The sequence below is a fragment of the Ctenocephalides felis genome, unplaced genomic scaffold (assembly GCF_003426905.1).
Source record: "Ctenocephalides felis isolate EL2017-DRISC unplaced genomic scaffold, ASM342690v1 CF-g0.4_SCAFFOLD_01886, whole genome shotgun sequence".
Classification (NCBI taxonomy): domain Eukaryota; kingdom Metazoa; phylum Arthropoda; class Insecta; order Siphonaptera; family Pulicidae; genus Ctenocephalides; species Ctenocephalides felis.
The window spans coordinates 51,623,716-51,695,804 of NW_020538040.1; the positions used below are offsets into that span (position 1 = coordinate 51,623,716).

General features: G+C 29.5%; 1 long non-coding RNA gene across 1 annotated transcript; it reads left to right on the top strand.

Annotated features, from left to right (window-relative positions):
• Positions 1 to 29,065: 29,065 nt before the first annotated feature.
• On the top strand, positions 29,066 to 29,717 carry LOC113378454. The gene is made up of 3 exons (XR_003367186.1): positions 29,066 to 29,157; positions 29,231 to 29,390; positions 29,481 to 29,717. It is a non-coding gene; the product is annotated as an uncharacterized LOC113378454 (long non-coding RNA).
• The last annotated feature ends 42,372 nt before the right edge of the window (positions 29,718 to 72,089 follow it).

Below are 72,089 nucleotides of genomic sequence, written 5' to 3' on the forward strand. Positions count from 1 at the left end.
GAATCTGTTTGAAAGGATCAAATTTTATAATTATCGACATACATTGAGTATTGACTGAAGTTTGTATTTAATATTTTATAATTTTGCAAATTTTATTTTACAATTAGGTAAATTTGAATTTTTTAACATTATACAGCTATACAGCTCATATGAAAAGCTTCGTACATTAAGTTCAATATTCGTATTGAAACTAATTTCTATTTAAATCTAATTTATATTTTTAATATGTTTTCAAGATCTGTTTAATTATATATAAATCTTATTATTGGTGAATTATAAGTGACAAAAATAAGAATAACAAAAAACTTTTGTGGTCAATTTATTATTATATTTAGATTAGATTTTGTCAAAAAATAACTGAATTGTTACATATTAATAACTCAGAAATTCAAAATGAAAAAAGTTCTTAATCATAAACTACATATAAATATACATTCATATGGACAATTGGGCATAAAATTTAATTAAGTTCTAAGTCAATTCGAGCAGCTTTGAATAATTCAGAGGTAACTTTTGTAAAAAGTTGATATTTTTTTGAATATTCATTTAAAGAGATTGCAAGATATTGTTCTTTTTTGCAAAGAAGTTGGAACAAAAACCAATAAAATGATAAAGATTAAATAATATCTGAAAATTTAAGTTGTTTAAAAATGAATTTTATCACTATAAGTTTAATAAGAAATTAAACAATTGTGCTGAAAGCAAAACATTCTTACTCTAAAAATGTAGGCAAAAAAGGTATTGAAATATGAAAAAGGCATGCTGGGTGATTAATGGATGATCCCTTGGTGGTTTGCAAATCGTTTCAACACCGACTAAATTTTCCATTTAATTCAATTAATAATGTCATGTATTGAAAATTATCAAAATCAAACATGAAAAATTAAAGTAAGATTTATATAATATGTAATATTTGTTTTAATTGTGATGTTATTACTACTAAATATAATTAGTTATATTATTAATAACATTAAACTGATACTAATAATAATACTTAAAATTAATAAACCTTAACAAGTTTCCAAGAAAATGGATAGATATATATTTTTGTTATGCAAATGTGTACTGTAAATTAGTTGAATCATTTGTCATGGATTTAGAAGTTAATCGTTGAATCGTGAATTTGCGTTAATACTTGTTACGATAACTTTAAAAAAATTAATCATCTGCGGTTTCAACAAACAAAATTTACAAATGTTTAGTCATTGATTTATTTATAGGCGTGAAATAATTTCGAGTCATTTTACTAAAATATTGAACACAATCAATAATAATGCTATCCAGAAAATGTATTACTGAAATTTATAGATAGTTAAATATTTAAACATTTCAAGAATTTGGAAAAGTTGATCTAGTATATGGTAAAAATACTTGAGCTTTTGCATAAATAGTTGCACGCATTGTTTTCCTGTACTGTCACGTTAAGTACGCAATTTATAAAATAAATGCCTTAGATATTTAAATAATCTGCATTGAATACAATTATAAAATTAAATACTAAATTCTTTTGTTCTTATCTATAGGAGTTATCAAAACTATATGCTTTCGCATTTGGAATTATAAAACGTTGCATAAGAATAAGCAAGTATCGCATTTATCAAGTAATTTTGCAAAGAAATGTCGAGCTATGTATGAGTGATGAAGTATTTTTATAGGAAAACAATAATTAATAAAAATTTAATTTATTATTGATTATATTTGCTGTAAGATCTACTCTATTGAAAAATTTTTTTACCAGAGACAAATTATGGATTGAATACACTTCTAGCGATGTTGCTACTTTTAAATATTTGTATCGTTTTTCAGATATAAATAAATAATTATTAATGAAAAATTATACAATATATACCTTGATACGAAAAACATTCAAATATCCTGAATCAGCTTATTCCCAAAGTTTATTATTAGTATGGAATATTTAATGGTAAAGAAAATATACATGTTGAATCTAACTTAAAATTAACAATACATCTTGTAAAACAATGAATAATGTATACTTAAAAATTATATTGAGGTCTCGTAAACTAAACAACAGTGCTCACAACCAAAAAAACTAGCAACGGCAAGAAAAAGTTTTATTATGAATTTTCAAAACATAAGAATTGGGGGCTGATGGCTGGTATACATTTTTTGCCCTTACTTTCAAATATTGTTGCCAAAAATCCTGACTTTACTTGTTTTTGAGATATTGGAAGTAGACCTTTATTCTCACGAATCTTTAAGCCCTGTTCTACTCTAAGTTTTATTTAACGGATTCAATAATTCAATGTATTCTACGAGTAATAATCATTAATACTGAATTAATTAAAATTACTATATTTGTTATATTGAATAATATTGCAATGCAAAAATTGTAGTAGTAGTTAATTTAACATTAACAAAAATCGTTTATATTTATTTTTACTTTCCAACTTGTTATTACATTGCAAAATGTAACAATTACTAGCAATTTTTATCCATTTTTTATATACGAATGGATCTATTTCATTCGATTTGAACCTTAGTATGAGACATAATTGTATTACAAGCAGACAAAATAATTGTAATGATAATCTATATTCAAATATAAAAGACAAGAAACCATTTTTGGAACAAATGGATAATGTAAAACTCTGAAGTGCAAATTACCTCCAATATAGACCAAGTGTGCTAAGACTTTTATAATAAAACGAAGAAGTATCTAAAATATTGATGTCTAATAAAATTGTTATTGATTAATAAATATGCTTATTAAACTAGCCTAATTAACAAAAACAAATTAAATTGAAATATTTAAAAGCGTTTGAAAACACAATCGTTGAATTAAAAATAAGAAATATTTATGGAAAAGCTCTCCACTGAAGTTATTACCGATGTAAATTACAAAAAGCACTTTAAACAAGGCACTGTTGCTTGAATAAAAGGATTTTAAATGAATTTTATATCAAAAATATTATTAATAAATGTTGCAGATTATACGAGGTTTACAATAAGACAAAGCGCGAGAATATATAGAATTAATAAAAGCTTCAAAAGTTATATACTTTAAAAGTTTCAATCATATCCTGTTTTGAAATACTGCCTCTAGTAAAATGTTATATTGTGATTAATGATACACGTTTTTATACAAATCTATATAAAGAAATGTGCCATATATTGATAATAATGAATAAAAATATTATGCAAACATGTTGCACGCAATGTTAAAAAAATGTTAAACGTCTTAATCAAACGATTATTACCTCAAACGTCACGACAGAAAGCGAATAAAAAAAAAACAAAATTATACATGATATTATTATCAGAAATTAGAATTAGCATTTCATTTCAAAGCATATTGATTGATGTGTTGTTTAAATCATTTAAGTAGGTGTTAAAGTCCTTCCAGAGTCATAAATATTACGACTGTCAGCTTCAAAACTTTTGTAACATGTACGTGGGTTTCAATTGATCAAAATTAATCTGTTTATTAAAATTGGTTAACGAGCTGTTATGATTGTGCAAGAGAAATAATATGATAGACAAATGGATTTGAAACGATTTATTGAGTTGATATTTCACGTCTTGGTAATGATGCCGTTTCAGCTTGAAACAAAGATATTAATGCGGACTTATTTATTAGGCGGGAAAGTCGAACTCGGCTTGTTTGTAATATATCATAACAATCTAATATTGGTGTTGTTAATAACTATATTAATAATTATATTACTAGTTTGATATATGGGTAATGAAAATAGATCAAATGTAAATTGCATATAAATAATATAATAATTCAGGACGTCCGGACCCTCAGGACCATTAAAATCCTTACATAGAAAAAAAGCTCTGGAAGCAATCCAAATAAAAAGTTTGTATACCATTGACAAATATAACTAAAGATATGAAAATTACAAAAAAATATTTGGATCAATAAAAAAAATAAAACATATAAATGAGGATATGAAATAAACAATTCATTTAGTCCGAACGTTTAAAAGACACATTTTGCATATTTGCAATAAAACCTATTAATGTAAAACATAAAGACTATATATATCCGGGGTCCAGAGTCGAATTCAATCAATACTAATTATTAATATATTGACAAAATCCAGGAAGTTGGTGAAGAAATGTAAAATAATATTTTCCATTTGGGAAATGTAGTCATTATGCATTTTACAACCATTTATAGAAATGAAACTGCTAATTTACACGCTAACTACTAATAGCTTATATATTGTAACGACAATAGGTATTTTGTTGTCTAAAGGTTGCACAACCCTTAGTGCATAGTACAACCCCCCTGTTACACATATATATATATATATATATATATATATATTAATTACAATGTCAATGATTAAAACTTCCAAGATTCTTATTTAATAAATTCCAAGATTCTTATTTAACATTTAATTGAACTTAAACAATTTACAGACAATTTTCATTTATTTTTATTTAAAAAAGTCTATAAGACACTAAATTATAGTTAGTTCAAAACAAATGCTAAAAAATGGCTAAAGATGATTAATATTATTAATATAATTCAAAATATTGTTCTTTGAAACTTGTTTTATTATTGCGACGGCCAAGAAAAGAGCAATTGAATGAATTGAAGTGAAAGTTAACCCGATTATACGGAAGTTCTTGTGAAATTAAATTTAATAATAAATTTTTTAAAACATTAATTAGACTTTATTAAAAAAAAAATAATTAAGTTCATAAAATCAATAAACATCACTTTTATTAATATTTGAAAGCGTGCTACAAAAAGCAATATTAAATTTTATTGTATGGAGTACCTAATATATTTTATTTTATACGTATTAGTAATAAATAACTTGAATAATATTAATGCCGGTCTATATCTGAAAGCTGATATAAATGGAAATTTTCAACATGTGATATTTTTATTCTTGCATATAAAAATTTACTAACGGAGAGACAATATATAGAAACAGATTTTAATTAATTTTATTACTAATTAAATTGTAAGACAAATGCGCGATACGCTTGTGAAAATTAAATTGTTCAGCAAGGCTCAAATGCCACATATTCTAATTTCTAATAATGAGAATGCCATACAAAATATTTTAAAGATTCCCTTATATCACACGTCATTAGTGTCAAAATATACTTTAATTCACATTATTTGTTAAACTTTGATCGTATACACAATTATTACAAAAAACTATCGCCAATATTAATTATGATAGATGAACAAAGTAATGAATTAAGAAACGTCAATTAATTATTTGACGGCAGTTTAGTTTCATTCAATGTTGCTGTCATAAGGTATAATGATTAAGAAAATGAAAGGCGTTGGTTATATTTTAATTTGATCAAGTGCATTATTATAAAATATCTGTTAAATGTTTTGAAGCATGTCCATCATTCTATATTTTATTATTTGTACAACAGCGGCCTCTTTATGTACATGCTGTATGATAGAGAAAAATTATTATTCATATTCCATGAATAAATGGGTTGAGTTGATAGGTTTTTTACCACTTCGGTAATTGCAGAGAATGCAATTATATTGTTAAGTAAAAATCAATTGAATAGTGATACACGTACAATCACGTATATGTGTGAAAAAACATTTTAAATGTAATTTGCAGTATGAACCGCTGTTTGCTAATTTTCAATATCGTCTAAATAACGTATCAAAAATATAATTCTGTCATTTAATTCATTGTATCATGATGTTCTTACGAGTTTCCAACATACAACAATATTTTATTCAGATTTCAATTGCATATGGGGCAATTACGACAAAGACCGTTGACGTTGATGACAAGTGTTATATTTTAATTTGCCATAAAGCCCTTGCCAGAACTTTTTTTTTATTTCTCAAGATTCAAATAGAAAAACGTTTAGTAATTATGAATAACAATATCTAGTGTCGGAACCAAAATAGAGTTTACCCAGTGGTATCCCCTTTTTTGTGTTGATTGGAAAAATGTTCGTGCCAGAGTAAAATTTAAAAATATGATTATAAAAAGGCAATGCAAATACATCCTCCTGTGCTAAGAAGGTGTCATTTGCATACCTCCATTCTGACCTTCTTCATTGGAGTCTTCGCTTGGCGGTCCGGCGGTCGGGGTGCGGGCAAGATGCGCACCGGGTGCGTACCGTCCTAATGGCGGTCTAGCCAAAAACGGCGGTGGAACGCCAAACATCGCCGGGAAATGAAACAGTGGTGGCCATCCTGGCGGACCACGCGGGCCGAGTTGTGCCGCTGCCGCAGCAGCATATAGCTGCAGTGGCGGCGGTAACGAGCCCGTCTCCAGAACCATACCAGTGCCGCCGCTACCGCCTCCGCTGGTAACGCTCGTCCTGAACACCATATAACCAACACACGACTTAGGGACAGTGCCCTTTGCCGATAATAATTTGCCGTCTAAGTAATCGTCACACCGAAATGATTCATATGTCAAACACAAATTGAAACACTGTCACGTATCAGAGAACGTTTTCTTTATGTCAATGTGAATAAATATTCAATATGAATGAACAAACACTTGATTTTAACCACCTACACGTGATTTAAGTTACCGGCGGTCGTACTGTGAATGTTACTCGCGCGGCAATACGGAACAAACTGATCGCTGCTGCGTTCGGCCGAGTCGACCTAGGGCGGACGCATCGCGCTCAGGGGGGCATAGCGGCTCGGTGCGCGGTCCCGAGCCGACGGAGGCGTGGTATGCCTCCAGCACACCCACGAAATGGCGGCTCACTCTCCATTGGACGGCGATTCAACGTTAATTTATATACGGCACTTTAAATCGATCTGTTTTTATGCAGGAGTGCGCGCAGGCACGCCGCAGCGAACGCCGAATAAAAAGCTAACTTAATATATTGTGCGTCTCGCTTCGTTAAATAGATTTTTTATTACCGCAAAAAGGGATAAAAGATAATTTAAAGTGTTCTCGGAGCGCGCCGTTCGTCTCTCGCTCGCGCCTTCGTCGAAGCCCTCGCCGGGCAACGCCAGGGAACGAGACGGGTTGCAAAACACTTTATGAGTGTCATATTAAACACCTCTGTGATGGCTTAATACTACTGAATCTTGATATATTAACTATATTATATCGGTGCCTTGTAAATTAACTGGCAAACAACCAGTCTTTGTCGATTTTCTTATTATCCATTCTTCTTATTGTTATGACCGCTGCATGCGTCGCTCGCGAGGATGAAACGTCGGATTCAATACGGAATCGTTACATGGAATTCATTATGGCAGTGTGAATTTAATTAGGTTTCTTACGAGAGCGGTGCCATGAAAGGGCCCTATGATCTCGGCGCTTGACAATCGATCCACATTGTGCCCATTGTGCGATAAGTCATCAATGAGTACGATGTCTAAAGGAAATGATCTTGATCTTGTCCGGCACATATAACATATACCATATACCATATACCATATACGCGTATTAATCCTGCGCCGCGTATTGTGTGTGAATTGGAATAATCATTATCGATACATAACTATGCGATAGCATTGACCATCTAGCACAATGATGAGAATAAAGAAATACATATCGTGTAATTTCATTTGTAATCACGTAGACATGATTAAGATTAAATACGGATAATTGTAATAAGACACTGGGTTTCATATAGACAATCCGTTATGCGGGCACTTTGCATATTCCATTGCTGTAGTATAAATTTATACTGAAAATAATTTACCTACTTAACAATAACTATTTCAAACATAATCGATACAGTTATCTAAAAATTGAACAAATTTCTGGCGATTATAACGTTTTTCCTTTAAAAACCATAAGAATTTGTTTAAATAATAACTGATAAAACTGAGTTCATATTGTTTTTATATTGTAATAAAGCGAACAAGTTTTCGACATTTCCAAAAACTGGAAGATCATACAAATTCAATAGTCTTTCAATTTCTTGAGATACCAGTTTTAAGAAAAGTAAAACAGAAGTTTCCAAAAGACAATATTCAAGACAATTAGCAATTAGTATTGGGGTAAGGCAAAGCACAAAGGACCAATTTGACTTTGAGCCATTATATTGTGAAAACCATTGATATTAAAATTTGGCAGCATATTTTCATATGTGTATTTATAATTGTGCATTCTGATCGCTTTTAAAACAAAATTAAAATAAAATAAAAAATGTTTGTATAGCGTCATGCATATGTGATATTATACAAATTGCACAAATTTGTAATTAAAAATAAAAATTATCATGACACCGCAATAAAAATATTCGTAATTCAATATTAAATCAGCAATAACATCTATTTTTTAAATTATTTGCTCTATCAAGTCAATTAAAAAATACATGAAAAGAAATTCATTTTCATTTGCAACAATTATTTTCAAATATTCAAAAAAATGCACAAGCTAGAGAAAATAAAAAGAACAGATATTGAATTTATGAAATAATTTTAACTATCAATATTAAAACAAATTCGTACCTATTAGGTATGTAGCCTCAAGACAATTGAAATGAATCCATTAAAATTTAATGACTACGTTTGAAATATTGTATTTGATACTGATTATAATTGCAAATGATTGAAACTGATTTTTCGCTGAAATGAAACAAAAATTAAAATGATAACCTTTCACTGCATCATAATCTATTTTATATTCATTAAAATCTAAATTTTAATCAAAATTCATTGCGTCCAGTTTGATAAGCGGTACGAATAATTTATCATTCCAATATTAAAGTTGTTTGATATAAAACAATCACTAAAATGATTTTCCGTTTTATTCGAAAACAGATAATTTAATTTTACTATGGTAGTGAAATATATTTATTTATGTTTTGCCAATATACAATTTTATGATGTTCTTGTTGAATTGATAAATTATGATAATTGACTTTGTATTTTAAAATTAATATTTGTTCCAGTCGATATTTTTGCTTAGTTTATTGATAAATAATAGACCCCAAATTAAGTTTTTTTGTAAAACTAGTATTAAATAGAAAATAAAGCTAATTTTGTATTATTTTATACTACTGTAAGTGAAAACAAACTTTCAAATATTATAAAATAAAATTAACAAGTTATAAACTTGTAATATAAAAATTGTAAGTGCTACAAAAGAGTTTCTTCAACACACAGAACATAATTAAGAAACATTTGCATCTTAATGAATATTTTACAGAACTGCATATACATTTTATACTTTTATACATATTTGATACTTTAATATCTTTACACAAATATCAACAGAAATGAGCTTTATGCTAAATATAGTTTTAAAATTTTAAATAGTATTTTTGGATTTAAGAATGTAATTGAGTTAAGATTTATTCATTATATTTATATATTTTCTTTAGATCAGAATAAAAAGCGTGCAAAAACAAAAATTCGATTTATTTGTGATTTAATATCACCATATGTATAAAATTAAAAATAAAAAAAAAATCTACAATATATTTTTTGTGTTATATTATTTGAATACTAATGAAAACATAACAAAAATTTAAATTTACACAAATTATTTTTTTTTGAAAAATATATAAAAGAAAATAAAAAGTGAATAGATGGGAAAGTGAAAATGAAAATACTAAAAAATATTAGAAGTTTTATGCAGAAGTAGGCACCGCAGTAAAAAAAAATTAATTGAATTAATTTTTTCAAAATTGAAAAAGCTCATTACAGTGTAACCTCCCAGAACTTTAAGTTGATAATTTGCATTTATCCACAAAACTACTGGATGTTTTTATTTTGTTAAGGCAGGCTCTAATTTTATTATTTAGTTTAGAAAAATTGCAAAATATCGTTATTGAGGACAAATAAATAATAAGTAATATTAAAAATATTGTAAAACATGCATAATACACGTTAAAAATAATATTCTGCAAACTTTGATCTTTAAAATAGCAAATATCATAATTAAGCTTTTGTATGAGGTTTCTATCTTGAGAGCATTGAGACTTTTTTAGAAACATTGTTTGTCCCAGATTAAGGTTTTAAAACCGGGTTGTCCTGAATTTTTGCAGAAGATTTAATTGCTATATTTATTTTAAATATTTTTATCCATAATTATTTTTACAAAATTTACATACACACTAAAGCGATCTTACATACTAAATTAAAATTAATACAGTTAAAAGTGAAAAAAATTACAGAACTGTACAAAAAATTCACATGAAAGTTATTTATCAACTAGCTACAAGTTAACATCCTGGATTTGAGATAAAAAAAATGGTCATAGTATTATTTATTCAATAAATTTCTACAGATCATTCTGAATCGATTGTTGATATGAAGGTATGTTAAACCACGCATATGTGCAACAATAGAGAATTTCACTAATAATAATAAATCTTATCTGATCTTTATTGTCACAATAGATAGAGTCAAGTTCATTAATAGATATTTAACACAATGAAATGAATGGCACGGGGACAAGCATTTCACACAAGTGTCATATTAAACCGAATATTTACATTGTGGACAATTCAACACGCGAATAATAATAATAGTGACTAAAACCCAAACCCTTACCAGGAGAACACTAAACATCGAGGGGATGAAATGATAGCGAATAGTCATGGAAACTTTTATCGAATTATATTCGATGCAGAAAAATATTGTTATCATTTTGTCATGTGCATGTATTTTACAACTACAGTTCCGGTAACATAAATAGTTTTAAAATTGTTATTTGTAGAATACAAATTATTGAGTAGAGCGGGGCTTAAAGGTCCACAAGTAAAAAGGTCCACTACCGATATATCAAAAATAAGTAAAGTTAAGAATTTTTTAACAACAATATTTAAAAGCAGAAGGAAAAAAATGTATAACGTTAATTCCTACAACATGGCTATCGGGAGGTAAAGGACAATGTTTAAATATCCAACAAAAGTTTTTTTTGATGTTAGTTTTTTTGGTTGTGAGCACTGTTGATTAGTTTTCGAGACCTCAATATAATATTTATGTATACGTTATGCAATTGTTTTATAAAATGTATTGTTATTTTTAAGTTAAATTCTACCGTTTTTTTATTTAACCTTTATAAAAGCTTACACTTCGGTGGGGTAAAAAGAACCAACTGAATCTTTACCCTGGCAACATTAAAAAATAGTGAATAAAAAAGTAAATTAAGTTAAACAGTAGTTTCATAAGAGATAAATTAAATAAATAATTATTCCAAATCTGCCTATGAATATTTCTGACAAAATACCAGATCTTGGTTATATGCAATGTTATCTCTGTAAAAAATGTACCCATAAAGTATATATTTTGCATTAGTTGAATAATGAAACTATTATTTCGTGAAATATTTTTTAATTTAAAAATAATACATTCGACCTGTTTACTATAGTATAGTGCTCGTTACTTGTTCTGACACATTATGAGAAGTATAAATATCTAAGCACAGAATTTGCAGAGACTAACACAAGTGAAGACTTGGATAAAGCTGTTTTTAATTATAAACGCTTATAATTTCATTATATTGATATATAATATCAAAAATCAAATGCTTGTAGTGGTTTGGCGCCAGTGAGCAGTAATTAATATCACGATACACTGTTGCAACGAGAGCGTAATATTATAAAGTCATGAACAATTTTAAATAAGGTGTAATGCGATAATAAAAGTAGTCCAAGAAAATATTTACCATCGCCTTGGACTTTTCATTTTTAAATTTCGTAATTGAACTTTTGCCTCGTGGGTTAATGGTTAGAGCTGTAGGATTTGAATCATAAGTTCCAGAGATTTGATACCGTTCTCGGACAGTCTGTTTTCAAGCAGCAGTGACATCGGTTTTCACTTATTGTTAGAAATAAAGTTAGCAATATATTTCCAAGTGTGGAAAATGGCATGCTGCACCAATAACAACCTCAACAGTATTACAGAAATAGTAACAATAAATTCATCACATTGAGACAGAACAACCGTTTGGGTTGCCATCTATAAAACCATTAAAAAAAGTCAGCATAATTGCTTATAACTCTTGTTGAATTCTGATTACTTTTAAAAATAATGATAATAATAAATAAACTTTGAAATATCTGATATTCTTCATTTTTTAATTGATCTCTTGTACTTGCACTGTATAGATACATTTTAAAATGATTTTACTGTATTTGATTCATTACAATTTTATTAGTAGGGTAGAGCGGGGCACAAAGATCTAATTTGATTCACAATTATACTGTGAAAACCACAATTATATCACAACAAACAACACATATCAAACAAACAACTATCTGGCTATATTTAGTAAAACTCCTAGCTAATACGTCAGCGGAGTTGGAATAACTATTTATTTAATTTATCTCTTGTAAAATTTCTTTGTTCAACCCACTTTACTTTTTTGATCACTATTTTTATATCTTTACACCTTTCCCATGGTAAAGGTTCAGTTGGTTCTTTTGACCCCGCCCATGCGCAAGCTTTTATAAAGGTTATATAAAAGAACTGTTGAATCTCTAAATAAAAATGCATTTTATAAAACCATATGATAACGAATACTTGAAAATTATATTAAAGTCTCGTGTACTAAACAACAGTGCTCACAACCAAAAATTTTTTTATCAAAGTAGCAGAACAACGGAAAAAAATACTTTTGTTATGGATATTTTAATCTTGCCGGTTATCTCCCGCAACATCGTAAATATGAAGGTAATGACAGGTTACTCATCTTTTTCATTCTACTTTCAAATATTGTTGTTAAAGGAACTCTAAACTTTACTTGTTTTTGAGATATCTGGTGGACCTTTTTACCTACGGACATTTACCCCGCTCTACCATATCCCTAAATTTTAAAAATTATTTACTATCTTAATTAATTGCGAATTTATGAGTATAATTATAATAGTCTCAATATATTCATGAGTGTATGCTTTTAATTAAAAATTAAATACGGGTACATCCAACATCGAAATTACTTCGACAACAGCACTAGTAATCAAAAGACGACGTTCTATCTTTGTCTGTCTATATAATACTATTCCTTTCCATCTACCGGGATCGCCCTTCCTATATAAATCCACCCTTACGGATTTAAATTAAATCTCACTGAAAGCGAACATCTGCAATTATCTGATCGAACCGACAGAGCCGAGGGACCAGGATTCCGAAATTATACTATTACTTGATTTTCCACGGAAATTATAAATAATTACAAAGGTACTTTCATTTCGAGATTATTTTCTTAGATATACATTATGTAATAAAAATTTCAAACGAAGAAATCGATTACTAAGAGATGTAACAAGATGAGCTCAATAAATATAGTATAATAGCAGTCTGCTTATCTATTAAAGCCTTACATTTGTTCTTTTAGGTATTAATGAATAATTTCAATGAATAAGCACATTCAAAGTTCAAAGTGTTCGAAATATAATATTTTTAAATTTTGAATTGAAATAATTTTAATTTTTTTTAGAGTTTCAAAAATTTCAAGTCCTACAAAGATAGTTAAATTTAATTTTTGTAAAACATAATATACCGTGTTTGTATAACATTTTTTTTACCAAACACATTTTACAATGGATCACATATATTTCTTTTACACGATTCACTGTTGCTTGTTTCTAAAATGAACAATTAAATTCTGAACAAGCTCAACTTTATGGGTTTTATATGAATTTTTACAATATAACTTTTATCTGCAATTAAAATGATTTTATTGTTTTCATTTTTATAATGTACTGGCAGTAAAATTATTTATATCTTCAGATTTAATAACCCAACGTGAACAGAATAGCAGATTTCTGTTCCTGACACTTTAAATACAAATGATATTTGTTATTACAAAATCAAATAAATATTTATGTATATTGCAACATCTTATGATATTAGTAGACTTTCCATAGATAAAAGATATAAATTCTTTTTATTAATCGCTTGTATGCCTCCTCTCCTAATGTACCTCCTCTACCATATAAAGAAGGAAAAATTGATTTAAATTAAAAATTAGTACATTTTTATATTTTAACCAGTTAAATGTGATTGACGAGTATACTCGTCCTAGAAAAGTAGCAGAATATTATGTATGCGTATAAGTCTTAGAGTCTAATGTAAGACTTAGACCCTAAGCTATTTGGATTTCAATACATTTGTATCTGAGAAAAAGAGATATATTCTCAAATTTCAAGATATTTAGAATATTTTGAGACTAAGAGGCGGATTCTGGCGTAAAGTAGCCCAATGTTATGGCAAGGCAGTTTTCATATAAAATGTTATAAAAATTTTGGTCTCTGCACGGTTGCTGTGCAGAGAGGCGTTTTAGATAGAGAACCTAATCTAGAAAGGTAATGTTATAATAACTGGATCTTTAAGATATGGATTGATAACTGATGAGTGAAGTTGCATATAAAGTGTAAAACGCCTCATCGCACAGCAAATAGATGGGATTTAGTAGCATTTTGTATGAAAACTGGAACTAACATAGCCTTGTCGTAACATTGGTCTATTTTATGGCAAAATTGGCCCACATGTCGGTATTAAAAAAATACATTTTCATTTTACAAAATTGCCAAATTTTGCCAAAAAACTAACGCCACAACACTGGGCGCACACTTCAATAAGCGCGAAACAGTTGATGAACAGAGTACCAAGTCATATTTTTTTAACAAAAATTGCAAAAACAAATTAATATATGACATATTCAACAAAAAAATTTACGATTTGGGTTTATTACCTGGCTTTATTAATTTTTTATTACCTGGTTCATAATTCTATTGCGATTCCTACAATTTTGAACCAATTTAAGAATTCAGTGATGCAGTGATTCAGTGATTGAATATTTAATTTTTTTAGTTAAAAATTTGTCATGACTATTATTGATTGATATTGATTTATCAAGTTGTAACACATTTCATGCTTCAAAGTAAAAATACCAACAAAAATCCAGAAACAAACATATTAGTACTGACTTAGTATAGTAATCATAAGAATTGGGTATATATATGAAGGAAATTATGCCCGTCTGAGTAAATTTTCAAAATATGTAATATTAAAGTTTAAAAATTATTATTTATTAACGAAAACATAATTAAATAAGTCAATTTGTTATTAAATTGTACGAGAGATTAAAATGCGATACTGGTATTAATTCGGTTAGTACCGCAATAGGTAAGCGGCGAAGGGGCGCGTCGTTATCAGCGATCTGATTTGTGCGCTGTAAATCAGCGTAATGATAACGCGGCAGGCAGGCAGGCAGGCAGCCGAGCCGCTTCGGGTTTTCTCTCCGGTTTGCAATCAGTTGCGGAATAGGATGCACTCTAGTTATCCTTTTACTCAAAACCGATTGATATTAATAACAACGATAAATTCAATAGTATCACTTAAGTATCTTTAATTTTTTTTAATTCTCTATTTTATTTACAACTGTTCAGTTAAGGACATACTATATTGACATGTTATAAAAACAACTCAATAGTTATTTTTCCATTCGTTTAAATATTAACAATATTTTAATGACAATGATGTAGTCTTAACTATTTACTTAAAAATAATAACTAAGTTTTTTCAGTCTTTATCAGGAAAATTGATGACTTAGATCAAGTGGCGCTTTTTTCTTCAATCTACGTCGATAGTTATCTGTTATTAAAGAGTTTGCTAGTGATTTTGGGTGACTGATGAGCTTGTTTCCATATTTATGTGCTTTTTTTTATTATTCATTTCTTATGGTAGGTATGTTCCGGTCGAGATAAATCAGCCTGTTCGGGATATATTTTGGTGCTCTTAAAGCAATTTTCAAAAATTTGTTCAGAAATTTCTGTATTATTTCTATATTAGTCTTATGAGCACTGCCCCACAATTGTATTCCATAGCACCAAATTGGTTTGAATAAAGTTTTATATAAAAGTAGCTTATTGTATGAGCTTCATTTGGATTTAGCCCCTAATAACTAGTAAAGATGTTTGGTTTTTATCTCAAGCTGTTGCCTATGACAATACTTATAAACCCCTATAAAATAGTACACCGACTAAGTGTAGGCTAATTATAATTTACAACATCTAATTAAGTAATCAAATATTTAGAACAAGAAGTTTGGCCGACTTTGTAAAATAGAAATAATTAAAAAAACAGCATTTTGTAAAGTTTCCACTGATATATTGGGCTCAGTTGCTAGCCTTTTATGGCAATAAGAAGATTCTGTCATTTTCTACTCACAAAAGTTTATTTATATTACTTATTTCTCAATTGTTTAGGAATAATTAAATAGTAGAATTTGTTTAGGTTGGGTTATGTTATTAACTTTTCTTTTTTGTTGTATGTGTGATTAAAAATTTTCGACGATGATTTCGTGAACACGAATCAACCGATTTGAGTAACTCAAAAAAACGTTCGATTCGTATTGATGGGGAGACGTGCTGATTAGTTTTTAGTAAAGGTAGATAGGTTTCCAAGATACGTGGCAAAATTGCTCAAAAGTTTTTGAGATACCGGAGCGTCCAATTTGAATGATTCAAAAAACGTTTTATTTGTATTAACGAAACAAAATGAAAAACTGATTAAATTTTTGGGAAGGCAGGTCTAGCAATTTCGGAGATCCAATAAAAAAAGTAAAAAAATATGACATATGGCAGATAAAAGTGATCATTAGACATATTGCACATCAAATCATCAGATATTTTATAGAGATTTTAATAAGAAGTGCAAATTTTGTTTACATTTATATGGGTTTCGTACCAATGTTTGTCCGTTAGACTGCAATGCGACGCATATGCGCTTCGATATTTCGTTTCTATACAGCCAACGCAAACTTCTTCAAAGTTGCCAAAAAAAAAATTGAAGCTTTTACAAAAATGTAAATTTTCGGTGCGAGAAGCTAAAGCAATTTACCTTAAGGCACGACGCCATGCACCACTAGTTAGCTTAATTCACACTTATGCGAAATTCTTTATTCGTATCGGTTTAATAAATAGCGTTTTATGAATTTTTGTAATACATATAAAAAATAATGGATAAATACAATACTGCAAAATGTTGATAAATAAAGGCTGGTATTTCATCACTATTCTTGGCACCCAGAGACCTAATCGTTTTCCAATCGTGGATTGTTTTAAAGTATTTATTAGCTCTTGGTCTAAGTGCTGAGCCGCCTGGGCACGGTCGCTAAATACCGCTTTTATCGATACAAATCATCTAGGTTGTCGAACGCGGAGTGCGGCTTTGCCGCCGCAACGGAGGGCTGGCTACCCGCTATCCGATTACCCCCGTTGCGATAGCATTCGTATTAATATGCTAAACATCTCTATATAGAAATGAACCACTACTCAACTAATTGAACAAAAATGTATTATTTATAATTATATATATATTTATATTTGTATTGTTTTTTTTTTCAAATTTGCGAACGTCAAGATTTATTGACTATTCATTACTAATAATAGAGTAGGGCGTGGCACAAAGATCCAATTTGACTTTGAGCATTTATATCGTAAAAACCAAAACAACGCATGTCAAACAACAACTATCTGACTATGTTCAGTAAAAATCCCAGCTAATTCCCGTCACTCTAATATGTTTTTTTGCTATTTTACAAAAAAATTGTAACCCGGCCCTTTTTACCCCATTGACAAATAGGTCCAATGTTTTATTTTTTGAATTTTAAAGTATATTTACAAAATAATAGCTACATTATTCAACCAATGCAAAATATAGGTTATAAATATAAGGTTATAAAAGATATAGGTTATATAAAAAAAACTGTTAAATCTAACTTAAAATTAACAAGACATCTTATAAAACATTTAATAACGTATACTTGAAAATTAAATTAAGGTCTAAAAAACTAAGCAATAAGCAACTAAGAAAAACTAAGCTCACAAACAAATAACAACGCAAGAAAATACTTTTATTATGGATTTTTGCCGTTTTCCTCCCGATAGCATCAAGTAAAAATCAAGGTGGTGTCTGGTTATACACCTTTTTCCCTCTACTTTCAAATATTTTGTTAAAATATTCGTAACTTTACTAGTTTTTGAGACGTCGTTGGTGAACCTTTTTACTGGCACAACTTTAAGCCCTACTCTATCCTATATCATTTGACTATAAATTGGGATTTATATCGTCCTTACCGTACTTTATAATATTTAGTCCTTACGTTCAGTATAAACATTAGTATACACCAAATTCTATTTGAATTGCCCGAAAGTACCTGATTGTTTAAACTTGTCTAGAAATTGAAATTTAACCATCCTCAGGACCAAGTTGGATCCAAATGCACGTGGACAAATTAATTTCAAAATAGTATATCAATTTTCATTACGAAAAACAATTGATATTTCACTGTAATTTGACTTTTTTCAAAGTTTTCATATATATATATATATATATATATATATATATATATACATTGTCTGTTCAAAAAGTACCCGGAATTACTAATAATTAAATTTCGCGGGTCTGGAGTGTCTGATTGTCAAAATTTTTTTTTATTGTGTTGGTATACATGCCCCTAAAGTATGATGAAATTTTCAGCTATATTCACTGTTTACTTTGTCTGTGGTAGTCGCTAAGGTTCGACGTGTTTTTCTGAGCTCGGCGATTTTTACAATGGAAGAATTGAAAAAGTCAAAGAATTTGTATTAAATTTTGCGTAAAAAATGAAATAAAGTGTTGCAAAGTGCAAAAATTCACCAGATATGGCTCCGTGTGACTTTTTCCTATTCCCAAAGTTGAAGAGACCCATGAAAGGACGGCGGTTTTCCTCGATTGAAGAAAATCGCCGAGAGTGCTCAAGGACATATCAAAAAGTGAATATCAAGGGTGCTTCGAAAATTGGAAAAAACGCTGGCATAAGTGTATTATATCTGGGGGGGACTACTTTGAAGGGGACCACATTAATGTAGACGAATAAATAAATATTTTTTTGAAAAAACGAAAATTACGAAAACTTTTTGAACAGACCTCGTATATATATATATATACATATATACGTGTATATATATATATATATATATATACTGTATAAAAATTAAATTTGTTATGAATACCTGTGAATAGTAGTTAGAACTGGTAGTTGTAAAGTGGGTACAGTCCATGTTACCTAAAAAAAAAGATAAATACAATACTATATAAAATACTACATAAAATTCTCAAGTTGCTCATTTATAAAATGTAATAATAGTTTTTCTTTAAAATATTTCGATATTTCAACTAATATAAATTACACTAACTTTATATATAACAAGCACTATATACAAGCACTGTACATCATTTTGAAAAAAAATTCATATTTTGCACAAATAATTATAAATTTTAATTCAAACTCGGAGGAAATGCATAACGTTTATCGTTTCCTGAAATGCAAGTAGTTAAGAGTTACAAATTATAATATATTAAATTAATTATAAAGTAGCACCATTAAATAACTTATGAAACACCGACCAGCTTTTCCTGAGATCTATATCACTCATAGATCGACATTTATATAAACGTTTAAAACTTTTAGATTGATATTTATTTATATGAACGTTGAATCTACAAGACATTAACATGGCGCGCTTTTAGTTGTGCTGTATTTTCATACCAAAGACATAAAATCATTAGAACAAAGAATAATTTACCTATCACATATTTCAAGATGTGAGTAATGTAACTGGCATCGTAAATTTTCTGCGTCACACAAAACATTAACGTTTCTCAAACGAATTACTGCACATATGCAAATAGTTCTGCATTGAAAAAAACTCTAGAGCGAAGGTAAAATTAGTCCGTAAAAAAACTATAATAGTAAAAATGGATTGAGGTCTGCAAATACTATTCTTCTTCAAAAAACGTTAATAGGATATAATTAAGGTCCCATAATGCAAATAAATCTAAGGGTTGTATAAACAACATTCATTGATGTATAATTCAATATTTTAAACAAAAACGATTAGCAATATCAGATAAGAAATTACAAACATAATATAGAAAAGTTAATACTTGGCTAATAATTGGAAAATTTTATGTATACTCCTTTTGCAATCATTGAAATGCGGTGGTTTTTGGAAAATTGTTAACTTTTTTCTTTTTTACGAATATTATTTATACTGATTACTAATATAAAATGTATAACAAAATTCATAAACATTGTTAGTATATAATACCCTTGGGTAATAAGCTCATAGATTTTAATCATATAATGTATGGTATTGTACGTTTAAGTGTCAATTTTATATATTGAAATATATCTTGTCAATCTAATAATTGAAAATAAAATTAGACGTTTTTTGCTCTTAAAATGTCTGGTGGAGTTTTCTTTAGAAAAAAAATTAAACTGTAAGAACAGATATTGAAACTCATTGAACAGATTTATGTTAATTAGTTCAACAAAAATAAATGGATTTCTGATGAGCAAGATTTTTTTATTTGAACAGCTATTAGAATTAAGGGTTATATGAGTTGTTTTGATGATATTACTTAACTAAGTACGTTGGTTTTTACAGATGACAATCTAAACAGTTGTTCCATCTCCATGAGATAAATTATATTATTACATTTTTTGGATTTCTCATTAATCTTTTATTGATTTATTGTAGCAATGCCGGGTAAAGAATATTTTCACTTATATATTGCTACCCATAGTCAAACAAGTATAAATCTATATATCCAACATGTTTTTCCAACATGCCACTATAGTATACAATGTGCCTTTACGGCTGACAATTGTAAATTCAAATTTACTAAATGTTCACAAATTTACTGGACAGTTGTAAATATAGTAGTGAATAAAAAAAACTATATATCCAAGTAAAAATCGATGTCTCTACTTTCCGAAGCGAATATCAAACCTGGGAAGTACTAAAGCACTGGTGAACCAATAAGCAAAATTGAATGTTTTTTAATTGACACAATCCAAAAAATTCTGCATGAATTTTAGAACTATAAATAATAAGATTTATATATCGTGTTGATCAAATTTGAATGAAATAATTTAGAAAATTTTCTACTTTTTTAGAGCAGGTATATTGGTAAAAATAAATTGCTAATAAATTTATACTCTAATTTGTATTTATCAATTTTATTCATAATTATTCTATCAATTTGCGCAAAAAACGAGAAGTTTCTGTAATTTATCCCAAGCACAAATGCCATATTTCACTACTTGTCTTCTGATTTGTAGTCAGCTTGCCGAACACCGGACTGCCGCACTTAATGGCATGCCAAGAAAAGGCATATTTATACAAAAAGCCAGTAGTAGTACCGTAAAAGAAGTGCGTGGCCGTAATTGCCCATTGATTCACCCAAACGCATAGCGAGAAACAACTTCATGCAAATTTGTTCTTTAGGAAGACAAGGTTAATTTTCTGGCGCGCGTACCTTGTACCTTGAAGATAATTCGCTTGTCCGCGAACTCTTCCGCCTTCGGAATTATTTAGCGCGAGACCCGGGCGCAAAATGAAGCAATCAGTCGACTCTGAGCGTGTTATTAACGCGGACATGCGATCACACACATGTCAAGTATTTTTTATTGCTTTCCAACTTTTTTACAAAAGAATTAATGCTTACGTTTGTGGCTTTATCAGATCTCGGATTGCCCGACATAACTTAAGTGAAGAGTTTGTACGCTTCATACTCAACTTGTGATTGATCGAAGATTTCTCACATGTCCTGCATTTGAGGAAAAGGCAAATCTATTAAGGGGTTAAGGGTACTCAGAAGCCCGAAAAATGAGAATTTTCAGAAACACGAATTACTAAATTACTTAAACCGAGTTCATCTATTCCTAAACCATATAATAGTTCTTCAGTCATTGTGGAAGTTACAAAAAAGATTCTGCCTTCCCGAGTGTCCTTGTTGGCGCACTGATCTGCCACTGCAGCATCCAATTTTTTAGCATGCCGATATGAATTAGACCCACAATAAAGTTCTAGGGTACTATGATCATTAAAAATGATTATGTATATGTATGCAGCAATTTGTACGATAGTAAAACTAGTATTCACAGTTTTGGGCATATTTTCTACACTAGTTGGTTGAAGATCCTGACTCTCATTATTAATCTGATTGAATTCACCTACACATCTTGAAAGTAAATGATCATTTCTGAGATCGTGGTAAATCGGTTTAATAGCTTTTAAAACATCAGCAAGTAAGGGAGAATAATCTTGAGTATAAGTATCAAGCAAGTATCAAAGCTCTCCACTTGCTTCAGCGCGCTGGTTATAAGATAAATTTGGAATTTTCAGAGATTATTTTCAAGATATTACACTTAACAAAAATGCTGACTACCAATAACTACTCAAACGAGATAGAAAATCAAGAGGAATGCTCTTATTTGAGCAGGATGTAATGTCAACTGCTAGATACAATAATATTCATTGGAGCCCGTCGTGATGCACCGGTAAGGACATGAGCTAGCACTGACTAGTCCCGAGTTCGATCCCAACTTCGGGCAAATTCAATATCCGACAGCATCTTGTCAAATTTCCACTTGAGGCTAAAGATTTCAGAATGAAACTCGATTTTCATGAACATAGCAGCGTATAATTTTTTCATCAATATATAATATAGTTGAGAAAAACGTATAATAGACATCAGAGTTAAGTGAAGCTGGTGCTGACTGCATGTTGTTAAACCGAGGTCAATAAAAAAGATATAAAAAAATATTCATCGGTTCGTAATATCTATAGGTTTTAGAGTAACTCAATGCATGATATATTTTATAAACCAAAATCCACAACTTTAACATTAACCACATATGCCACATGACTAAAAGCAAAATTCAGTTCCCGACTGAATTAGGATAATGTATGGCAAACTAGCCTTTAAAATTTTTTAGAATCTTTCTAATGCTAAAAAATATAATCAAGACAACATATCGACAACTATATATCTATTAAAATTGATCTCAAGAATAAAGAAGATTAAAATCAAACGTAAATTAATGTAGGAAATTCACTAGTTAATTTCATATGTCTTTAAGTTATCTTGATTCTGACATTTTCCACTTTTACTTTTAATATTAATTTTACAAATTGAGTAATTATTCACCTGCTCTTCTTCATGTCGATCGAACCACATGTGGCGATTGCATCAAACGGTGTAATTTTACCAATGAACGCAAACCTGGCGTATTTAAGTGTGGATTTTTGTAAATTACCGAAATATAATGAAATTCATCATGGCCACTTTGATGGTAGGGTGCCCTGTTTGAAATCATACATTTCAAATTTAATGGATGCGAATTAAGTATCCATAAAATGGAACAAAATGTCTTAGTTATATGGTATTACGGAACGCATACAATTATATAGCACATATTGATGGAAATAATAAATGCACTACGTAATATCTTCGTTCGCTGACAGGATTTTTTATAAAGTAAAATATACAATTAATAATTACAGATGTAAATGCAATTGGCATTTGAAATGAAATAAAATCCAAAATATAGGGGTCTCTCTTTTAATGCTGGGAGAGAAATGCAAAAGCTTTTGGTTTTTTTTTAACATGTTAACAGAAAACCTGTTTAAATCATTCTTTTCCGGCGACTTTTCTGGTATATGAAAGTTACATATATGCAGTCTATTTACAAAATCTATAATAATATTATTAGCTAACACAAGTGAAAAAAATAACCAACCCCATGAAATCTGGTGACCGAGCCAGCTTGACACCAAGCAGTATAATATCAGATTTTCACTGAAAATCATAAATCTAAAAAATTATATCAAGTGAAAATTGTCTTTCGGAGGCATTGCTGCAAAGTAATAAAACTCTAATAATATTATTTAAATGCATTGAAAAATGTCACAAGGAGGAAAGGCAACTGTTTGCCGAGATGCTTTTAATACAGGCATTAGTTAAAATATTACTTGAATTTAATATTGACAAATTGTAATTCAAATAAAATGTAAAAAAAAAACAATTGGCATAGGCTTATCAGAATTTGCAAAAATGGAGATGATCATAATGAGAATGTATGATTGTGATTGCAAATACTTTTAAATTGTTCATATAAAAATAAATGTATTTAATGCATTTTATATGAGTCCATAGGTCCATATAATGAACCAAATACATTTTGTTATTTTTTTCAATTATTTTGCTTATTAACAATACGCATTCATTGCCTTCTAATTTCCATGATATTTGTGGACAATTTTCTTCAGAGAACTCTTTTGATTAAACGCAATATGCATATGTATGTTAATATATAAAAATATATAGTTGTACTCTATATCTTAAAAATACTTCTATAATTGCTGTTAATTTAGCTTCAGTATCGACCATTTATAATGTATATCTAACCATGATGTCATTTTTATTTCAGAAATGCATTTTCTTTAATAAGAGACTCTATTCTATCTTCATAATAATTAAATTTCTCAGGTAGAACAACTCTTATCCCAAAATAATTGCTTGATCTGATTTCAATTTAGGTTCGCCTTTAGCAAACAAATATCATGAATTACTGTGCGAATTCTAAGACTTAATAGCAAATTGAAAAACATCGCTATGCATTATCATTCTACATGTGCGGTTTGAATAAAAAATGAAATACTTTAATATAAGGCAATTTTTACAAAAAAAATCTCAAAACATTGTTCAATATATTATATAATAAAAAAGCATCTTCCTGAGGATATAAACATGCTCCAGAAATAAGAAGATGGAATCGAAGAATAATGGCTAAAATTGAATCGTATTGACTTTGCAATGATACAAGTCAACATCGGCCACTGTAATTCTTAAATGCCGACTGTATAATTTAAGAATCAATGAAACTCACGATGTTTTGTGATAATTTGCAATCATTTGTTGCATACAGTAGCATATAACTCTTATTTTTTATTGTGCGATCGTTTTCGAATTGCTTAGAGACATTCGAATACCTATACGCCAGCCAGGGCTGAGGAAAACTAACTATAAAAATCTAAAAAAAAACTGATTTTTTAACTGACTTGAATTATGTAATAATTATGTAATTTCTATATTAATATAAAGAAATAATTTTTGATAAAATATTGCTTCAACACAGCCATTGTCAATTGCTAGTATATGAAATTATACGTGGTACTTTATGCTGATATTTAAATGCCAATGATCAAAAAACAATAGTGAAAAATAAAATAAAATATATAATTTGCATTGAAATGCGAGCTGATTTAAATATCCTTCTATTATATCTTCATTAATTAAAATTAATTTATTTTCCTCATAGATTAAATTTATTATTATACAAATTACTTTTCATATAACATGTGTAACATACATGGTATGTGTATATAAAATCATTATATTATTATCGAGTCATATGTATACATATGCATATGTATAACTTGCACATATCATGTTTTAATTTCAATTAGTTGTTTTAATTATTGTATTCTTGATAAGATTTTTACCTTTTGTATATGCAATTCTGATTATTTTGAATAATTCATGTGATATCAAATCATTATATCATTATTGAGTCATACGTATACATATGCCTCAATAATAAAATAATAATTTGTTATCACTTAAATTGTTCATAATAATTAGAATTGCACATAAGATGTTTTAGTTTTACCTATTTGGTTAATTATTATATTACTGATAAGACTTTCATATTTTGTACTCAATGTCTGCAAATTCCAAATCAAAAGTAGTGTGAAATGCTAATCATTAGTTTTGAAACTTGTTACTGATAATCAAAACGTTTCAACAAAATTATTACAGTCGCACACAGATTTTTTTTATTTATATAATTTATGGATATTTGCAATCAAAATATAACCTATGAGTTAATTATATATAAACAAAACCCATTAATTTTTGATTAATGTGCATACTAATTATTCTTTGCATTTTGTTTACTATCTTGATAATTTTTGTCTTCTGCTATACTAAATAATTCAATAACTAATGGTGCATGGCGTCGTGCTTAAGGCAAATTACTCAAATTTCCCGTACAAGCTTTGAAAAAATTACATTCACGAGATTTTTGAAATTTTTTGAAATTACAGAAAGCTCAAAAGCTCTTTCAGTAATAACTGTACAGCTGTACAAAAATATAAGAAGTGAGTATTCGAACATAAAAAAAGTTCTATTTGTATATATCATTTCAAAAATAATAATATAATAGAAATATAATAGAAATATCATTTTTTAGACAGATTTAACAATTTGTGAATATAAATTCGACGCTGAATATTCAAGCCTCATTTTCAAAATTCGCTTTGTCCGATTCGAATAATCCAAAAAACATTTTATTTGTATTGGCGAAGTAAAGGACTTATTAAATTTTTTAATAAAAAATGTGAAAAAATTCCATTTGGCGGTCAAAAATGATCAATAGATGCACATCAAATTATCAGATAATTTATACAGAATTTAATAATAAGAACAAATTTTGTTGATATTTCTATATGTTCCTTACCAATATCAATGTTTAATCGTTAGACTGCGACGCGGCGCTCACGCGCTTCTATAAATAGCATTGAAAATTTTTTCAAAATTTTCAAAAAAAAAAATTCAAATATAAAACAAAATCAATTTTTTGAAAAAGTTATTGTTTTCAAAATTCACAAAAATCTTTTTTGTTTTCAATGTTTTTAAAAGAATTTAAAGCTTTTTTAAAAAAATTCGAAATATAAAACAAGAACAGTTTTTAAAAATAATTTTTTTTCAAAATTCTCAAAATCCTATTTTTTTTCAAAGTGTTCAAAAGAATTTAAAGCTTTTTTAAAAATTCCAAAATATAAAAAAAACATTTTTTTAAAAAACTAATTTTTCTCAAAAATCCAATTTTTCAAAGTTTTCAAAAAAATATTAAAATATAAAACAAAAACATTTTTTTGAAGAAGTCTTTTTTCAAAACTCTGAAAAATTTAATTTTTTCAAAGTTTTCAAAAAAAAATTAAACTTTTTTTAAATTTTCAACAAATTTCAGAATATAAAACGGAATCATTTTTTTTTAATAAGTCTCATTTTCAAAATTCTCAAAAATATAATTTTTTCAAAGATAAGAAAAAAATTTAAAGCTTTTTTTAAAAAAAAAATCATAGTAAATGTTTATGGGTTTAAATAGCTTCTTTTCTTCAGCTATCTCGAGATGGACAAACCCTCGAATGTGCAAGAAATGAAAACATTTTCGAATTCTGAATCGTAAGCGAGAAGCGAGAAGATCGCCGGCACAAGCGATCCTTTCCCCGGTGTCGGTTGGTTCTCCGGGAGCGCTGCTTCGTACCGTCCAACGTGTCGGCATTGATCCATTGATGATAATGATAGAGTCATTTGCCGATTGAAATAACGTTTAATTATACTTTATTACAGTTAATAAAGTTTTACGCGGCGGTCAATAACGTCCGCTAACATGCAACATATAATATCTTTTATTACACGCCGCTGCATCGGATTCGTTCTGAATTATCAATAACAAATTATATATTCGCAATGCTAATGCGGTACACCGAAGTCGGTTGCTCTCGAAGAAGACGGCGAAAGATAGTGCATTTCGAATATGCTAATTGAATATAGGTGGATACGGGATATACAATGCTAAAGAAAGATATATCATACTCGGAGCAAAAACGTTTAGTTTGCTATTATTGTTCAACACTTTGTACTCTTTATTTTCTCAAGTTGTTTCATCATGCAATGGAATTATAGATGCGAAAAGTCAATACAACACACGAGCGAACAAGAAAAGCTTACCATGAGCAGTGTCTCTCGTTGGGATATACCGATAAAGTATGAAGCTACTAGTTCAGCGTGCAAATTGGTGGAAATTCCCGTATTACGGTAATAATATTTAAATATAATTTTTCGAGTACCTACTAATAATAAAATTTTCTAAAAGCTTTAAAATTTTGCAAAGAAGTTAGTTTTTTGATTTTTGATTTTTTTGTAATTTTATTTTTTTATTTAGAACAAAATCGACTTTTTTGAAACATGTAAATTTTTTTAAAAATTTTGAAAGATCGGTTTATCCACACTGTCAAAAATGTCGAGAATATTTGTTTAAACTGTATAAGCGAACTGTATTATAAATCTTGGTACGGAGCCCAAATAATTTGAAACTTGAAACTTTGAAATTCTTGAAATCTCTATTAAATATCTGATAATTTGATGTACCTACTAATTATCATTATTGACCACCAAATAGCATTTTTTCAACTGTTTTTTGGATCTCCAAAACCGCGGAACCTACCTTCCAAAATTTCAGGCAATGTTTATCCCGTTAATACGAGTAATATATTATTTGGATCAAATTGGACGCTCCTTTCTCACAAACTGAATTGCCCTAAATTACTCTTTTTGCACTTCTTTTTCCGTATTTTCGAAACGACTGGACCTACCTTCGCCAAAAACTAATCAGTCACCCATCAATAGGAATCGAATATTTCTTGAACAATTCAAATTTGGTAATCCGTGTTCTCCAAATCGTCGACATCCAATATACATATCCATCGTGTATCCAATATACATACATACATGCACCCACATACATCCACTTTTTCTAAAAGGTATGACGAAATGTTCACAAACCCTTGAAACGTAAAAATATGGAACAATTTTCAGATGCCATTATCTAAAGCATTTGTTGTGAAACTTTGAAAGCTGAGAGGACATTAATGCCACAAACATCTCTTTACAAATTCATTTATAGATAAAAGACAAAATCACATTTAGTTCTAACAAATATTAAAAAATTTAATTAATGATAGAGACTTGAAATAAACTTTAGATAACTCAAAAGCCATACGCACAAACACTGCAAATGTTGTTGTGTGAATCAAAACACAAAAACGTATTAAAAACCATAAAAAAGCGCGACATCATACACATAAGGGAGTGGTATTGCATAAAGGATGTTGTTTAATACGGCGATCGTTTAAATTATCGCTCCAGGCGTGTAGAGATACATCCATACGGCGTGTAAACAGTTACGTCAAGTGCGTCAAGTCGAATTCTAACCCCACTTTTTGAGGATTTGTTGATGACAGATGCTTAAGTGCGGAATTTGTGAATGTTATTATCAATTAAAATAGAGCGTATTAAATAATAATTTATTTGTAATAAACAATTTGGTTCAGCTTTTAATGAATACATAAGTATGGAATCTTCGAAGAAATTTATAGAATGTTGTATTGAAATGAAAAAGTGAAATGGTAAGTATCAGTTTTAGAATTTATTAATGAACTGAATTATTCAAATTTTTATTGTAAAATTAATTACAGATGGATGAAATGATTCCATTGAAATTGCTTCTGAGAACTGTGACTTGAAAATTTAATTTCTCTTCAGATGCAAAGGTTCTTAGTTTTGAGGTTAGTTTGAGGTTGAAAATGTAATTCTCAATTTGTACGATGTGTCTTAATTAATTTATCATTATATTTTCAGATATGAGGAAAATAGATCAAACAATCAAATTAAAATGAAAGATTTACAGAAATTCATTAAATACATTAAAGGCAGGAATGTATCACAAGTAGAAAATTTATTCAGAATTTACTGAGTGATCGAAGGCCCTAACTGGAAAATAAGGTTCAACGAATAATTGGTATAATAAATAAATTTTCTTCACTCGAACATAGTGAAATGACAATAGTTTTTTTAGTGTTGTACTATATTTTATTTTATTTCATTTTAGGTGTTTTAGAGGTTTTGAATTCAAAAAGTTTAGATGGAAATCTTTTGATAAATACAATATGACATGATTGAAAATCTCACGAATGCATTCTCTATAGAAAGTAAGAATGCGAAAGTAACTTTTATCTCATTTCATTGAAGAAAACAACTACAAATTTGGCAATAAAAAAGTTAATTATTACACTACACATGAAATTATATCTCGAGCTATCATTGTAACGGATGACAAAATTAAGATGGAAATTAATAATCGGATAATAGATTTTGGATGCTACTTTGTATGGCACAGATTTTAACCCCATGCTTATTCAAATGCATTAAAAATATTGAATAGAAGAACAAGACCTGAAAGCATAGAAGCAGAAATTTTAAAGAAAAATTCATAAAAGTGAATAAAAAATGATTAGTTTAAAAACTGTAATGAAAATAATAAACAGAGGAGCAAAAGGAAATCATTGATTTGTTGTGCTCTCATACGATGGACCTGTTTTCGGCCAAACTACTATTAATTATCATTATATTGAATTTGAAATATTGGGAACAGTAACAAATAATAAAACTTAACATTGATGAAATTTGTGCACGCTATATAAAAAAGGCAGATAAACTATTTTAAATACATTTAGATAATTCTTTTCTAGGATTTTTGTTATTAATTATATTTCATGATAAATTTGTTCAATTTTTAGTTACATATAATTAATATTGTCACTAATTTAATTTCAAAAATAATTCATCAAAATTATTGTAACATAAAAAGTAACAATATTGTAATTTTTGTAAAATTCTGATTTTGATTTGGAATATAATAATACATATAACCTTATTATTTTATAATGTCTATTTATTTCAATAAAATATAGTCATTGTGGTACTACAAAGCGTAGATTGTAATTATTAATATTAAACATTCTTCAAATAAGCATATGGTTAACACCCCACGACGTCGCGTTCTCGTGATAACACACCCGTCGGGGCGGTTTCATAGTATCACACCCGATCGGTGTGTTAGTCGAAAACACACCAAAAAGTAGATCAAAAGTGACTACATACAAATATCACCCCTTTTCGTGTTATTGTACGCGACATACGTTTGCAGTGAAGTTCTTAACTATAAGTCAACTGTAAAAAAACGTTAATCAATGTACCTACATACACTATTATATTGCACTAAAAACAAATAGACATAATTAATCAGATAAGATAATAGGAGATTAGGTCATAACAGTCAAAACAATTTCTGATAATCTACTGTTTTGAACTTATAGATAAAAATAATTCAATACTTTCACATTTTTAAAAAATATCAATAGACGGGAATATCGATATTGCTAATGTCTATATGAACTTTATGAGATGTAAATATCGCCATACAGTATCAAATTTAGTTTCATACGAATTAAATGCTCATCAAAGATAGCTTGAGCAAAATTTTCAGAATTTGTTAAATCATTAACGCAGAAAATCATTAACATATTTTACCCAGATACTTTTTAAAAATATCCAACAACCAAAAATAATCATATCAAATAAATTAAAATTGTATAAAAGTATATAACACACAATTAAATAAAATATTTTCTATGGTCGTTTTAAAATATTCAAAGCATTTGATAATCTACGTGTAAATAATACAATCTTAAAGGCAATCACTCATTCTTCGATATCAAAGCCCAGCCATAAAATACATCTCGAATCATAAATTATATATCGATTTTCGTGCATTATCACGCACGTACTCTGTATTAATAATGATAAGTCTTTACAATCTATCCATTAATACTAGAGCACTGGTCTTGAATAAATTACCGAGGCCGACGTCGCCTACATACAGATTTTACGCAGAAATCATTTTTCTCCTTTAGTCTTATTAAAACACCGAATTTATGACGGTAAAATGGTATTCATGGCTTCTGAATATAAGCAGTATGACGAGGCATGTATGTGATTAACATATGATAAATAAATAATAATAAATAATATTATAAAGATAATAAATTCAACATCTTATAGATACTTATTAATTCAACAAATTTATTTTGCAGACCGAACTCTATAAATTTGATTTTTTTTATTTTTCTTTTGAATAATAATTGATATACATTACCGTTTAAAAAAAAAACAATAAAAACGTAAACAATCAAGGCAATATTTTAATTTATACAGAAGGGAAGTTGCATGATTTTTATTTAAATTACAAATTTCGGAGATAACAATTGAACCGGGTTCGATACCCACATCGGCCAGCTTGATAGTTGGCAGTTGCACCAGATTTTCTCTTGAAAATATAAATTTCAAAAATAATATCAACTAAAAATAGCTTCTCACTCTCAAAATAATGCTCGAGTCTTTTCCACGACATAAGTCAGGCCGTTGATAAAGTTTGGAATGAAGATCTAATAGACAAATTAAAGGAGACTTTTCCAGACAACTATTATATACTTCTAAATTCATATTTGTGTGATAGAGTTCTTCGACTGTTTCAATGATGCATCATCTGTTGTCAGAAATACTTATTCTAGAGTTCCACAAGGTAGAGTTGTCGGTCCGATGCATTACATTATATATACCCACAAATCCAGAAACCATGATTGCACCTATAGCAGACGATACTCGAATTTTAGCTCAATATGATAATTCTTGCATCCAAATACTACTTTTACCCTTTACCCTACTTTAAGGTTTATGCCCTCCTATTATATTGAAAGGTGAACTAGTTCATGTACAGTTAAATATCTTATAGCTCTTCGAATAGAAAACAACTGAACCCAAAAAAATGTAGATATTATTGCATAACGAAGAAAACAAATGCTGATATTATTAACAAATGTAAAGAAGCAAAAAGCTACGTAAAATTTTACGTAGCACTTGTTCGTGTTCACCTTCATTATTATCAATAATAGCTGGTTAATGCAACTAAAAATTCACGACGATATATAATGTGAAGTACTAAAAATATTAATGTCTATGAAAATCCATGGCATGAAATATTATACTATAAAAAGTATCTTTAAACTAATAATTAAGCTTGTTCATAAACGTCTGCAATTTCCATTTCCTTCTATTACAACGCCGTTGAAAGCGTATAGTAAAAGAGCTAATGAAAATAATCATTTTGAAAAACAATGTACATATTTGAATTTGTTACTTTAGTTTATTCAAAAGCTAAAATTAAAGTTTTGTGTAAATGAAGTTAAGTTCCAGAAAAGTAAATTTTATTAATAATTCTTTTTTGATGAGATCTGTTCATATTTTTATAATATTATTAAGTTGTGAGATATAGTATCGAAGATGTATATTTTTCATTATGTACTAAAATAGTTCTAATATATCATTAGTACCCACTAACAATAAGGGAAAGCGACGATAACAATTTTGGTTTGATTAAAATATGCCAATGCAACAAAATAAATAAATGCCACCAATTGATAATACTAGAATAATAATAATTTTCAATAATATATTAAAACCCCTACGATAGTATATAAAATGTGATGGTTTTCTGAACATATTGTACGCCTTATAAAAATAATTATATGCTTTTATGTATATTTAGTATGATATGTTATGCGGAAAATATCTCAACTAGAATAAAATGATTCAAAACAATTGGATTTCAGAAAAGCGGCAGAAAAATGGTAAATAATTATGATTTCTACAGAAAAATTGCCTTATTTGAAAATAATGCTATTTTTTGAAAACTGATTATTTTTTTGAAAATTTTGAAATTCCTTGAAAGTTTTATAGACCTATTCATGTCGGTTGATCCATACAGTCGAAAATATCTGATTTTTTCACCGCTCTTAATGGGATTTTTTTTTCAACTTCTCTTACTAAATTTTCGAAACCGCTGGATCTACCTTTGCAAAAACTTAATCAATTCTTCATCACGTCAAACAAGTTGAATGTTTTTTTCAATCAAACAAATGGGATGCTCCGTTCTCTCACAAACATAATTTCCATTTTAGCCTGCTTTATTGCGCTTCTCCGAAACCAACTTTTATCAGAAACTAATCACCAAGTCCCCTTATCAATAGAAATCGAATGCTTTTTGAATAATTTAAATCGGTTGAGCTGAGCTCTCGAAAACGTCACACACACAAATACACGCACATACACATCAATTTTTCTAAAGTATGGCAAAATGTTCAGAAATCTCTCAAACGTAAAGATATGCAAACATTTTCATTTTCGTTATTTATACGATTACTATACCTTACCTTACGGGAAATTAAAAAAATAGCTTTTCTCCAATTATTACAATCATTAAATTAAATTAGATATTCATTACAATTTCTAGCTCTCCTACTATCAACACTTTTCGCAACAGCGGAAACTTAGAAGTCTAAGAGGAGCGTATTAAGATTCTCGGAGTGAAACCTCCCCGGAATATAGGATGGGGTTCTGAGGCTGTAATGTGAGGTGGCGGAATGTTAGCCGTTCTGCGGTAATTCACTAGGATTTAATTTAAATTAGTTTCGAACCGCGTAGCTCGTCCCCAGAAAACACCCTTTTCTCCGTCGGTCGTTAGGCGAAGTCACGGTATCTCGCTCTGGCAACGCGGAACATCAGCAGCAGCGTAGACGCGCGATGAGTAATTGAGAATTACGAAGTGACGAAAACTGTTATGTAAACGCGGGTTATTTTATTAAACTTATATCAGGTGTGTTCAAAAATTAAAAAAAGACTGGATAAAAAAAATAGTCATCTCATTTAAACTTTAAATGTACCAATTTTTCCTAGAAACTATTAAAATTAATTTTTAGAACAAAAAATAAAATGTATTGAATAAATTGAATTAACCCTTGTAGGCCCCCGTAACTTTCAGATCACATTCCAAATTTTTCGACATTTTACCAAATAATTATGATTTTTGCGTTAAATGTCAAATATTACCTCTAAAATGTTGTAGACAACCAATATCTATATTTATGATATTTGTTTGTCTTTTCAACCTGAAATAACATTTTTATAGACAAAGATGCGAACATTATAGGCCGATGTAACTTGAAAGTCACATAATTGATTAACAAAAATTTTTTTAAAGAGATTTTTTATTTTTTATTCGCATATATAGACTTACAATTACTTATTTTTTTGAGGTTTTAATAAAGTAATACTTACTATAACTGAAAATTTGTTCAAATAATATCAATTGGAAATAGAATTGATTAATTTTTGATAAAAAACAAAACATTTATTTTCGAAATAAGCAGTCTCAATGTAATTTAAATAGCTAAATCTTCATGCTTATTGATTAATTATATTTTCTCCACATATCTGGAAGTTCATGAAAATTTCCTCAAGGAAAAATGCCACCTAAAACTACTTATTTTACAGACATAGCCTCAAAATATTCAGAACAAATTGATATTCCAGAATATAGTAATAGTCTGAAAATCATTGATAAAATTTTTTACACATCTTTACGTTTCAAAGGATTCTAAATACTTTGGCATACCTTAGAAAAATGATGTATGTATGTGTGTGTGAGTGTGCACACGTTTTGGGCTCACGCATCAACCAATTTCCAAAAAAAAATTAAACGTCAAAAATTATTCGGATTTTAATTTTAATTCTAGCTAAAATTCTAAAGCTCACTTATATGCTTGAAATAAATTTTACTTATATGCTTGAAATTTTAACTTTGCAATTCAGTTTATATAAATCCTAGAAATGTGAGATAAGATCATTCATTCTAACTCCGCTCAAGTTTGTTTATTTAATTTTTATGTAAACATATATAAAAGTCCACGTCCAATTTATAAACTCTTATATTTTGTCTACAAAATGCGAATAATGAAAGTTACAATATTCGAATATTTCATTTCATTTGGATTCACCTCAATCATATAAATCAATTAATAGAAGAAAAATTAAATATATCAATGCACTTTCTTATGATCAGTTTATTCAATATATTTAATAAATATTATCTAAAACTATGTATCGTGGTATCGTATGTGCGGATGTTTAATGGTCGTGACACCATAAAAATTATACGACCCTATTTTTCTAATGTTGGCCGTGATTTATGTACGAGCAGCAGAGTACATGATGGCAAACAGAAACGGGAGTGATCGCGCTCTATGTCAGATTATCGTGCTGCAATATTTTTGCTGTTCAAATTATTGCCTGGCGTTTATAAATATTCGAAGCCGCTCAAATTAATGACATTGCGGCCGGTTCTCTCTGTTTTGTGATAAAACTTAAATTTCAGAAAATAATTGGAAAAATCTCAATCATTTCACAACGACGAAAAATTGATGCGTGTTATTTGTTACCCGTAGATTTTTTCTTTTTTCCGAATAGCACACGAATCATATTTATCTCATAGAACTATTTTTGCAGAATATGAAATTTATATTTTTTATTATTCATTGTGGACATGTAGGTATGGATTGATTCGATATTTGTTTTATAATAGACTCAGGAATAAATAACTCTTTATAAAAATAGTTTTATAATGTACAGCGGGGCTTAAAGGTCTGCGCGTAAAAAAGACCACCAATCACTCAAAAACAAAATTAGAAATTTTAGAAATATTTGAAGGTAGAAGGAAAAAGATGTGTAATCAGCCATCGCTTTGGATCAAGCAACGTCGCCATCAAGAGATAAACAGCTATGTTCAAAAATCTACAACAAAAGTTTTTTTCCGTTGCTATTTTTTTTTTTTGGTTGTGAACACTTCATTTTGGCTATATAATTGTTTCACAAGATGTATTGTTGTATTTAAGTTAGATTTGACAGATATTTTTATATAACCTCCGCAATACCAACTGAATTTTACTTTGGCTAAAACGTAAACAATAAAAAATAGTAAATAAAAATGTAAATTCACTTAAAAAATGCAAGGTTTCATAAATAATTTAAATTAACAGTTATTCCAACTTTGCTGGTAATTATTTCTGACCAAATACCAGATCAAAGTTATATAAAGTGTTAACTTTGTAAGAAATGTGCCAATGAAATTTATATTTTGCATTGGTTGAATATTGTAGCTATTATTTCATAAAATTCCCTTAAAATGAAAAATAAGACATTTGATCTCTTTACCACCTGATGACAAATTTTTGAAAAATAGATTTTTTTCTACAATCATGGTAATTAGATCAGAGTTTTACTGAACATAGTCACATGTCTGATATGTGATATTTGTTGTATGTAATTATGGTTTGGTTTTCACATTACAGTTGCTCAATGTCAAATTCGAGTAATTGGACCATTGTGCAAAAAACTTGCAGATCTAACTGTGAAGAATTAATTGGCAATGAATGTATATGGTAGGATTAATTGAAGTGAAATAAAAATAATTTTGTAAAGAATAAACGTGCAATATTAACTCTAATAAATCAGCCTTTCAGATATTTTTGAAAGCAAGATTATAACAAACAAATAAATATTAAGTTATCAAATAATATTTGTAGAGATATTTTGCTACGATTCCATAATTCATTATTATTTACCAAAGCTTTATCTTTCACATATAAATTTCTTATATAATTCCGATACATGAGAAATATTTTTTCTATCAATATCCTAAAGCCATAGATCAACTTTCCTAAAAATGAGATGTCAAAAATGAACAGCGACACCTGAGCCTCTCATAAATAAACCAAAAAGTACGCGTTGCGTAACATTTCGATCCTGCACCCCGAATACAGTGCGGCATATTAATGAAATGATCGACTACTGCGCGCATCTGAAAAAAACGGAAATAAAAAATGTTTCGCATCGAACGAACGACAAATGACAGTATTTTATCATCAACGCGAAAAATCCTGATATATAAAACACACTCCGAAAAAGCTCCCGGAAAAAATAAAAAACAAAAAAAATCACACGCCTAGCACAACAAATGAAAACGCCGCCATATTTCATAATAACGTCAGGGCGACACACACCGCGCTTTCCCTCCGACCGATAAATTTCGAATTAAGCTTCGCGACAGTTTTATTCCGACAATAAAGAACAAACAAAAATAGGATGTTCTAGGCACACAGACGAACGGGGCAACACAGACACATAAATGTAAAGATTTCAAGTATACGTGTAAAACCCTCCTGACCTGAAACAAAAAATATTTCATTTTGATAGACTCCACTTAAACGCGAAACGCCCTCGTCTCAATTCCCTTACCAACAGACGGTTTTGTACTTTTCTCTCTATGCCGCCCGCACGGTCGGTCCCGCGTTAGAGCTGCCGGTAATTGTCGAAAATCGAATTAAGATATCATTTGCTAATAATCAAAATGATATTGACATATTTTAATTAATTAAATAAATAAATTAAGAATAACACTAGATCAAAATATGAGGTAATATAAAAAATGAGCTCGAAGTGCAATGCATCAGTTGTATAGAGCACTAAACTAAAATTTAGAAAAAAAAACTATTCATACCAAGATATAATCTATTGATATGTTTCAGCATATATTTCTTTATCAAATTACATTTATAGATGTATCGTTATAGAGTTTTCTAAAAAAATTAAATTTTATCGCATAGTGATGCATTTTCACTCATCAACAAAACAAAGGAACAAAGGATCAGTTTGACTTTGAGCAATTAACCAAAGATAAGATAACCAAATCAATTGGTTTAAACACATACCAAACGAACAACTATCTGACTATGTTCAGTAAAACTCCCAGCTAATTCATCATTGTAGAAATGTGTTTTTGTACTGTTTTTCAAAAATTTGTCAGCTGCTCCTTTTCATACCAAACTGTTTGTATCTGTATCTGACTGTGTTCAGTGAAATGTGTTTTCCTACTGTTTTTCAGAAATTCGTCACCTGGTTCTTTTTGCCACATAGGCGAGGTGAAATGTACAATGTCTTATTATTAACTTAAAAGATATTTTACAAAAAAATAGCTGCGTTATTCACACAATGCAAAATATAAATTTCAAGATCTAGTATTTCGTCAGAAATATTTATCAGCAAAGTTAGAATAACTATTTATATCTTATATATAAAATAGCTTTTTATCTGAATTCACGTTTTTATTGTTTACACATTTTAAAGGTAAGGTTTTATTGAGGTTATATAAAAAAAATTGAATCTAACTTAAAATCATTAATATATCTTATAAAACAATTAAATACTTACGTAATTTAGTTGAATTTGAAAAAATAAAATTCTTATAAGAAATAATCGTTAATATAGATCTTAAATAAGTTTTCAAATAAAATAAATAGCCCTTTTCTGGACGGTTTTTAGATGATTCAGATCTGATGCTCCGTTCTCTGAAAAATTCTCTTTGCTCTATAGCTTCATAACGACTGGACCTGCCTTACCCAAAAACTAATCAGCACATCTCCCTATCAGTAGGAATGTTTTTTGAACCATTGAAATTTGTTGATCCGTGCGCCGGAAAACGTGAACGAAAAAATGCGGACACACACATCAATTTTTTCTGAGGTGTGCCAAAATATTCAGAAACCTTCAAAACGTGGAGAAATGCAAAAATCTTCGATTTAGATTTTTGGCCCATTACTGTAACTACTGTAGGGGAAGTTAATAACCATGAGTTCATTATTTTTTTTACATTCTTGATACTTGATTTTTTTTTCTGGAACTTCAATATTCAAACGTCGATAATTAAAATGAATTGGTACCGTACCGAATACCGCATAATTATCAACTATTCTACAAAATTTTAGCGGCTTAAGGGGGGCGATACATGTAACAAGAAAAAAAAAATCGATTTTTTTTTTCATAAATCGTTACAATAACATCTCAAAAATATGCCTGTAAATATTCAAAGCAAAATTATCATTATTTATACAATAAAAACTCATTTAAGTGCCACGCCTCAACTCGACGCTTGAGTGTTATTGTACTCTTATCTGTTTCTGTGTCAAAACTTTAAACGCGATTTTCTCAAAACGACATTTTTGAAATTTGCGGGCGGGATAACTCAAAAAGTTCTCAACCGATTTCAATGAAATTTTGCACACATCTACTTTACAGTAATAGCTTCTAGTTAAACCTCAAACATTCCAAAAAAATTTTCAAAAATTAACCCTTTTACCAAAAAAAACATTGAAAAAAAGGTGAAAAATCGAACTTTTTTTTCTGAGGTGTGCCAATTTACGATTTTGTGACTTTTTTAATTTTTTTTTTGGTTTAACTAGAAGATATATGTTTTATGAACACGTACAAACTAATTTTTTTGATTTCAAATCACCGTACGAAAAGTGAGAACGCCCGCAAATTGATGGCGTCATTCCTTCCCAGTTTAAAAAGTCTTCAAAAAATGGTAAAAATTAAGGCGATTACATGTATCGCCCCCCTTAAATCGTTTTTAGCTATATATTACTAATGTAGTGCATGTTTGGACAAGTGGTATGTCTAGGCTTAATAATAGCCTTTTCGCTTAAAGGCAAATATTCCATTACCGAATAGTAATGGAATATTTGCTATTAAGCGAAAAGGCTATTATTACACCAAATTGAATTATAAGTAAGCCCTAGTGGATAAATTCTAATAATAAAAGTAATCAAATATAAATGGATCAACCATTGTGTTACCATCTTAAAAAATACGACGTAAGAAGCAGGTTCAGCCCAACAGCTTATAAGATGAAAGATTCTGATTGCTGTTAAAATATAATAAAAAAATCTGCGAATGATAATATCGACAACGCGATATTCGGCACCGCAATTTTAACAATTTTGTCAGCCTGAAAGGCATCTACAAGCGCAAATCCCCTACAACCATTTCTCTAGCAGTTGAGGATTTGAGAATTTATCGTTTTTCCTATTTTCATCTTGCTCTTTCCTACGTTCGGGCGAGTTCTCTGGCACTTGCTTTCCGCTCCAAACGTACGTACGTGGTCGACTTCAGGCAGACTCGCGCATTAGTCGGCTGCGAGGCGTACGGACGACTTTTCCACATTTTATATAAGAGCGCGTTCTTTAAGGTGCGTTCGCATACATGCAATTGCCACACCACTAACAGATTTGTCATGCTAATTATTATTAATTTATGGTCCGCTCAATGAGAAATACTTATAATACGATTTGGCTGTCACACATTTATCGATACAATAAAATTGCATTAAACTTGTAATTATGACGAAAAAAGTATCAAGTTCAAATTCGTTTTCTCGAAAGTGCACAATCTAAATATTGCTCGAGCATTACGTCGGTCTGCACCTTATTGTCCCTAATCCTACTGATACGCTTTATCGCTTGAGACGCGCTTTTGATCGAGAAAACGTCTTAAAGGGGTTTTACGGGGAGTATTCATTGTATTAAGGAGCTATCGTAATGAGGCAGACTGGGTACGATAGGTCCCAGTGAATCGGTCAAAATCAGTATAGGTTAGCTATTATGATGACTGTCACTACCTGCCCATTCTCCTCCACTAAAGAAGCTATATAAAATTGCTCAGAATCATATTTCAATTTATTTCTCTATGCATTAATAATATTTTTAGGTTTTTACTTTTTAATTTCAATTTTTTTCTTATAAAACTATTAAGTGTTTTATGATTTTGTAATACTCATTCAATAAGCCAACTCTTGATGAAACTTGACAACAAACTTCAGTATATTGATTTCAAGGAGGGACTCTCAGAGTAGACCAATTCTAAGAATTTTAAAGTCAAATTAACAAAATGTCTTAATTCGTCAAAACTTGGAGAAATTGTACCATTACTTATTTACAGTTACAGATCTAAAGTTTAAATGAACAAAATTAATACAAATTAAACACAAGAACCAAAAAATAGGTTGCTCAAAGTTGCACTTAAAAGCTCATGGTTTTAAAACTACGTTGAATTTTTAACTTCCCGAAGGAGGTGTTTATGTTTTCATCAAAAAAAATCGATTCGCTAACTTTATGTTTTCTCGATGTTTTAAACCATTCTGAATCGAATGAGACCAAATTTTAAAAAAGTATGTGTGATTTTTTGCCGTAAATCGACGTTTTTTCAAAAACGGCTGGACCGATTTAAAAATATTAAAAGCCATTCGATATATCTCGATGAGGACTGGCGTTTCTTGAGTTTTGTGCGACGATCGACCGAGCCGTTTCTTTGTAAATCGCAAAAAATTAAAAATTTTTTCATCCACTGAATCGAGTTAGAAAATTCAATTTCGAAATATATTGGTTGGGAACCGTGCTGATTCGGCTTGACGTTAAGTTCTGGGACATTCTATATATATGGAATTTTGTGATATGAGTGATTGTGATTGTTATTTTGTGATAACGAATATCAAATGTTAAATATGAACAACATAACCCTCAGACTTTTACACACACTTTATTTAATAAATTACAGACGTTTCGAGACCATGGTATGCCTCATCTTCAGTGTAATTTTCAAAACAGTAAAAATTATATACTAATACATTATTTAATATCTTATTATAAATTGTATTTAATTTTTAAACACTAATTTTCTCTTACAATGCAGAGCACTAAATATGTAAATATATACAGAAATATTTGAAAACAAATCTTAAGTGTCGAGGATGAAGGGACAAGGATGAATTTTATTATAACTTAGTAAGATAAATTTTTTGTATAAATTCAAAAAAGGCACTCTTATTGCAAAATGGGTACGATCCAGTTTCCTTTTCTTGTAATGATTGAGCGTGCTGATGTCTGATAATCGAACCTAGTTTTTTGTTAGTTATCAGTCGTTTTGTTTGATGTGAATTCCTGATTTATTCACCTTATAACTGGTGTCAAAAGTTATTAAAGAGCTTTCCAAAAATTGGTTTTAGATTCTCATTTCATATAATTTAATTTAATTCTCTGTAATGATAACGAAATATTTAACCATGGCTAATCAATACTCAATCTTCTAAACCTACAATGAACAATATCGTTGTCACCTGAACTGGCCCATAGAAAAGTCGAGAGTGTGCGCTCGTTTTCTTCGGCGGCAGCTTTTTCTCGTCGTCGTCGGGGCGTTTTGTTTCGTCTTTTCGCTGCCCCTCTCCCTCGCAAAAGCTCTGCGAGCTTTACGAGGGATTTCGATACAACGCGCGCGGGACCGCATATAACGCTTTAACTTCACACATGACCGGATCCGCCAATGGCACATCGCGCTCGGACGGAGAAAAAGAAGTATTTTTCACCCGGAAAAAGGTAAAAGAGATTTTTATACTAGAGAAATATATAAATATGACTCGGGTATTAATATTCATAAATCGTTCTGCTGGAATAGGTTTACAGAAGAAAAGGACGACTTTCAGAGCATGGGTTAAATCATTTGAACGATTTCACTGGAATATTGTAGTTTTATCAGTTAGGAGGTTTCAAATATAAAAATGAGATATAGGACCTGTAAATTAAAAAGTAAATCTATGCAAAATAAAAACGTGCTCTCTAAGATGTGAAGAATTAATTGATAATAAAACTATAAATCCTATGTATAGAAAATAGTATATATATATATATATATATATATATATATATATATATATACAACGCAATAAATTTTGCAAATTTTATACTGATCTCTAATATTGAAGCAGAAAGTAAGAGATTTGCCAACTTGATAATTTAATTATTATTATTAAAGGGTGCAACAATAGCTGAAACAATGCCTTATTTTTAATTTTACGATTATTCAACCAATGCAAAATATAAATTTCATGGATACATTTTTTAAAGAGATAACGCCGTATATAACCTTGATTTAGTATTTTGTCGTAAATATTTATCAGCAGAATTAGAATAACAATTTATTTAATTTATCTCTTGCAAAATTATTTTATTAACTCAATTTAATTTTTAATTTAATATTTTTTAATGTTTACATCTTTGCCAAGGTAAAGGTTCAGCTGGTACTTTTTACTTCACCTATGTGTAAGTTTTTACACATTTTTACACGTAAAAATATTAAATCTAACCTAAAATTAACAATTCATCGTATAAAACAACTGAATAACGTATTCTTGAAAATTATATTAAGATCTCGTAAACTAAACGACAGTACTCACAACACAAAAAACTAAAAACCTAAAGAAAAGAATTCGTTATGGATTTTCAAACATTCCCGTTTATCTCTCGATTACGTCATTCGAATCAAGGTGATGGCTCGTTATACATATTTTTCCCTCTACTTTCAAATATTGTTAATTTTTTAAACTATACTTGATTTTGAGCTATTGGGGGTGGATCCTTTTACCCGCAGACCGCTCTATCCTATATAAATCAATAATAATTGATAAATTTAAAAAAACATCAGCAATTACTACATTATTGGTTGTAACTTAAGCTAATAATAAAACTTCTCCAGTGAAAATTAAGGAACAAAGATAACTAATTATTATTTAAGTTGAATGTATTAGCCAATTTCTTTTGAGACTCCTCACTACTAAAAAAAATTAAGGCGAGTATTTATAGTTCATAAGGATGATCATCATTTACGTACTCTAGAACAATATTTTAGTCTGTATAGATTTGTTTTTTTATTAACTTCCCGTAGGGTAAGTTATTGTAATCGTCCAAAAATTGAAATTGAAATTTTTTACATTTCTTCACGTTTTGGAGGTTTCTGAACATTTTGGCATACCTCATAATCAGAAAAAATGAATGTGTGTGTGTATGTATGTATGGATACAATTTTTCGTCCACGTTTTCGGGCGCACGGATCAACTGATTTGAATGGTTCAAAAAGCATTCGATTCCTATTGATAGGAAGATGTGCTGATTAGTTTTTGGCAGAGGCAGGTTCAGCCATTTCGGAGATACGAATCAAAGAATGAAGAAAATAGAAATCGAGTTTTTGAGAGATCGGAGGATCGGATTTGAATGATCAAAAAAACATTCAATTCGTAATCACGGGGAAAAGTGGTGATCAGTTTTTGGCAAAGGCGGGTCCAGCGGTTTCGGAAATACAGAGCTAATTGTGCAAAAAAATGGCAGTTTTTCAGAAAATTAAGCGTCCTATTTGAATGATTCAAAGAACTTTCTGCTTGTTTGAGCAAAATAATTGCTTTTGTAAAAAAATTTTTTTTGTTTCAATTTTTTTTTCAAATTTTTTTTTGTATATCGAAAATGATTCAGATTTTAATTGTAATTCTGACTTAAGTTCTAACATATTTTAAACAAATATTTTCAACTTTGCAATTCAGTTTATATAATTTATTTAAATATTAGACAATGTTACAGTATTTATATATAGTAATCTATTTGAAAACATTTAATATTCCTCGAACATTTCGTTACGGTAAGAGAAGTTCCAGCAATTTGTCTTAAGGCACGATGAAATACACACACCTAGTTTAAGCTTTCAGTTCCCTTTTGTACACAAAATTAGTAATTAATTAAATTAGTGGAAGTCAAACAATTAAAACAAAGCAATACAGAGAGTGCGCGACAAAAATTGAATCTCATCGTTAGTTTGAACATAATTTTGTTTATAATATATTTTGATCATGGGCATATTACTGATTGCATTACCAATATACTTTCTTGTATAATGTTAAAAAATACTTGACAAAGCAAAACATTTGGCAACCACAGCCTGGATCTATCTACTATCTATAAAACCGCCGCGCATATGGTGTCTATTAGATTCTCCTCCGATCTCGTTATTCGCACACCATTCTTCAGCCCCACGCGAGCCGACACGTTCGATACGCGGATATTCACGAAACAATGTTATATTTATAGGTTCTCAGAGATTTTCACCGTGAAAACAGTTTGATCTCGCCCTTCGCCCTTCGCCTCTCCCCAGGAGGCAAAAAAGAATCCAAGCAAAAAAGCTCGACTTTACCCAAAGCGATCGGCGCTCTTTTAAGGGAAAAAGGGTTTTCGTAAAAGGCCGGACACATAAGGTTAGGGCCGGCATTATTAAAGGTTAACTCGATTTACTGATAGAGTCGAAAATTGTATGCTCAGCCGACCGGGAAAGGGTTACGAGTAAAGGGACTTCAATCACATGAATTTGTTCGGGATTTATATTTGAATACATGAAGATGATGACTTCTATTCATCTAATGCAAAATGTTTTAGGTTTTTTCTTTATATATTGACTCGGTTAGTTCGTTTTACAAAAAAATACAACATAGGAAATCTTTTAGTGAGATACATTAATAATAATCTTAATAGTGTTATGTTATAATTCACGAGAAGTCATAATATAACATAATAATAAAATAAGTCATAAATATTATATATAGAGTAAAATGACTCAAGTCGTACCACCGCCTAAGTCGTACCCCGGCTATATTTGGTATGATAATTATAAAATATATTTGGTATCGTAAAATAGTATTATTTAGTTGATTAAACAAATGTTTACAATTGGAAGGCTTTTCGACTGCGTATAACAAAAATAAATAGTTAGTTGTTTCTGAAGTTTCTTTCTGTTAATGCTGTTCTAAATTATATATTTTTCAATTACATTCCTTATTAAGATTAATTTATATTAGTTTTTTACGAATGTTTAGGTAAACCAGCTAGCGCTTGTTGTAACCGTTTTTTTCAATTATTATCTTGAAATTCACTGATCATATTTCTACGAAATAAAGATAGTTGCTATAACTATTCTTCTACCAAATCAAGTACAAATATGTCCACAAATGTTGTTAATTATTTCATAATTAATCAATTTCTAAAAAAAGTGCTACAACTTATTTCGTATTTGTAGCTAGTTGTAACACCTACAGGAGCGAGTAGTAAAGACAAAAAACGACAATAATGCTACTTAAACTAGAATTAATATAAATAAAATGTATAATGTTTCCTGTAATATAAATTTCCATCATAAATCGACGTAAATCACAATTAATATCATGATGTAAATAAAATATATAATGTCTCCTGTCAATTTACATGCGTTCACATCATACAAACTATATATTCTATACATTTGCCTTTACTTGAATTTGTATACAATTCTTGTAACGTTACAACTAGTCCTATGGTTTTTCCAACTATTTTGTAAAAAATGACGGACCTGCACAGTTTTGTTTATTGCGTCGGTCTGCGGGACAGCAGTTATGACAATGTTATGGAGAACAATTTACATGTCCAATCGAGACAAAAAATATTTTAATATCTTTTAAGATCCTACTGAAAAACGCATATTGGTAGTTACCACTGTTACAGATAGCTCCTAGTTCCCCTATATTTATATGTTGGAATTTGTTTACGTTATGTCATTAAGTTCATTTTCAAATTTTCCAAATTACAAAATTATTTAGTTGTACCGGCTTAACAGATAACGATTTATGATAAAAATAATATTGTAAAGTTTTTGCCTAAAATGAAAAACACAAAGTGGGCCAATAAAGGATGTATCTTCATGAACAGTTTCATCGCCAGACTTAACACCCGAAGACTTAAATATTCCATGAGCATATTTTCGAGATTATTATTTTATTGTAGATGCTGTTTTAATAAAATTGTTCGACTTAGTAACTGATAACTGATAAATAGTTGATTTCAGACTAAATTTTATATAGTTTTTAGTAATAGGTACGACAAAGGCGAGTAGCTAACTTAAAAATACCTAAATTAGTCAAAAAGTAAAAATTTCAGTCACTGCTATGAGGCAACTAAATAAAGATTCAATAAACGCTAAAATTTTCTTTTGATTTTACGGCTTTGGCAACTTTACCCTATATACTACGTACTACAGATGGGCTTATAATATCCGAAGCCGGATTGGTTAGAATTTTACTCCGCTTCAGAAAGGAGTTATACCCACTCAACAACTCCGACGGCTCAACAAACAGTTCAAGCATGTTTGTTCATTTTGTATAAGAAATTATTATATAAAGCATTTTAATATATATACATATCTCAAATTGCATCAGGTAGTTCGGTTAGCAAGCCATTAATCTTACACAATTATAAAATCATAATTGTGTAAAAGTAATAATATAATAGCAAATATTTTTTGCTCATTTTTAGACGAGAATTATCGTATACAGTATGTAGAATACAAAATTGTATTATTTTGGGATATTTTATACTTAGAAAGTCATAAAATTGGCTATGAGACGAGAAACAAACCGCTTCTTTCGATGCAAATCTTTGTATTACAAAAAATCTTACACAAATGTCTACACGTGTTAACAGATACAGTACCAGTTTAGGAAATTCGGATATTACAAAATCTCCGAAACAACTCCGCTCGGATTCACTTCGAGAAAAATGCTGTATCGGAGTGATAACTCCGGAGAGAGTTACCCTTCTCTACTATTACTACATACACACAATTTTTTTTTTCAAGATACACCAAATTGATCGGCATTGTCGAACCGAAATCTTTTAAAAATTCTTACCTATTATAATAATTTACGTGAAATAAATTATAAGTCTTTATTACTAACGACAATAAAAGAGTTCATTGCCAGAATGAATCTTCGTCTCGATAGGTTAAAAAAAATTAAACACTTACAATTATCTAATTAAATCTATCCCAACTAATTATCACTCCATTCTAATCTCGGGGCATTTCAAAACTGCGTCATTCTTGCTAGTTATTCTCAATTGAGTTGAGAGCACGGCTTTCCTTAACAAGAAATCACTGCTCGTACGTGACCGTGCATATTGCGAACTAGACATGACTTTGTTCAGAGATTGCAAATGTGTTCGTGCTGATACAGTAATTCGATTGTTTTGAAGACATCTATTTCGTATATCTATAAAAGGATGTAATAAGATGTATAAGACAGAATTAATTTGAATTCCAATTTGTAGTAAGTATAATTTAATTTCTTAGATTTATAAAGTTCAGCGCAAATATTTAGACTTCCTATTGTTTGAAAATAAATTAATATTCAAATAGCGAAAAAAAATATTTAAAAGCAATAATTTTTATAAGGCTTGGGCGGGACACAAGCCTCACAACCAAAAAAATAACAAAATATTATACTTTTGTTATGGACTTTCAAACACTACGGTTTATCTCCCGATAGCAATATCGTATGAATCAAGGTGATACATCTTTTTCCCTACACTTTCAAATATCGGTAAAAAAATTTTAACTTTACTTGTTTACAACTATTTATTTTATACCGGCATATCCTAAAAATTGTCTCAATATCTTGGAACTTGATAATATATTTGGTTAAAATTTTATATAAAAGACGAGTATACACGCCAGTTCACAAAATTGTGCTACTTCTCCATGACGAGGATATTTGTCAATCACAGTTAACTGGTTAACAATGATACACTTAATTCTAGATCCTTTTTCTACGGAGATAAAATATAGTTTAACGATTGAATATTAATTATAAAATATAAATAAAAATCTTTAAACAAAAAAACAATTACTCATTTAATCTGATAAATCTAGAATTAGGTCGAATGGCAAATTCTTTTTGAGCATGAGTAAAATGAAGTAAATTAGCTACCAGAATTATCATATGATACTTAATAATGGTCTTCATAACGACGTTCACTACGAATGCAATATTAAATTTCTGGATGATTTTCTTTCAAACAAATAAATGTGCAGTAGTATCCTTAGTAATTGCATGTGCTGAATAAAACCTACTTTTTATTTTCTGGAACATCCCCACAAAAAAATAGTCCACACCGAATGGTCTCATAATTAAAGAATTAGATAATTATTATTAGAGAGAGACTGATAATTATCAAGATATAATTCAAATTTTCGTCCAATAGGCCAAATTACCCTTTATTTTAAGTTGAATAGAAATTTTTGTAATACAGAATACGAAATGTATCATTTGAAGCAATTACATACAATTTTATTTAAATTTATATGTAATATAACCCAAATGGTATCAGATTTAGAATAAAATATAATGCATTTGAGATGAAAAGTTGACCAAAAACATCCGTTTCTATATGAGGGATACTCAAGTGCTGAAATAAATTCATTTTACATCCCCCGCATAAATCAAAAACCCATATTGTATCAATGAAATATAAATATAAATCGGATAAAAGTTGTGCGCAATCGGAAAATACGAAAGATATCAAATAACATATGCACATATACATAGTACTACAGGCTAGATTAAGATGGCGAATGTGAACAGGGAGCCCTTGAATTAATGATTTACGGCAAAAATCAAAATAGAAAGAATGGCGAAATCATCAGACGCACTTCTGTTCTTATCCAATTACTCATTATTAAAATTAAAAAAATGACATAACATGATGATAGAACGCACCTGGTCTTGAGACGGCGTGTTATTCAAGCTACAAAAAGTTGCAAATAGAAAGTGTCGCTTTGCTTAATGACGATTTGTCTACGATACACAATTCTGACGATATTTTAAATAACTTGCTTCTCTGACAAAAGAATTGCATAAATAGCATATTTTTTGACGAGTTGCTCTATTTTTATCCTGATAGTACAACCAGTTTATTTACAAATACTAATTTGACCAAATCTGAACACAATAGCTTACAAATACTAATTTTGCAATGTACAAAATAAAAATCATATGACACACCTATAATATATGTCTCAAACTAGATAATTTTACAAGATCGAAATTAATTAATGCCGCAAAAGTCCAAAAGACAGAATTGATAATTCGTACCAATTTCACAAACAACACGTCTAAAAATAAAACACAAAGATTCAATATCAATTGATTTAACATCAATCTGTAAAAGTTTTTATTGCTTGTTTTAAAATAAGTTTATTACTATTATTAATAATAATAGCTCCACCTTTTTTAATAATGCTACGTATCATTTTTATTATATATTTTTTGATTCTTCATATACCACTTTTATATAAATAAATTCAAAACTTTATTTTTTTGGTTTTATTTTGATTTTATATTATGTCTTACAAGGTTCAATCATGCCTTAAGGCAAATTTCTGAAACTCTCGTACCATAATCAAATATTCGAGGAATATTAAATGTTTTCAAATAGATTATTATAAATACTCTAACTTTCATTATTCATATTTTATAAAAAAAATATAAGAGCAAATAAATTGAACGATGACGTTTATATATATTAGCATAAAAAGTAAATGAACAAAATTGAAATTAAAATCCGTATTATTTTTAAGTTTTTTTGCTTTCCCCAAAAACAGTAGTTTCGTCAACACAAGCAAACGGATTGTTGAATCATTCAAATCGGATGCTCAATTCTCTCAAAAACTCTTTCTTTTTTCTGCACTCTTTGCTCCGTATCTCCAAAACGGCTGGGCCTACCTTTGCCAAAAACTGATCAGCCAGCCCCGTATCAGTAGGAATCGAATATTTTCTGAATTATTCAAATCGGTTGATCCGTGCGGCCAAATCTAAACACAAACACACACGCATATCGCACACGTTTTCTAAGGTATGCCAAAAATGTTCAGAAATCTATGAAGATATAAAAAAATTTTCATTTTCGATTTTTGGACGATCACGATAAATTACCCTACGGGAAGTTAATAATGATTATTAATAATCTGCACAAAAGTAAATTCATGGTTGTGCGAGCATCACAAATCAGAGATTTCCTGGCCAAGAAGATAACATAATAAAAAACCTTTGCCTTTGATTAATGATTAATTAATATCACTGTTATTTAATGCTTGTAAACAATTATAACAAAAATTCTAATTGGAACAAATGTTTTTAGAAGTTTTATACTTTTTAAATCGTCTTTGAGCGACTTTTCAAAGTATGCTTTTTATGATGCAGTTATGAGAAGTTCAAAAGCATTTATATAATACTAAAATTAACAGTTGTTTACAGGTCAAATATTCCACCGGACCTTGATCTAGAATGACCAGGACAATATCAGATTTACTGGGCAGTTACATACGAGAAACAACATTGTATCGTACACCAGCGAATCATATATTTATTTGTTATTTCTCATAGTTCCACCCACCGCTTAGCTCAGCAGAAATCAAATTATACGGACCGCAACCCCTTGGATGCGAATTTCGATTTGTTTCATGTTATATTGCATTATTGTATTACGAGCAGTGTTTATAGTAAAACGAATACAATTTATACCCAGTCGAGTGCTTTTCGAATACTCTGCTGTAAAGACGGTGCTAAAAAGTTGCAAAGTCCTCACAAAGTTGCAAATAGCAAACCGAGAAGCAAATAATACGCTGAGTAAGAAGATTCTATGAACCTACGCGGTGGTAAATGGCGAATCGGTTGTTCTTTATAAGAAAGGATTTTACGGTGCGTAATATATTGCATTTCAAGTACTCACTCTTTATCATACAGTACGGGAGACCGGGATGCTCCGGTTTGAGGTATTCTCAAATGCACATTCCGCCGAAATCAGGCAGCTATCTGTAAATAAAAAAAATCGTAAATAACTGACTGAACCTCTTATCAGATTCTTATACTTTATCCATATGAAGTATTTATTCAATAAAATAATTCAATCAAGTTCAAGTATTAAGATCGGCACCTTCTGCTTTCAACTATCTCATCGAAGAGTCTAGTTATTTTAGAACATTGGTTAGTAAGAATTTATAACAGTAGAGCAAGCTGGAAATTATTATACTATACTATATAGAGTAGTTATATGTAACACGTATTTTTAAATGAAATCAGATCGAATATGTTTACCTATATTCAAATGCTATTATATATAAATCGTCAAGTGTGTTCATATAATTTTCTCGAAATTTTTCAGTTTTCCTTGAATTTTTCAACTGTAGGCCACATCGTGCGTAATTCGAAGTTGCGATATATGGGAAAAGAACTAAGAATCTTGAGACCTTTCTAAAAGTGTATAAAACTTTATATGTTTTCTTTAGAGAAATATAGAACAGTGTGGGTAGTTGCTGGAACCTAACCGTACATAAAAGTAAGATTTGAAAAATTTAATGGCAAGCAAGCTGAAACTGTACTTGAGTAAATATTTAGAGAAATGCTATGACTGGAAAATAGCAATCTTAAGCAAATCACAACTGACAAAACCACTTATCAGATTATTTATCATACGTAGTTTGTTTTTTTAGCTAATATTAAAAAAAATTTAATTGTTTAGCAGTCCATATAATAGCATCAAAGACTCAAAAATGTTTTCATATTGTGATTACAAATAGATACAAAACAAACGGATAGATCAATAAAGCACTATGAAAAACATGAATAAACACAACTATAGATACGATTTTGATGCAAAGAAACTATATTGTATCAATATTGAAAGAAAAATTCCTGGTACATATAAAAACAGTAGCCCTAAAAGACCTGAGACAACTTAAATTCAGAGTATCGGCCATTTGTCCATTATGGTAAGTTGGTCTGTGAAAGTGAAAATATTTGATATCACAATATCTGAAAATAACCGAATTTTGTATTTTAACAATTGAATTTATTCAAGAACAGTAACAAGAATATAATGGTGCACTGATACTATAAAGCTGGCTTCCACCACAACATCCATCTCCTATTATTGTCATTATCACATTTATACTTATGTTAATAAATGGATATCATCATTTTTCAATATGATGCAGATTTTAATCAAAATTCTTCACAAAATTAAAAATAATATAACCCTCAATACTTATAAATAATTTTGTAGGATCGGTTAATCTATTTATTTAATACATGGCAAAACTTAACACACGTGTAGAAAAATACTTCAATTATTTCAATGATATGCAAAAATATCAGATATATTAACCGAAATCCAAAAATAAATAATTTTTATATTTATACTATTTCAATAACATACTATGTTAGAATTTAACATCAAAACTGTAATGCGAATAAAATACTTACAATTAATTACGCAATTTTCTTCAATTATTTCAAAGATATGCCAAAAAATCAGATATATGCACCAAAATCCAAAAATAAATCATTTTTATGTTTATACTATTTCAATAACATACTCTGTTAGAAGCTAACATCAAAACTGTAATGCAATTGAATTATTTACAATTAATAACGCAATTTACAATTAACAAATTATTTATGCAAATTGGTCAGGTAACATTAGCCCCGACTTCCCATACAGGTAACTACATACGGACGTGCAAGCAACTGCTCTTGTCTCTATGGGATTTATGATCGTAAGCAAAGTACGTGTTTCGATTAAGAGCGGAATTGTCGGGATTTATTTCATATCTGTCATTTCTAGTATATAAATCCGGTAGACCGTTTGATGTACCGCGGAATCGGATGTAACGCCGCCATTTCTTACCGATGAAAAACCGTTATCGAGGAAATAAACAAAAACCGTAGACAAGAAATCGTCTACGAGATTTTTCAAATGCTTTGAATATCATAAGCAACCGTTAATGGGTTAGTAGGCATTTGCTATTATAGTAAGGATTTACTAGTATTGCATTATATTGCAACCGTAGAGATCCAAATGTTTGGAGATGGTTGTTCTAATTTCAAAAATCTTATCCTAATTTTTATTAAAAATATTTAATCAAAAATATCCTTATATTTATGAAAATGATTTTGAATGTGTTTGTGCTTGCTGAATAATGTGTAAAGTTGGTATAAAAAAATTATTATTAATTAATAATAAATGAAAATAAATATTAAATGCTTTATACATTATCAAATTACAAACTGTTGTGTGTCGTCCTGTCGGAACTTTGTGCATTATACAAAATATTATATAAACTAGTTGTTCTCAAATATATATTCAAAACCATTTTTAACAGTTCTAGTTTAACTACAAAATATTGGACGCTTAATAAAAATAATATTCAAACAAAAATTTTGTAAAAAATATTTGACGTTATGTTAGAACTGCTGAATGATAGTACATATTCAGTGTAGAAGTGTATAAATAAAAGTTTTAATATCATCCAATTCGATATGTGTAATGTAAATAAATTATTAATATATAACGCCATTTTTGCTCTAAAATTAAAAACATGAACTAATTGTAAGTGGCATGTTGCATCAACTTCCCGATATCTGTAGATAATAGATTAAATCAATAATATTTTTTTATTTATATATGACCTACCTGTCTACCTATCAGTCTGTCCATCTCTCTACTTCGTTATATTTATTCCCGTGTACCTGTTTACTAGTCTGCCTATTTACCTGTCTGTCTATTTACCTGTCTACCTGTCCACCTATTTACTTGCCCACTTATTTAACCCTCTACCTCCATTTGTTTACCTGTCTACGAATCCACCTGCTTACCTGCCCACCTGTCTACTTGTATACCTGCCTATCTATTCACTAATAATTCTATTTGCATATGAATCGAAATAATGCTTTGTAAATATCACAATATTTGCTTTTTTTTCTGCATCTCCAAATCCATAGGATTTGCCTAATAACTTAAACCATTCTTCAAGTGTAGTATTTTTGAATCATTCCAATCGGATGCTCCGTTTTGTCAAAAACGGTCATATTTAAAGCACTTTTTGCTCTGTATCTCCGAAAAGGCTGGAATCAAAACCTAACAGTTCCTTGATCTATCATTATAAAATATTCATGAAGCTGCATATTATTTCATTTATATAACTTTTAAATAGGCTATATTAACTATTACTATAGTCACTAACACTTTAGTAACATTAATACCATGCTTATTCACTTATTCATTATTAATTGTATTCGTTAACTCATCTTACACAAAACGTATCGTGCAAAAACTATACGAATTATAATCATACGGTCGACCTTCACAAATCTACAATAAGAATAAAGCCGACGACATAAGAATCATATCATCTTCTACCTAATCGCAATTTAACAAAAACGGTATCCAATTACCCAGAAAACAAGGAGCGTTGAAAAACCTTTTCTAAGTGGAATCGCCGTATTTTATAAAACGATTTTCTTTCATTTCGATTGTTCGCTTTTATTCGATTATTGCCACGGCGTTTTTTTCCACTTTTGTCCCTAGATTGTTGCTGAGTGGCTGTTTTGGTCTGCGGACTGGGCTATTCGCAAGATTGATGTTTCCAACAACGATCCGCCCGACCACCGAGGCATCACTATTCTCTTCGGATCTCGTACAATACACGAGGGATGCGATATGTAATACGGATATATCGTTTATTCAACGATATATTCTCGATGCCACCAAAAGCTTACTGCCCTGAAATTTGTTTGCCTCGGACACGATATAGTTTTTCTAGGTAAATACTGTGCAACATATCCTCACTTTAACTAGTAGTGTACGGCATTGTGCTTAATGTAGAATAACTAGATTTCCCATTTAAATTTTTATAGATTTTTTGTCAAATTTAAACATTTGTATTAAAAATATTAACACCCCTATTCCCCATTTTACAAAGTACTCGTTTTACAAGTTTTCAATTTTACACTGTTTTTGAAAATATTTTCTTCTAGCGATATTTATTAATTTTGCATTTACACAAAATTATAAACACTAAACTATAATTTCCTTATATCTACAGTAACATTTTCATTGTTTTACTGTCAAAATGCACCATTACAAAATGCATGTTACAGTTACGAATTCTTAGTAGTCTATGCCCACCATGATGGAAATCTATAGATTAAGATGGGAACTTCCCTGTTCCTTCCTTTGATCAAAACTAAATTTCATGTGTGTATAAGTTAGTATATTCGAAATATCTCAACAAAGAGCATCATTGTTTTTAAACTTTGGTTTTAATTAGTCTTTATTTATAGTTGTTTATTTATAAAATCTCTCCTCTTGTCATTTCCCGAGTATGGAAACCCATTTATTATATATTTACTACTGACTTCACATACCACCCAGAACTTTATTCTAAATTTATCTAGTTTATTTCGTATATTACATTTCGACAGGAACTACTCTCCAAATAACAACATTTTCCACCGGTCAAATTGACCGACCGCGGTTGTTAGGCCACATACATAACCATTTTTGTTCGGAAAATAAAAAAAAACTAGTGGTGCATAGCATCGTGCCTCAAATTGCTGAAACTTCCCGCACTAAAAATTAAAATTTAAAAAAAAAATTCAATATTTTTTAGAACTTTGAATAAAATAGATTTTTGAGATATTTAAAATGTTTAAAAAATAATTGACTTCTCTGAAAATTTTGTATTTTTTATACATTAAAATATTTTGAAAATTTTGAACTTTTTTTTAAAGCTATACGTTAGTTGCGTAGTTACAAAATATCGAAGCGCTTGGGCGCCGCGTCGCAATATGACTGATAAACATTGGTACAAAACCCGTATAAATGTAAACAAAATTTGTTTTTATTATTATTTATAATTATTATTAATTATTTTTATTATATCTATAAAATATGCGGTAATTTCATGTGCATATATCTAATAATCATTTTTGTCCTCCAAATGGTATTTTTTTACTTTTTTATTGGATTTCCGAAACCGATAGACCTCAAAAATTTCATAAGTTCTTTATTTCGTCCATACAAATAAAATGTTTTTTGAATAATTAAAATCTGACTCTCTGTTCTCTCAAAAATTGAATTGCGATTTTTGGCACTTTTTGTCCCGTATCTTCGGAACGGCTTAACCTGCCTTCGCCAAAATTTAATCAGCACGTTTCTTTTGAATCATTCAAATTGGTTGATCCGTCTTCTCGAAATAATCGAAATTGTATTTGTATCCGCACATACATACACACACGCGCACTAATATATTATACATATATTTTCTCTAAGGTATGCCAAAATGTTCAGAAACCTTCAAGAACTCTCTTTCAATAAAAATGTTCATTTTCGATTTTTTTGCGATTACTGTAACTTACCCTACGGGAAGTTAATACGAAAAATTTAAGAGTGAAGAAAATATTATTAGTATATTTTAAGAATTGTCATATAATTTGATAATGATATTTAGACGTTTATTGTTAAATAATAACTGTTACATCAAACAAACAAATCACCCAATCAATTTCAAATGTTCAATTCTCATGGTTATCCATTAAAGTTCTAATCCACAAAAACTATTTCGCACGCAAAACCAACTAGCATAGGAAGGCAGACAGGGTAATACGAGATCAGTTCCAGTCCTATCTTTGAATATTATCAGCAATATGTTACGCATTGTAACGCAATGCAAAAGCTCTTCTATTTGCGCGCAGAGACACAATACGAGGCCGGCAGCTCCGCGCGCCGCGGATTAGACGCGAAACAGATAACGCCGTTTTACCCCGTAGCCAGTGCGTAGGTTCACACGCTTAATGGGTTCCACGTATCCAGAATAGAGCAACCGATAGTTCCGAATGATAAACGGATTAACTATTACAAAAAAAAAAGATTTATTTGCTTTTTACTCTAAATTAAGAACGGTGAAGAATATGAAACTAAATGAAATATGGGAAGATGATGCTAATGCTGTAACGGTTGCTGTAAGTAATTGGATTGAATGAACATATTGAAATTTAATTGATATGCTATTGTGGGGAAGATAGAAGAGAATATCACAAGCAAAGTCAATATTTTTGACGCCTTTGTCACAGGTAGGAATATTAGTCCTATTGGTACGAGAGTGTTTTCCGCAAGAGTGACTGCTGTACGGAACAGCGTGTCGCCCAGTAGCGCTACAGAACACATCAGATGCAATAACATAGTTTGAGATTTTCCATTCATAGCAATAAAAACGTATTAAAGTAATTAAAAAATCCACAAAAAATAATTAGAGTTTTCAATGATTAACTTTCCCGTAGGATAAGTTATAGTGATCGCAAAAAACCGAAAATGATAAGTTTTATATATCTTTACGTTTCAAAGCCTTCTGAGCATTTTAGGATAGCTTAGAAAAAATTATGTGTGTGTGCGTGTATGTGTGTGTGGGTGTGGGTGTGGATGTGTATGGCTATATGAGTATGTGCGGATACAATATTTCGTCTACGATTTGAAGAACACAGATTAACCAAATTGAATGATTCAAAAAACATTCGTTTCCTATTGATAAGGAGACGTGCTGCTGGTTAGTTTTTGGCAATGGCAGGTCCTGCTGTTTCGGATACGGAGCAAAATGTGCCAAAAATAGTAATGCAGTTTTTGAGAGAATCGAGCGTCCGATGTCAATCTTCAGAAATTTTTACTTGTATTAACAATATAAAGAACTGATTAAAATTTTGGTAAAGCAGAACCAGCGGTTTCGGTGATCCAACAAAAAAAGTAAAACACATTGAATTTGGCGGTCAAAAATAATCATTAGACATATGCAGATCTAATTATCAGATATTTTATAGAAATTTTAATAAATACAAATTTTATTTACACTTTTATGGCTTTCGTACCAAGATTTTTAAGGTTTAGCCGTTAGATTTCAACGCGGCGCTTTCGCGCTTTGATATTTCGTCCACTAAAATGGATGCGCAGTGCGATTGCTTTGTAAAAATTTAAATTTTCAAAAATTTTTGAAATACATACAAATAAAATCATTTTTTTCAAAACCAGTTCAATTCTTTCAAAAAATTCAAAATTCTCAAGAATCTAGTTTGTTTACCTTTAAAAAAAATGTAAAGCTGTTAAAAGTTTCAAATTACGGTACGGTAAGTTCCAGCAATTTGCCTTGAAGCACGATGCCATGCACCACTAGTTCTACTCACAATCAGAGTGATAAATGTTGATGCAAGGGTCAAAATAGTGGCGTTCATCTAAAGGCGGCACCCGTAGGTAGACTTGTAGATGTCGTCTATAGACGACTCTCATAGCAAAAGGATTAAATTTTAATTGAAAACATATTTTCATACCTTTTTTATAATTTTTATGAAACCATATTTTTTCATAATTCTGACATTATTTATAGCAAAACTAGAAATAGTTTTTATAATTGATATAACATCGATCCTTCAAATGCACATCATAATTATCATGTCTGAAAATTCCATCATATTTTAGGGACATGCATACCAATGCACCTCGTAGTTAGTTAAATGATATTATCACAACAGCTTATAAGACCCTTAAGTTGTAATCGGTGATCAAATAATATTAAGTAAATATATACACATTAAATAAAAAATAAGAACTGCTAAAATGACTCAAATAATATAATCAAATTGTATAGTGCAAATGTGTACGTATATCTTGTCATGGTAAAATGAATGTTACCAACAAACTGGCTGAGCCGCAACTTAAAAAAGTAGTTATGATTTTCAGGTGCCAAACACTAAAACATTACGCCGCTCATAAAACGCTTAGAATATATCTTCAGATCACCACAAGGGCAAACAAAATAAGTTATCAATTACTAATTACGTCCCATATAATATACAAATTACCCAGAAAAAATATCAAAAAATATAAATTTATATCGAAGATTTTCATAGCATTATAAATCATTTTCCCCATAAATAATAGTTTACCCGAATACCAAACCAATCTTGTTTTGCGAGGCAATTACAACCATTCGCACAAAAGAAAATCCTCCACCGCCGTCTAAACATTCCACTAATCTAATTCTTACAACAGGATTTAGGTAAATAATAGGATGAATTATCGCACCAGGACTCACACCTAGAACAACGAGGGTTGTTATTCTCCCCTATCATTTCGCAAATACAATAATGACACAGACCGATGGGTTTTATGAACTACCGCCCTTCAAACGGATGCAATCGACTTATGTATTTATACAAAGCATGAGCATCAACCATTCATCATCTCGTTTCAACTATGCAGAGTAAATAAGGGAATGAGATTATTCATCTTTGACTACCTGTTCATTATGTTTCAAATGAAAAACTTCCGAAGTCAATTGTTTGTTTTACAAATTCAAAACATAAATAAGGAATAAATTGGAAACAATTTTTTTTAAAAAAATCATCTGTTTTCATAAAACAAAAATAACAGTTAGTATTAAGACTTATATGATTGAGAGAAATAGGGTAGGGTTGGGCCCAAAAGTCAAATTTAACTTTGAGCAAATATATTGTAAAAACCAAACCAATCACATCACAACAAATACCACATATAAAACAAACAATTATCTGACTATGTTCAGTAAAACTCCTAGATTCCGAAATTCATCATTGTAGAATTTTTTTTTTATTTTTAAAAATTTGAAACCTAGTCCTTTTTACCCCATAAGCAGGGTAGAATAGGGCAGCCAAGTGGCAAACATAACCAATGTCTTGTTTTCAGTTTTGATGGTATTTTACGAAATAATAGCTACAATATTCAACCAATGCAACATATAAATTTCATGGGCACATTTTTTACAAAGATTTTTCACAAAGGTCAAGTATACAACCTTGATCTGGTACTTTGTCAGAAATATTCATCGGCTAAGTTAAAATAAGTATTATTTTCGACTTTTTTTAATAGAATTTCCATTTTTATTTAGTATTTTTTAATGTATACGTTATTTCCAAGGTAAATGGTTCGCACCTCTTTACCCCACCCACATGTAAGCTATTATAGAGGTTATATAAGAATATCTGTTGAATACAACTAATAATTAAAATAGAATTTAATACTTGACTATTATGGTTATTGTACGAGTATTTTGACATATCATAATAAATCACAAAAACGGATTTTCATTGGTCTGAAAAAATATGATTCTCAATTAATTTAAAGTTAATACACAAAAAAGTGATATTTTTACCAAAATTTATAATGTTGCATAATTTATATAAAAAACATAAATTATATAAAATGTTACTATTTTAAATAAGACTGGGCGTAAGTGGCATTATGTCCATACATAAATATTTCTTTATAAATAAACCCCTTCATAGGGCTATAATATTTCAGGATGTTCGTTAAGACCATGAACACTAACATCACAAAAGATTTAATCAAATAGTACAATATAATATATAATATAATCTTAAGTAAACAAACAAACGACATAGCCGATCTATACAAAAAATTGATCAAGACGAAATATCTTACGAACAGTTTTTGAATTTATAAAATCTATTGTGAATTAGCTAAAACTTGGACAAAAAAATTGTACATATCTGCCAATAGTAGAAAAAACGAATCAAAAAACTGATCAACTCGAGTCCTTATCGTCCTATCATTATCGAATGACTTTTAAATTCTCGAAATCGGTGCAGCCGTTTTGTCTTACCTGAACATACACACATGAGAACACACAAATTTTTCCAATATTGGTTCAGAATAATTCGGTATGACTTTCGGTATGAAATATTTTTCAACAATAAATTTCTTGAAGTTGCACGCAAAAATTACCGATTTTACTTATAGAGATCATATTCCTAGATCAGGTTCCTAAAATCATAGTAGAACAAACAATTCCCAGTGGCTTAACTATTTCTTTAATAGACTATGTTAAAAACGGGGTGACAAATTTTTGAACCGTCACTGAAAAAACTGTATAATATTAGCGCAATGAGACGACCCCACTTAACGGCTTAGCTGTAAGCAAATCGTTCTGGTCGCGTGTCAGTCGCGCGTCGAAAATCGGCCAAAAAATCTCACACAGGGAATTATATTTGGTTTTAGTTTAATGGCAAAGAGATCGTTGATCACTTAATCCCCATGCAAACACAGGCACGTGGCCGTGGCACCCGTACGCCTTTCAAGGGGCGCGACTATTAATATACGAATAAAGTTTATACCCAAGAATACTAATAATCAAAATACATAGGGTAGGTAGGTTACTAAAGTACAACATAAATTGTTTCAATAGAAAACAGTATCAGTGACCGAGTTTGGATGTACGGCATACAACTATGAAAATCAGGTCCTAGAGCAAACGTTTTAAAATTTCAAAGATGTCAAAGTTGAATTATTTAAAGAAATTTTGATTGTATCAGAGTATGTTCTAAATTGTTTGATCCATAAAGACACCGAAATCAAGATGGTAAAAGATAAAATACGAACTCATTCAGAGAAATGCAAAACCCCCTTGGAAGAGCACCCAAATTGACTTGCGGCCAAAACACCACGAAAACCAGGATAAAGAGAAAGTTCATTCAATATTAATCTTTGTCAATTTCAAAATCTATTTTTATTCCTTAAATTTTACTTGTCCTCGTAAGGTAAGTGTAAAAAAATGTTTAATAAAGAAAGAAAACAGTTCTAGAACACCCCGCATACAACATTGACATTTTTTGTACAAACAATAAAAGCAATTATCATCCCATCTTATATAAATCTCTATGACTAATATCAGAGAATAACCTTGATTTTTTATGTCACATTTTATAAATTTTAGTGAATAAACAGTATCAATAAACGGTTTTTTATTCTGAATAAAAGTTTAAATGAAAAATTATATTTGGAATATTTATTCACAAAGCAAATGATGAAATAAGTTTTGAAAATAATTCAAAAACTTATTGATTCAGTGTTTAATAACATCATCTAATATTTATTGGATAGTTTAAGATGCAATCGAAATAATGTAAAAGGTGGAGAAATAATATTTGTAGGTTAGATTAATCAATACTATTTGATTAAACTTAAAAAAAAAATAATCAATAATATTTGATTTAATTAAAAATTTGAATTGCAGTAGAATAATGTCTTTATAATGTCAAAAAAGTCTATATAATTGAGTCATATAAATAAATATATAAAGAATCATCATTTATTGGTATTGGAATCTCATAAACGTAATTTTCAATGTATAAAATGCTTAAACAAATTATTAAACTGATTCAGGTTCTTTTTACAAAAAAAAAAACAGTAAAAAAAATAAATGTTACATCTATTAATAGTGCTAACCTATGTTCACTCTTTAATAATTAATGATCACGATGATGCTAGTCGATAACCCTAATTTATGTACATATACACATGCTGCTAATCATACAAATAATTAAAAAAAAAGCTTGCACCTCATAGGTAAGAATAGATAAGTGCGTAAATAAAAATAAATAAATTAAAAGTGTGTAAAATCAGTCATTACAAAATCATCATAATAAACGACAATAATTACATAAACATTCAAACAATAAAAATATAATTTTTAATCAAGCTCGCAGCTTTAATTACTTCTCTCGCAGGTAATCGGGTTTGCCTGGTAATTAAGATATCACTGTATATAAATTACAAGCGTAGAAAATTTTGTTTTCTGAATCTAACTGACTGAATGATTACATCCATCTCCAATTATATATTAATCTAATAAAAATAATATTAATTTCATGGCACATGAGCAGTTGTTTATTGCTTAACATTATTTGCTTTATTAGTCATTATAAGCGAACACATAATTAAGTATCCCGCTGTCGAATCATATTATATTGGCTGGTTATTGAAGCTGAAGTTCTCAAACTGACAACAGACTTTTTCAACAGCGAAATTTCTTTCGACACTATGCAAAAAGTGATATATTAGCGAATTGAATCAAAGTAAAAAAAATTAGATATGATTAACTAAAATCTAAAACAAATTTTCTATTAAAGTATTATCTCAACGTAATACTCGACCTACTGGTACTACTTGTTTTAAATAAAAAATTTAATGATGATTTATTAATATATTTATTTCCTAATTCGCTAATTAACTTCCTGTATGGTAAGTTCTAGTAATCGCAAAGAAATCGAAAATAAAAATTAGTTTTCTTTACGTTTCAAAGGTTTCTGAAAAAAATGATGTCTGTGTGAGTGTGGGAGTACGATTTCAGTTTTTGAGAGAACGGGAAGTCCGTCTGAATGATTAAAAAAAATATACATATTGAATTGACAACATAAAGATTTGAAATTTTTGGAGATTTTGGCGGTCAAAAATGATCATTAGACATATGCACATCAAATTATCAGATAGTTTTTAGAAATTTTAATAAAAAAAATTAACAAAGAAAAATTAAGAAAGAAACTCATTTATTTTTAAATTTCAAAACTCTCAAAAATATTTAAAGCTTTTTTTAAAAAAATAATGTTTGGTATGGTAAGTTCTAGCAATTTGCCTTAAGGCACAATGCAATGCATTACTAGTTTATGAATTTTAATAATTTTCGATATGTTCACTCTTTAATAATTAATGATTGAGAAACCTATATAAGGAAACAAACGTGTGTGAAGCGAACGCATGAGGCGTGGTATTGGCAGCCTCGAACGTGGTCTTAATAAGTAACAGTCTTCTGTTAAAATCAGCTGCCTAGCGTTGAATATTATTAACTTATATAAACATGGTCTACACTCATCTTTAATAAGTAATATATTTAACACTATCATTCAATCAGAGATGGTTTCATTTCACTTTATGCCGAAATGGTTTACGAAAAAAACTTTAGATAACCCTCTAAATCCATATTTGCTAGCAGCATCAAATCCCAGAAAAATACTTATAAAATTATAAAAATAATATATATATAGATATATATATATATATATATATATATATATATATATATTCAACAGAAAATCTCAAAGTCAGGTAGCTGTGATATTAACATGCAATAGTCGATGATCAACTGAGAAGTTTAACATTAAAAAGGTCCATCAATTCTAAAACCAAATACATCCAAATTATTATATTTATTTTTTATAGATATTTGCTTCATAACTGACTCAATAACGCAAGTTTGATAAAAATCGATAAAAGATGACAAAATATAGAAAAATGTGTAAGTACAAGTAAATTATTGAAATGCATCTGTAGAAGCTGGGTTTTTTCTTAGTATATCTATTTTGGTCTCTCATAAAAATATAAAGTTTTGTTGTTTCTGAGAAAACTTTCTCGTTTTTTGCTTAAATTTATTTTTGGTAAATCGATTATTTACTCTCTTAGAAGACATTTTTACTCTTAAGTTTCGCAGTAGCTTCAAACTTGGCTTTTTTGCTTCAGAGCTGGGTCGAAAACTTGAGTAATATTTTAAAGGTTTTCACATTTCTCTGTTAAATTCTTTAAAACAATCAATAAATAATTAAACGCTTTATTTTAACTGTATTTGGAAAACGTAATGTGCTTCTTTAGTAAATATGCTTATCCAAAGACTCGTATTTCAAGCATTTGATATTTATTTCGATACATATAAATATAATAATCAGTCATGCTTGCCGTGCAATAGATCTTTTAGCACATCCAATAGAAATCAATAGCGCCAACTAACTATTTGTATTATAATGTTATCAATAACTGACAATAAATTGAATATTATAAGACTAGAAGATAATAGATACCAAAAATAGGATAAACTGTCATCTGTAAACTAATGCAAAGAACTATTGAATATTAAGTAATATATATAAAATTGCTACAACTAACCGATAAAGGATTTCTGGAGTATCAAACCAGAAATAAAACTAAATTATATAAAAATATACTGAACTGTTAGAAGTGCGCCAGAATCAATTTACAAAATGTTTTGCTATTTTGATGTCGAAAGCTCAGAGCTTTCTGGAAAACCAGTTGACGCAGATACTCGCCAGTCAAAAATAGAAAAAGATCAGTGATTACAACTGAAATACTGAAGTATATCTGCAGATGCTTACTGCAACTATAAACAATAATTTTAGTGAAGACATTTGTCGATTATTGAACTATTTTTATGTTTAGATGCTATTTAACTGTTTAATAGCAACGTATTATAATAGCACCACGTGAAATTTTAAATTAATTAATTTTTGCTTATTATAATATTAAAATTATCATTATCTGTTGAAAACTCAAAAATTACGCTTCTAAAGAACTAGAAATTACAATAAATGATTAAAATCTCGATAGTTTAACTAAGAGTGATAAATATTGAAGCAAAGGCAAACACAACATGTCGTCCATAGACGATATCCGCACATACAGCACGTCATGTAAATGTCGTCCATAGACCACATTCGTAACCCTACTTAAACTCCACCGAATGGACTTCGCTCAAAACAAAATTACTTCTCAAGTAACACAATAGACAATACATATATCTTTTTTAATTACAACATACTGACAATTGAGTAAGGGTTTCCCATATAAAAAAAGGAAAATTTTATATGACTCTTCCACGTAGCAGAGTTCTAGTGGGTGCGTTCTTTTGATTTGGGACTTTTACTTTTGAAAGTTAAGCAGCAAAAAGGTTTTGGATATAGTGCCTGCATATTATAGATAAATAAAATTAATGTTAATTTTAATCGTTTCCATTTATCATAATCAGCTATGCGGACGACGCCTTAGGTCAGGTAAACGCAGAGCAGTTTCGATATATGCGGCGCGCACAGGAAGCGGTAATGGCGATGCAGCGTGTTCGATCGCCGATCACCGCATGACATCCGGGTTACGAGGGGGAAATGACGCTGATAGACAAAATGGCCGTTGATGACGATACATATTGTTCCCAAGACCAGTATTCGATAATTCAAATTGCATATTATGCTTCAGAAAATTGCAATGCAGTAATAAGATGTTAACGCAGCAACTAGGAAAACCGTTACGAGGAAAATATGTTTTCATCGACTCTCGCCTGGAGTTGTGAAGATCGAGATGATTGCGTTTATTCATGGTTGCCGGTGAATAAATATCTAATGGGAAATTCAAATATTTGAATTAGATGAATTGTTGAACAACTAAAATCGATTTTTTGTGGCGATTATCGGTACGAAAGATGAATTTAGCTAAAAAAAAAAATCATATTCAAATGTTCGTCTAGTATCCGCACTGTTATTTTTTATATTATGCGATATGATATATTTTGAGATATTTCTATCATTATCAACTAAAATTGGTTGAAAAATTAAAAATTACGATTCTAATGATCTACAAATTACAATACAAAACTAAAATCTCAATAGTTTATCTCATAGTGATAAATCTTGGAGCAAAGGCAAACACAACATGTCGCCCATAGACGACGTCCATGAACAACATTCGTACAGCACGTCATGTGGATGTCATCCGTACAGCACGACATTCGCAGCGATAATGTTAACTAATATCAATTGAGATAAGTGCTGGTGAATTTTGATTCAGAAGTCGGTCTTCAGAAAAAGTAATAATAATATTATTTTTAAATTTTTATTATCTACTATAAAATACACTTCTGTAAAATAAAGTTCAACTATATTTTAAAAACTACATAAAGGTAAACTATGACAAAGGCAGTATTGTAAGATTAATAAAAAAGAAAAGATCAATCAGTTTGCGATCAGTTTTTTTGCAATATTTATTTATGACGATATAAAAACAAAACAAAAAAAATTAAAAAGAAAAAAAAACGCTGGCAGGATTTGTAAACGTGTATGGATGCACCCATCATGTTAACCACAAGACTAACTACACATCAACAAAGTAAAACACTGAATACATTTAGCTTATTTTTCTAAATGTTAATTCATTTTCATAATTAAATCACTTAACATAGGCTATATAAGAAGATATAATATAAGAGATGCTTTCTCACTATCAACTGTATCAGAATTTGAAGTTTCATTAATATCAGTGTCAAAATTGGTTTGCTAAATTTCGTTCTGGTGATTATTCACTCAAATGTCTCAAACGCTCTGGTCGTTAAGTTGAAGTTGATTACGAAGGAATTGTCTAATTTTGTTATCACCTAATCGAACGATCAATTCTGATGTCTGCATTGAATAACTAACTAATTTGAACAAGGCAGTTGAAGAAAAACGGCCTGAATTAACAAATCGAAAGGTCGATGTATTCCACCATTGGCATCAAAAATCTTTAATTACTCGGCAAATATAATTGCTAAACAATTTAATGATTAAGATGGTGGCAAATAGTATCTGATTAGGATCTTTGCTAATAAAAACCAGAAGTTTTATGAAAGTGGGATAATGATGTGGCTTGAAAGATGACTAAAAGTGATTGATCGAAACGGACAAATCATAAACAGAAGAAGTTATTTAGTTCTTCGATTTTCTAAAAAACAAAAGCGCACTTAGTTTCTAACCTCATAGTTGGAAATCGTACTGATTCAGTTGTGTATTGTAATAGATAGTGCGACAACACATTTCACCCAATGCTATAAATATTATAAACATGACAAAATATCAACGTAATATTATGAAATTTACAGCTTTTGATGATATTGTAAATCCAGTATCTTCAATTTGTCGGTTATCCAATAAATTATACGCGATTTTTCAAATATTTTCATGCTAAAACAGAACTTGATTTCAAAAATAAATTTTTGTCAATAGTAGTTGATAAATGGATATATGCCATATGACTGTATCTATATTTTGGAATTAATACTGTTCTTTTCGAATAACTTAACCAATTCCTAGCTTTATTATAAACTAGCTGTAAGTGGAATTCTGTCTTAAGGCAATTAAGGCATCGTGCCTTAAGGCAAATTGCTGGAACTTCCCGTACCAAAAATTCAATTCTTCATCTTGTCAATACAAGTCAAATGTTGTTTGAATTATTACAATCGGACGCTCCGTTCTCTTAAAAACTGAGTTACCGTTATCGGCACTTTTTGCCCCGTATCTTCGGAACGGCTGGACCTGCCTTCGCCAAAAACTAATCAGCACGTCTCCTTATCAATACGAATCGAATGCTTTTTGAATTATCAAATCGGTTGATCCGTGTTCCCGAAATCGTCGACGAAAATTTTTATCCGCACATACATACACACACGTACATACACACACACACACACACATACATCCATCTTTTCTAAGGTATGCCAAAATGTTCAGAAACATCTGAAACGTAAAGATATATAAAAATTTTCATTTTCGATTTTTTTGCGATTACTATAACTTGCGCTACGGGAAGTTAAAAATGAGCAAATTCTTTAGTCTTATAATTAGAATAAGAGATTTGCTATATGCATAAAAAAGTGTAACCTATTTATTGTAGCATATATCATCCAAGAAGACATATATACAGAGTACAAAGTTATTCTGCCATAAAACGCGGATGAATATAGAAGCGGCATTTTTTCTTCTCCCTGATAGTACCTGTAAACTGTGACGTAGAACGCAAAATGATATCTCGCCTACGACGTAGCTGCATCGCAGCGAAGGGAGCATATTTTACGGAGATTAGCTCTGAATACACCCCGTGCGATACAGTTACCCTGTCACTTCGCGATTTGTGTATCGAGAATGAAGTTTGCATACCAAAAAATTATGCAAAGTGGAACACATCATAGTGAATGGCCAATTTTAGACTTTTTTTTAAATCAATTGGCATTTGCTACAATATGAAGAGTAAAAAAAAGAAAATAGAGTACATGCATGATATATATTTTTAATCGAACATTTATGCTATTTAGAAATATGTTATAGCATAAGCTGGAGCGGAACTTAAGTGTCCACGGGTAAAAAGATCCACCGTCGATATCTAAAAAATAAGTACCTATCGTTATAATTTTTTTAAACAGAATATTCAAAAATAAAGAAAAAATGTATAAACAGCAATCTCCCTGATTCTTACGATGTTGATATTGGGAGATATACGGCAATGTTTGAAAATCCATAATAAAAGTATTTTCTTTCGTTAGTTTTTTTGGTTGTGAGCACCGTTGTTTAGTTTACGAGACCTTAACATATTATATTTTTAAGTATACATTATTTAATTGTTTTATAAAATATTTGTTATTTTTAAGCTAGATTCAACAGTTTTTTATATAACCTCTATAAAAGGTTGAATGTGAGTGCGGTAAAAAGGACCAACTAAACGTTTATCCTGAAAAAGTGAATAGATACAATGAAAATTATTAAATAAAAAAGTAAATTAATTTAAAAAAATCAATATCACAGCTGATGAATTAAATAAATAGTTATTCCAACTCTTTTGCCAAATGTTTCTGGTAAAAGAACAGATCAAGGTAATATATGGTGTAATCTTTGTAGCAAATATGCCCATAATTTTATTTCGCAATTGTTAAATAATTAACTTCCCAAAGGAAAAGTTTATATTTTACCTATTATTTCGTAAAATTTCTTTGAAATAAAAAAAAGACATTTTATTTCTTTGCCCTCATGGTCAGTTCATATTTACAAAATTTTCACAGTCAATCGAAAATTTTACTCATACAAATATATTTTGATATATCAGTACAAATTTTTATACTTGAACGTAGTTACTGGAAGAATCTTCCCATTAATTTTAAATAAGCGTTTTTAGTTAGATCAAAATTTAATAAATATAAAACAAGACAGTCTGCCTGTGGCAAGAATCTTTCAAAATGTAGTTCTGTAAAACTAACATTTGAACTAGTCTTCTGCAAATGTCGAATAATTTATGTAGAATTGATGAAATAACAGTAAGTCCAAGTTAAAGTGAAATATGTGTTTCATTCAAAATCGAGTCCATATCGATAAATCTTTTCATATAAAAATGCGTGTATTTAAAAATTATGAAAACTAAGGTTAAAATGCAGTTATGGAGGAATAGAATAATTAAAGAAAAAGTGGCAGATGATTGAAATTGTTTCAATACAATATATGGATATATGGAAAATATATTATATATAATATCGATATCGTCCCTTTGTTTTTTGCTCATTTTGCGCAGCAAAAAGTATGTTCAGTAACATATTTCTCAATTCCTAGTAGTGGATTTACTATTTTACATTCAATTTATACTCAATATTGTATTCTTATTAGCATTATATTTATTGTTCTTATATAAATTCAGAATCAAGTTATATTAAAAAAACAATAGTCTCAATGACATTAGTCTCATATAGAGTAGGGCGAGACACAAAGGTCCAATTTGATTTTGAGCAATTATATTGGAAAAACCAAACCACTTATATCCCAACCAATAACACATATCAAACGAACAACAATCTGACTATGTTCAGTAAAACTCTAAGCTAACTCAACATTGTAGAAATGTTTTTTTTTGCTGTTCTTAAAAAATTTTTCACCTGGACATTTTTACTCCATAGTCGGGGTAAAATTGGACGACAAGAGGCAAACAGATCCAATGTCTTACTTTTAATTTTAAAGAGATTTTATAAAATAATAGCTACATTATTCAACCAATGCAAAATATATTTTATATTATCATAGGTACATTTTTCACGGTGATAACACTGTATATAAGCTAGACATGGTATTTCGTCAGAAATAATCATCATCGTAAATTGAATAAAAATTTATATAACTTATTTTATGTAAAATTGCTTTTGCTAGCTTGAATTACTTTTTTATTGCTTATACCTTTGCGAAGATATAGGTTTAGCTGGTCCTTTTTACCCCACCCACATGTGAGTTTTTATAGAGGTTTATAAATAAAAGCTGTTGAACCAAACTTAAAAATAACAATACACCTTATAAAACAATAAAATATCGCATACCTAAAATTTATATCAGGCTTCGTAAACTAAAGAACAGTGCTCAAAACCAACAAAAAAATACCGAAAAAAAATAACGAAAAAAAAAACTTTTGTTATGAATTTTCCAACATTGCCTTTTATATCCTGATAGCGACGTCGTAAAAATCTAGGTAATGACTGTTATACGTCTTCTTCCCTATAACTTCAAATACATTTTGAGAGTACATTTTGTTAAGTAATTATAAAAAATATATTCATACACAAACTTGTATAAATGAAACCAATAGGCGAAAACTTAGAGTTACGAGTCTAACAAGTATATTTTTGCTTCTACATACTGTAGAGAAATTATATAGCATTTCTGAAAAAGTGAATAGATACAATGAAAATTATTAAATAAAAAAGTAAATTAATTTAAAAAAATCAATATCACAGCTGATAAATTAAATAAATAGTTATTCCAACTCTTTTGCCAAATGTTTCTGGTAAAGAACAGATCAAGGTAATATATGGTGTAATCTTTGTAGCAAATATGCCCATAATTTTATTTCGCAATTGTTAAATAATTAACTTCCCAAAGGAAAAGTTTATATTTTACCTATTATTTCGTAAAATTTCTTTGAAATAAAAA